This window comes from Pristiophorus japonicus, chromosome 30 (assembly GCF_044704955.1).
Source record: "Pristiophorus japonicus isolate sPriJap1 chromosome 30, sPriJap1.hap1, whole genome shotgun sequence".
Taxonomy (NCBI): domain Eukaryota; kingdom Metazoa; phylum Chordata; class Chondrichthyes; family Pristiophoridae; genus Pristiophorus; species Pristiophorus japonicus.
This window is the reverse complement of record NC_092006.1, coordinates 4701223-4772588: the sequence shown is the minus strand read 5'-3', so window position 1 is coordinate 4772588 and position 71366 is coordinate 4701223. Positions and strand designations below refer to the sequence as shown.

At 48.0% G+C, this 71366-nt stretch overlaps 2 protein-coding genes across 2 annotated transcripts; both read right to left on the bottom strand.

Moving 5' to 3' along the window:
• Window positions 1-7110: 7110 nt before the first annotated feature.
• Window positions 7111-11987, bottom strand: LOC139240093 (immunoglobulin kappa light chain-like). The gene is made up of 6 exons (XM_070868469.1): window positions 11825-11987; window positions 11395-11733; window positions 10998-11303; window positions 9643-9759; window positions 9482-9540; window positions 7111-7283 (listed from the first exon to the last, which is right to left on the bottom strand). Exons 1-6 carry the CDS (start codon window positions 11985-11987, stop codon window positions 7248-7250), a joined length of 1020 nt encoding a protein of 339 aa, XP_070724570.1. The 3' UTR covers window positions 7111-7247.
• Window positions 11988-48746: 36759 nt separating this feature from the next.
• Window positions 48747-59449, bottom strand: LOC139240243 (uncharacterized). The gene is made up of 7 exons (XM_070868726.1): window positions 59353-59449; window positions 56069-56383; window positions 55651-55971; window positions 50911-51012; window positions 50780-50810; window positions 49466-49515; window positions 48747-49222 (listed from the first exon to the last, which is right to left on the bottom strand). Exons 1-6 carry the CDS (start codon window positions 59408-59410, stop codon window positions 49512-49514), a joined length of 831 nt encoding a protein of 276 aa, XP_070724827.1. The 5' UTR covers window positions 59411-59449; the 3' UTR covers window positions 48747-49222; window positions 49466-49511.
• Window positions 59450-71366: the final 11917 nt, after the last annotated feature.

Sequence of the window (71366 nt, the reverse complement as noted above, 5' to 3'; positions counted from 1 at the left end):
ATTCGCTGCCCCAGAGAGCTGTGGGAGCACCGCGCTGTCGGAGGGGCAGTATTGAGGGAGCGCCGCACTGTCGGAGGGGTAGTACTGAGGGAGCGCCGCACTGTCGGAGGGGCAATACTGAGGGAGCACCGCGCTGTTGGAGGGGCGGTACTGAGGGAGCCCCGCGCTGTCGGAGGAGCAGTACTGAGGGAGCATCGCGCTGTCGGAGGGGCGGTACTGAGGGAGCACCGCGCTGTCGGAGGGGCAGTACTGAGGGAGCACCGCACTGTCGGAGGAGCAGTACGAAGGGAGCCCCGCGCTGTCGGAGGGGCGGTACTGAGGGAGCACCGCGCTGTCGGAGGGGCAGTACTGAGGGAGCGCCGCACTGTAAGAGGGGCAGTACTGAGGGAGTGCCGCACTGTCGGAGGGGCAGTACTGAGGGAGCGTCGCACTGTCGGAGGGGCAGTACTGAGGGAGTGCCACACTGCCAGAGGGGCAGTACTGAGGGAGCAATGCGCTGTCGGAGGGGCGGTACTGAGGGAGCACCGCACTGTCGGAGGGGCAGTACTGACGGAGCACCGCACTGTCGGAGGGGCGGTACTGAGGGAGCACCGCACTGTCGGAGGGGCAGTACTGAGGGAGCACCGCACTGTCAGAGGGGCAGTACTGAGGGAGCGCCGCACTGTCGGAGGGGCAGTACTGAGGGAGCGTCGCACTGTCGGAGGGGCAGTACTGAGGGAGCATCGCAGTGTCGGAGGGGCAGTAGAGGCAGCACCGCACTGTCAGAGGGGCAGTAATAAGGAAGCATCGCACTGTCGGAGGGGCAGTACTGAGGGAGCACCGCCCTGTTGGAGGGGCAGTACTGAGGGAGCACCGCACTGTCGGAGGGGCAGTACTGAGGGAGCCTCGCGCTGTCGGAGGGGCGGTACTGAGGGAGCACCGCGCTGTCGGAGGGGCAGTACCGAGGGAGCGCCGCACTGTCATAGGGGCAGTACTGAGGGAACGCCGCACTGTCGGAGGGGCAGTACTGAGGGAGCGCCGCACTGTCGGAGGGTCGGTACTGAGGGAGCGCCGTACTGTCGGAGGGTCGGTACTGAGGGAGCGCCACACTGTCGGAGGGTCGGTACTGAGGGAGCGCCACACTGTCGGAGGGGCGGTACTGAGGGAGCGCCGCACTGTCGGAGGGGTAGGACTGAGGGAGCGCAGCACTATCAGAGGTGCTGTCTTTTAGATGAGACATTAAACCGAGGCCACGTCTGCCCTCTCAAGCGGACGTAAAAGATTCCACAGAACTATTTCGAAGAAGAGCAGGGGGAGTTCTCCCCGGTGTCCTGGGGCCAATATTTATCCCTCGGCCAACATCAGTAAAACAGATGTTCTGAGTCATTATCACATTGCTGTGTGTGGGAGCTTGCTGTGCGTAAATTGGCTGCTGTGTTTCCCACAATACAACAGTGACCACACTCCGAAAAGTACTTCATTGGCTGTAAAGCGCTTTAGGATGTCCGGTGGTCGTGAAAGGCACTATATAAATGCAAGTCTTACTTGCTTTAAAATTAAAGTTACATCTCCTTGTTCTGGACTCCCCCAACAGAGGAAATAATTTTTCTCTTTCGACCCTATCAACCCTTCAAGCAAATTAAACGCTTCAATTGGTTGACCTCTTAATCTTCTATAATCGAGGAAATCAAGCCACATCTGTGCAAACTGCCCACACAATTTAACCCTTTGAGCCCCTGTATAAGTATGTGTTTAATTCCCATACGAGGTGAAGGTGGTAGTATTGTACACTGGAATCATAAGAACATAAGAAATAGGAGCAGGAGTAGGCCATTCGGCCCCTCGAGCCTGCTCCGCCATTCAATACGATCGTGGCTGATCCGATCATGGACTCAGCTCCACTTCCCTGCCCGCCCCCTTATCCCCGTATCGGTTAAGAAACCGTCTATCTCTGTGTTAAATTTATTCAATGTCCCAGCTTCCACAGCTCTCTGAGGCAGCAAATTCCACAGATTTACAACCCTCTGAGAGAAGAAATTCCTCCTCATCTCAGTTTTAAATGGGTGGCCCCTTATTCTAAGATCATGCCCCCGCGTTCTAGTCTCCCCCATCAGTGGAAACATCCTCTCTGCATCCACCTTGTCAAGCCCCCTCATAATCTTATACGTTTCCATAAGATCACCTCTCATTCTTCTGAATTCCAATGAGTAGAGGCCCAACCTACTCAACCTTTCCTCATAAGTCAACTCCCTCATCTCCGGAATCAACCGAGTGAACCTTCTCTGAACTGCCTCCAAAGCAAGTATATCCTTTCGTAAATATGGAAACCAAAACTGCACGCAGTATTCCAGGTGTGGCCTCACCAATACCCTGTATAACTGTAGCAAGACCTCCCTGCTTTTATACTCCATCCCCTTTGCAATAAAGGCCAAGATACCATTGGCCTTCCTGATCACTTGCTGTACCTGCATACTAACCTTTTGTGTTTCATGCACAAGTACCCCCGGGTCCTGCTGTCGAGCCCCCTCATAATCTTATACGTTTCGATAAGATCACCTCTGAATTCTTCTGAATCCCAATGAGTAGAGGCCCAACCTGCTCAACCTTTCCTCATAAGTCAACCCCCTCATCTCCGGAATCGACCGAGTGAACCTTCTCTGAACTGCCTCCAAAGCTCCACCCTGGGTTGCAAGTATATTTCCCCTCCGTTAACTAACTGGAACTGTGTGTGTTGAGTACAACTTGACCAAAAGATGTTGTGCAGCGTTTCCATTGTGACCAGTCAGGAAAGACTTTTGGTCTTCTGTCGCGGCACACAAGGAGCTTGGGACGTCCCGCCCTGTTTCCCAGCCAATGAACGCACTTTTTATCTTGAAGTGTGGCCACCAGTGCAATGTAGCGACATGCGGCTGCCACTTTGGCGCACAGGAAGATCCCACAAGCTCCAACGGGAAGGTTGTAAAGCGCGTTCTCTTCCACGGTGTCCACCAGTACGCTCGCGGCCTTCTGCGAGAGGTGGGCGCCCGAGGGACTGGAGCGCATCATCACCCCCCGCACCCGCCCGGCAACCAAATGTTAATTTGAACCACAATATTTAAAGTTTAATTTGTTTAAGTTCGTCAGGGGGGCCACTTGTATAATTTGTGTTTTTGGTGCTCTCAGGAAAAAAAACCCAAAAAACCAAGGGGACACTTTGGAGTGTGACCCTTTAAGCAGGGGTCACTGGTTTATAGATACAACGAAAATAGCTGTAAATTCCGCTGGGGGTGTGCAGCGAAAGTTCACCAGACTGATTCCCGGGATGTACAGGGCCTTGGTGAGGCCACACCTGGAATATTGTGTTCAGTTTTGGTCTCCTAATCATAGAAACATAGAAACATAGAAAATAGGTGCAGGAGTAGGCCATTCGGCCCTTCTAGCCTGCACCGCCATTCAATGAGTTCATGGCTGAACATGCAACTTCAGTACCCCATTCCTGCTTTCTCACCATACCCCTTGATTCCCCTAGTAGTAAGGACTTCATCCAACTCCTTTTTGAATATATTTAGTGAATTGGCCTCAACAACTTTCTGTGGTAGAGAATTCCACAGGTTCACCACTCTCTGGGTGAAGAAATTCCTCCTCATCTCGGTCCTAAATGGCTTCCCCCTTATCCTTAGACTGTGTCCCCTGGTTCTGGACTTCCCCAACATTGGGAACATTCTTCCTGCATCTAACCTGTCTAACCCCGTCAGAATTTTAAACGTTTCTATGAGGTCCCCTCTCATTCTTCTGAACTCCAGTGAATACAAGCCCAGTTGATCCAGTCTTTCTTGATAGGTCAGTCCCGCCATCCCGGGAATCAGTCTGGTGAACCTTCGCTGCACTCCCTCAATAGCAAGAATGTCCTTCCTCAGGTTAGGAGACCAAAACTGTACACAATACTCCAGGTGTGGCCTCACCAAGGCCCTGTACAATTGTAGCAACACCTCCCTGCCCCTGTACTCAAATCCCCTCGCTATGAAGGCCAACATGCCATTTGCTTTCTTAACCGCCTGCTGTACCTGCATGCCAACCTTCAATGACTGATGTACCATGACACCCAGGTCTCTTTGCACCTCCCCTTTTCCTAATCTGTCACCATTCAGATAATAGTCTGTCTCTCTGTTTTTACCACCAAAGTGGATAACCTCACATTTATCCACATTATACTTCATCTGCCATGCATGTGCCCACTCACCTAACCTATCCAAGTCGCTCTGCAGCCTCATAGCATCCTCCTCACAGCTCACACTGCCACCCAACTTAGTGTCATCCGCAAATTTGGAGATACTACATTTAATCCCCTCGTCTAAATCATTAATGTACAGTGTAAACAGCTGGGGCCCCAGCACAGAACCTTGCGGTACCCCACTAGTCACTGCCTGCCATTCTGAAAAGTCCCCATTTACTCCTACTCTTTGCTTCCTGTCTGACAACCAGTTCTCAATTCATGTCAGCACACTACCCCCAATCCCATGTGCTTTAACTTTGCACATTAATCTCTTGTGTGGGACCTTGTCGAAAGCCTTCTGAAAGTCCAAATATACCATATCAACTGGTTCTCCCTTGTCCACTCTACTGGAAACATCCTCAAAAAATTCCAGAAGATTTGTCAAGCATGATTTCCCTTTCACAAATCCATGCTGACTTGGACCTATCATATTACCTCTTTCCAAATGCGCTGCTATGACATTCTTAATAATTGATTCCATCATTTTACCCACTACCGATGTCAGGCAGACCGGTCTATAATTCCCTGTTTTCTCTCTCCCTCCTTTTTTTAAAAGTGGGGTTACATTGGCTACCCTCCACTCCATAGGAACTGATCCAGAGTCAATGGAATGTTGGAAAATGACTGTCAATGCATCCACTATTTTCAAGGCCACCTCCTTAAGTACTCTGGGATGCAGTCCATCAGGCCCTGGGGATTTATCGGCCTTCAATCCCATCAATTTCCCCAACACAGTTTCCCGACTAATAAGGATTTCCCTCAGTTCCTCCTCCTTACTAGACCCCCCGACCCCTTTTATATCCGGAAGGTTGTTTGTGTCCTCCTCAGTGAATACCGAACCAAAGTACTTGTTCAATTGGTCCGCCATTTCTTTGTTCCCCGTTATGACTTCCCCTGATTCTGACTGCAGGGGACCTACGTTTGTCTTTACTAACCTTTTTCTCTTTACATATCTATAGAAACTTTTGCAATCCGTCTTAATGTTCCCTGCAAGCTTCTTCTCGTACTCCATTTTTCCTGCCCTAATCAAACCCTTTGTTCTCCTCTGCTGAGTTCTAAATTTCTCCCAGTCCCTGGGTTCGCTGCTATTTCTGGCCAATTTGTATGCCACTTCCTTGGCTTTAATGCTATCCCTGATTTCCCTTGATAGCCACGGTTGAGCCACCTTCCCTTTTTTATTTTTACGCCAGACAGGAATGTACAATTGTTGTAGTTCATCCTTGCGGTCTCTAAATGTCTGCCATTGCCCATCCACAGTCAACCCCTTCATTATCATTCGCCAATCTATCCTAGCCAATTCACGCCTCATACCTTCAAAGTTAGCCTTCTTTAAGTTCTGGACCATGGTCTCTGAATTAACTGTTTCATTCTCCATCCTAATGCAGAATTCCACCATATTATGGTCACTCTTCCCCAAGGGGCCTCGCACAACGAGATTGCTAATTAATCCTCTCTCATTACACAACACCCAGTCTAAGATGGCCTCCCCCCTAGTTGGTTCCTCGACATATTGGTCTAAAAAACCATCCCTTATGCACTCCAGGAAATCCTCCTCCACCGTATTGCTTCCAGTTTGGTTAACCCAATCTATGTGCATATTAAAGTCACCCATTATAACTGCTGCACCTTTATTGCACGCACCCCTAATTTCATGTTTGATGCCCTCCCCAACATCACTACTACTGTTTGGAGGTCTGTACACAACTCCCACTAACGTTTTTTGCCCTTTGGTATCCTGCAGCTCTACCCATATAGATTCCACATCATCCAAGCTAATGTCCTTCCGAACTATTGCCTTAATTTGCTCCTTAACCAGCAATGCTACCCCACCTCCTTTTCCTTTTATTCTATCTTTCCTGAATGTTGAATACCCCTGGATGTTGAGTTCCCAGCCCTGATCATAGTGGAGCCACGTCTCCGTAATCCCAATCACATCATATTTGTTAACATCTATTTGCACATCTGTCCTCTATCTGAGGAAGGACGTTCTTGCTATTGAGGGAGTGCAGTGAAGGTTCACCAGACTGATTCCCGGGATGTACAGGGCCTTGGTGAGGCCACACCTGGAATATTGTGTTCAGTTTTGGTCTCCTAATCTGAGGAAGGACGTTCTTGCTATTGAGGGGGTGCAGCGAAGGTTCACCAGACTGTTTCTCGGAATGGCTGGACTGACATATGAGGAGAGACTGGATCAACTGGGCCTATATTCACTGGAGTTTAGAAGAATGAGAGGGGATCTCGTAGAAACATATAAAATTCTGACGGGATTAGACAGGTTAGATTCAGGAAGAATGTTCCCGATGTTGGGGAAGTCCAGAACCAGGGGTCACAGTCTAAGGATAAGGGGTAAGCCATTTAGGACCGAGATGAGGAGAAACTTCTTCACCCAGAGAGTTGTGAACCTGTGGAATTCTCTACCACAGAGAGTTGTTGAGGCCAGTTCGTTGGATATATTCAAGAGGGAGTTAGATGTGGCCCTTAGATACGGCTAAAGGGATCAAGGGGTATGGAGAGAAAGCAGGAAAGGGGTACTGAGGTGAATGATCAGCCATGATCATATTGAATGGTGGTGCAGGCTCGAAGGGCCGAATGGCCTGTTCCTGCACCTATTTTCTATGTTTCTATGTGATCTAAAATGCACGTTCGTCCCTCTGACAGTTAAACTGAACACAAATCCTGAGATAATTGGCCCCTTTAGCAACAGTTATCATCGATTTCAACAATAAATTCCGCTTCTCTGTGTCTGATAACGGATGCATTCGAAGTGGGCATGAGGTTGTAAAGAGAATAAAATGTTTTTTATTGCAACGCTAATAAAGACAAGAATCAAAGATTGATCAAAACTACCGGCAGAGGAAAGTCACACTGGGAGTTCGGGGACATTGGAGTGAATGGTCACCGTGCACAGGTTGTGACTGAGGGCGCGGCGAGTGGGCGCTGTATTTCTCAAGGCCCCAACTCTTCCGATCCGGACCGGGAGGATATTGGCAAACCCTTCCCGCTCTCACGATGCGGTCTAATCCACAGCGAATGCCAGGTGCGCGTACATAGTCTGTGAAGGAACAACACGAGAAAACCGTTACCTTCCTGCTCAACTATATTGAAAGGAAATAGACGTGCATTTCTATAGCGCCCTTCACCACCACCGGTCGTCCCAAAGCGCCTTACAGCCAATGAAGTACTTTTTGAAGTGCAGTCACTGTTGTATTGTGGGAAACGCGGCAGCTCAATTTGCGCACAGCAAGCTCCCACACACAGCAATGTGATAATGACCCGGATCATCTGTTTTTAGTGATGTTGGTTGAGGGATAAATATTGGCCCCAGGACACCGGGGAGAACTCCCCCTGCTCTTCTTCCAATAGTGGCCCCGGGATCTTTTACAACCGAGAGGGCAGATGGTGCCTCGGTTTAACGTCTCAGCCGAAAGACGGTCCCTCCGACAGTGCGGTGTTCCCTCAGTACTGCTCCTCCGACAGTGCGGCGCTCCCTCAGTACTGCCTCTCCTCCAGCCCTACACCCCTCCCTATCTCTGCAACCTCCTCCAGCCTCTACATCCCTCCCTAACTCTGTAACCTCCTCCAGCCCCTACATCCCTCCCTATCTCTGTGACCTCCTTTAGCCCCTACACCCCTCCCTATCTCTGTAACCCCCTCCAACCCCTACACCCCTCCCTATCTCTGTAACCCCCTCCAACCCCTACACCCCTCCCTATCTCTGTAACCTGCTCCAGCCCCTACACCCCTCTCTATCTCTGTAATCTCCTCCAGCCCATACACCCCTCCTTATCTCTGTACTCTCCTCCAGCACCTACATCCCTCCCTATCTCCTACTGCTCCTCCAATTCTGCCCTCTTGACCATCCCTGATTATAATCGCTCCACCATCGGTGGCCGTGCCTTCAGCTGCCTGGGCCCCAAGCTCTGGAACTCCCTCCCTAAACCTCTCCGCCCCTCTCTCCTCCTTAAAACCTCCCTCCTCGGCCAAGCCTTTGCTCACCTGTCGTAATCTCTCCCCGTGGGGTTCGACCTTTAATTTTTGTCTGACTAATGCTCCTGTGAAGCGCCTTAGGACATCAAAGGCGCTATTTAAATGCAAGACATCACTGTTGCAAAGAGATTTAGATAGGTTAAGCGAATGGGCTAAGGTTTGGCAGATGGAATACAATGTCGGAAAGTGTGAGGTCATCCACCTTGGGAAAAAAAACAGTAAAAGGGAATATTATTTGAATGGGGAGAAATTACAACATGCTGCGGTGCAGAGGGACCTGGGGGTCCTTGTGCATGAATCCCAAAAAGTTAGTTTGCAGGTGCAGTAGGTAATCAGGAAGGCGAATGGAATGTTGGCCTTCATTGCGAGAGGGATGGAGTACAAAAGCAGGGAGGTCCTTCTGCAACTGTATAGGGTATTGGTGAGGCCGCACCTGTAGTACTGCGTGCAGTTTTGGTCACCTTACTTAAGGAAGGATATACTGGCTTTGGAGGGGGTACAGAGACGATTCACTAGGCTGATTCCGGTGATGAGGGGGTTACCTTATGATGATAGATTGAGTAGACTGGGTCTTTACTCGTTGGAGTTCAGAAGGATGAGGGGTGATCTTCTAGAAACATTTAAAATAATGAAAGGGATAGACAAGATAGAGGCAGAGAGTTTGTTTCCACTGGTCGGGGAGACTAGAACTAGGGGGCACAGCCTCAAAATACGGGGGAGCCAATTTAAAACCGAGTTGAGAAGGAATTTCTTCTCCCAGAGGGTTGTGAATCTGTGGAATTCTCTGCCCAAGGAAGCAGTTGAGGCTAGCTCATTGAATGCATTCAAGTCACAGATAGATAGATTTTTAACCAATAAGGGAATTAAGGGTTACGGGAGCGGGCGGGTAAGTGGAGCTGAGTCCACGGCCAGATCAGCCATGGTCTTGTTGAATGGCGGAGCAGGCTTGAGGGGCTAGATGGTCTACTCCTGTTCCTAATTCTTATGTTCTTATGTTCTTATGCAATTCATTGCAGGTGAATAGCTTTGGGTTGTTTCTGAGAGAGGCACAAGTGTATTAATGTGAATGTCTCATTGAAGTTACTGACAACGGACATGTCCATGGACACCAATGAAACACTTGACACCAGTATAGAATCTTACAGCACAGAAGGAGGCTAGTTGGCCCTTCGAGCTTGTGTCGGCTCTTTGAAAGCATGATCCAATTAGTCCCGCTCCCCGCTCTTTAATGAAAATAACATCTCCCATCTTTGTGGCACCTACCTCCTCTTCTGCTTTCTTTATTCTTGAAGCGGTACCTCGGTCAGTCGTGGCTGCACTCTCTAGGTTTAAGAAGATGACTGGTGTTAATGTCCAGGCCGGCACGCCAAAGGGAGAGGTTCAGCTAAAGGCGAAATTGAGGGTTTGGCTCAGACGGGCAGTACCTGGTTGGCGAGTCTTGCCACGCCGTGCCACCGCGACACCGATCAACCCCATCACAAGAGGAGCCATCGCCAGGCTGGCATAAAGCGCGAAGCGGCAGGTCGAGCTGTGAAGGGGCTCTGAACGGCAGAAAGACAACTCTTGTGAAATGAGCGAAACACAAAATAATTCAGTCAAATTCTGAAACCTCGTCCGCTGAGGGTTTGAAGCTGGTTTTTGGCCCGAATCATCAAAGGCATGGTGACGAACTATGAACTGTCTCAACGTAAGTGGCTGTGATCTCTGCGCTCTTCCAATCCTGGCCTCTTGAGCATTCCCCCCGATTTCTATCGCTCCACCATTGGTGGCCGTGCCTTCAGCTGCCTGGGGCCCCAAGCTCTGGAACTCTCTCCCTAAACCTCTCCGCCTCTCCTCCTTCTGTAAAACCTCCCTCTTTGACCAAGCTTTTGGTCAACTGTTCTAATATCTCCTTATATAAATTCAAGTACCCCGTAAGCCAGTTTAACCAGCTCGCCAACCTGCCCTTCCCACATTTACAGGTTTGTGTATATGGTCTCTCTCTGTCTCGCTGTTTTCCAAACTCATGTCATTTATAAAATACTACTTTTCCATACTAGTGCTCCCAATATACAACAACTTATATTTATATAGCGCCTGTAACGTAGTAAATCGCAAGTGAAGAACGTTCTCCCCATCTTAGTCTTAAATGGCCAACCCCTTACCCTGAGACTGTGTGACCCCTGGTTCTAGACTCCCCAGCCCCGGGGGGAAACACCCTCCCTGCATCCACCCTGTCAATCCCCCTCAGAGTCTTGTACGTTTCAATGAGATCACCTCTCCTTCTTCGAAACTCCATAAGAACATAAGAAATAGGAGCAGGAGTCGGCCATTCGGCCCCTCGAGCCTGCTCCGCCATTCAATACGATCATGGCTGATCCGATCATGGACTCAGCTCCACTTCCCTGCCCGCTCCCCATAACCCCTTAATTACTTATCAGTTAAGAAACTGTCTATTTCTATCGTAAATTTACTCAATGTCCCGGCTTCCACAGCTCTCTGAGGCAGCGAATTCCACAGATTTACAACCCTCGGAGAAGAAATTCCTCCTCATCTCAGTTTTAAATGGGCGGCCCCTTATTCTGAGATTATGCCCCCTAGTTCTAGTCTCCCCCATCAGTGGAAACATCCTCTCTGCATCCAGCTTGTCAAGCCCCCTCATAATCTTATACGAAACTCCAGAGAACATAGGCCCATTCTACACAATCTCTCGTGCTAAAAAAACCCTCACATCCCAGCAATACTATAATGAACATTATTATCACTAACTATTTGGCAAACCGCCAGTAGCTCCAGTTACCTCCCGGAGACGCGACGCTTTCACTCAGGAGATCCCCGGTGGCGTTGATCGGAACGGTGCACGTGCAGACGGCGCCGCTGCGCCAGGTTTCGGCCGAGACGCTCAGGACGCTTCTGGCGGTATAGCTCCCGTCCGGCTCCAGCGTCCCGGGCTCGCTCCGTCCCTCGGCGGCCCGTCCCGCAACCAGCCAGCGGATGGGGGAGGAGTCGGGAGCAACGCCCCGCACCAGACACATCAAGGGCACCCTCTCCAGCCGGGGAATCTCAGCCGGCGGCGGCGTTAAGAGGAAGAGGACCGGGGGGCCCGCTAGATGGAAGGGAAATTGGAATTAACCAGGCGCACAAGGCAGGTTTGAATTGGTGTCTCGACGCACAATTGGATGGGCGTGTGGGATTACCTGTGATCACCAGCGTGGTGCCAGTCCCGAATATCAGGGTCCGATTCCCGGCGTTTGGAGCAGCGCAGTAATACCGCCCAGAATCGTTCCTCTGGACGTTGTCAATGACCAGCGAATAATTCCCCGATTGCTTGCATACCTCGCCGGAAAATCTTCCCCCGGGCGTCACGAACCGTCCGGTTTTGTAAACGAGCCGCATGTCCTCTCGGTGCCAGTGTGTGTACCAGTAAACGATGCTTGGGGCCAGCCTCCCGGTCTGGCATTGCAGTTTGACCAGGCTCCCGACATCGGCCGTTAGCAGCGCCGGAAATTGGCTCAAGACCGCCTGAGACACGACAGCTGAGACAAGGTTGCGGGGGGGGGGGGACACAAAAATTAAAAAAACACAATATTAACAACAGGTTATAGGCCCCCGAGTCACCCTGGATACCAACACATCTCAAATTCCCCTCCACTGGCGCGTCGGGAGCGCGTGTGGGAAATTCCGCCGCGCTGCGCACCGTTAAATTGCGCCTCTCCGCCCGCAATTCCCACAGGCGCACAGTCCGAGTCCGTTCGCTGTGAAATCCGCTCCAATCATTGGCGAGCACCATGGCGACTGGCTGCAGTTAAGATTGCAAAAGCCTTCTCCCAAACCGATTATGCTTCCCCCTGGTCTAACCCGGCTCTCCAATCCATCTCTCCAGGGGTTGGGGACCGGGGGGCGCTTGATTATGTTAAAATGGGGCGATAGCTTTCTCACTAATTCCACTAGACAGGCCCCCCTCTCCCAACGGCAGACCCTCGCCTTCAAATACCGGAGTTCACTGACATCTTTATCTCAGTTAGGGGGCAGTTCAGTGTCACATTCGCTTCCACTCACCCATCACAATGTTCGGCTCCAAAGTCGCGCTATCGGTATTGAGCGAAGCCCGCACACCTTTATACTTTGCCCAATATCTAAGCTGCTTCTTAAAAAAATTATAGTTAAACGCAAACTTGTGTATCATCGAACGATGCAACACAGGAGGCCATTCGGCCCATCAAACCTGTGTTGTGCCGGCTCTGTGACAGAGCGACTCAATCATTCCCACTCCGCCCCTGCTCTTTCCCCACAGCCCGGCATATTGCCTCCTTTCCAAATATTTATCCAATTCCCCCGTTTGAAAGTCACTTTTTCATCTGCTCCCAGTGCCCCTTTCAGGCAGCGCGTTCCCGAGCACAAGCTCCCAGGGCTTGAAATCACGTCCTGAACTCCCCCTCTGGTTCTGTTACCGATTATCTCAAACATGTGTCCTCTGCTTACCCACCCTCCTCCCACTGGAAACAATCTCTCCTTCTTTACTCGATCGGAAACCTTCTCCTTATTAATTCTATCCAAAACCCTTCTCCTTATTAATTCTCTCCAAAACCCGTCTCCTTATTAATTCTCTCCAAAACGCTTCTCCTTATTAATTCTCTCCAAAACCCTTCTCCTTATTAATTCTCTCCAAAACGCTTCTCCTTATTAATTCTCTCCAAAACCCTTCTCATTATTAATTCTCTCCAAAACCCATCTCCTTATTAATTCCCTCCAAAACCCATCTCCTTATTAATTCTCTCCAAAACCCTTCTTCTTATTAATTCCCTCCAAAATCCTTCTCCTTATTAATTCTCTCCAAAACCTTTCTCCTTATTAATTCTCTCCAAAAACCGTCTCATTATTAATTCTCTCCAAAACCCTTCTCATTATTAATTCTCTGCAAAACCCTTCTCCTTATTAATTCTCTCCAAAATCCTTCTCATTATTAATTCTCTCCAAAACCATTCTCATTATTAATTCTCTCCAAACCCCTTCTCCTTATTAATTCTCTCCAAAACCCTTCTCCTTATTAATTCTATCCAAAGCCCTTCTCCTTATTAATTCTATCCAAAACCCTTCTCATTATTAATTCTATCCAAAACCCTTCTCCTTATTAAATCTATCCAAAACCCTTCTCCTTATTAAATCTATCCAAAACCCTTCTCCTTATTAATTCTTTCCAAAACCCTTCTCCTTATTAATTCTATCCAAAACCCTTCTCATTATTAATTCTATCCAAAACCCTTCTCCTTATTAATTCTCTCCAAAACCCTTCTCCTTATTAATTCTTTCCAAAACCCTTCTCCTTATTAATTCTATCCAAAACCGTTCTCATTATTAATTCTATCCAAAACACCTTCTCCTTATTAATTCTCTCCAAAACCCTTCTCATTATTAATTCTATCCAAAACCCTTCTCATTATTAAATCTATCCAAAACCCTTCTCCTTATTAATTCTCTCCAAAACCCTTCTCCTTATTAATTCTATCCAAAACCGTTCTCATTATTAATTCTATCCAAAACACCTTCTCATTATTAATTCTATCCAAAACCCTTCTCCTTATTAATTCTCTCCAAATCCCTTCTCCTTATTAATGCTTTCCAAAACCCTCCTCCTTATTAACTCTCTCCAAAACCTTCCCCTCATTAATTCTCTCCAAAACCCTTCTCCTTATTAATTCTCTCCAAAACCTTCTCCTGATTAATTCTATCCAAAACCCTTCTCCTTATTAATTCTCTCCAAAACCCTTCTCCTTATTAATTCTATCCAAAACCCTTCTCCTTATTAATTCTATCCAAAACCCTTCTCATTATTAAATCTATTCAAAACCCTTCTCCTTATTAATTCTCTCCAAAACCCTTCTCCTTATTAATTCTCTCCAAAACCCTTCTCCTTATTAATTCTATCCAAAACCCTTCTCATTATTAAATCTATCCAAAACCCTTCTCCTTATTAATTGTATCCAAAACCCTTCTCCTTATTAATTGTATCCAAAACCCTTCTCCTTATTAATTCTCTCCAAAACCCTTCTCTTTATTAATTCTATCCAAAACCTTTCTCATTATTAAATCTATCCAAACTCTTCTCATTATTAATTCTATCCAAAACCCTTCTCATTATTAATTCTATCCAAAACCCTTCTCATTATTAAATCTATTCAAAACCCTTCTCCTTATTAATTCTCTCCAAAACCCTTCTCGTTATTAATTCTATCCAAAACCCTTCTCCTTATTAATTCTCTCCAAAACCCTTCTCCTTATTAATTCTATCCAAAACCTTTCTCATTATTAAATCTATCCAAACTCTTCTCCTTATTAATTCTCTCCAAAACCCTTCTCCTTATTAATTCTATCCAAAACCCTTCTCATTATTAAATCTATCCAAAACACTTCTCCTGATTAATTGTATCCAACACCCTTCTCCTTATTAATTCTCTCCAAAACCCTTCTCCTCATTAATTCTCTCCAAAACCCTTCTCCTTATTAATTCCCTCCAAAACCCTTCTCCTTTTTAATTCTCTCCAAAACCCTTCTCCTCATTAATTCTATCCAAAACCCTTCTCCTTATTAATTCCCTCCAAAACCCTTCTCCTTATTAATTCTCTCCAAAACCCTTTTCCTTATTAATTTGCTCCAAAACCCTTCCCTTGGTTTACTCTCTCCTAACCCCTTCCCCACTCTGGCAAAACATCGAAGGCTATCTCACCTTGGAAGAGATGGAACAGCACACAGAGACCACAGAAGCTCATTATCACTGCCCCAGGAGGGTTGAACTCTGATGCTGAGACTGGCAGCTCAGGGAGGAATGATTGTCAGCAGGTCGGTGTGAGGCTGGTGTGAAATGCCGAGCCAATTGTGGTAAGCACGCACTGTGTTTATTAATAAATGTACGATTTGGGCTGCAAAATAGTGCCAAGGCAGAAAGCTCTGTGTGGGTTTCCTGTTTTTACAGGTAAAGAGATAAAACACACACACACCATCTGTGTTACAGAAGGCACCTCGTCTCTACGCATGTTAGTTTGACCACACTTGGAGCACTGCGCACGGTTCTGGTCTCCATTTTTCAAAAGAATATAGAGACACTGGAGCGGGTGTAAACAAGATTCAGAAAGATGACACCAGAATTGAGAGAGGTTATACTGATCAGGAAAGGCTCAACAGACTGGGGCACTTTTCTCTCGAAAATTAGAGAGAATGTACATCACAGAAACAGATCATTCAGCCCCACCGCTCCGTGCCGGGGTTTATGCTCCACACCAGCCCCTCCCACCACTCTCCATCTCACCCCATCCCCATATCCTTCTATTACTTTCTCCCTCATGTGTTGATCCAGCCTCCCCTTAAATGCATCGATACTATTCGCCTCAGATTCTGCCGGGATTGGACCGGGTAGATGCAGGAAGAATGTTCCCGATGTTGGGGAAGTCCAGAACCAGGGGTCACACTCTCAGGATAAGGGGTAAGCCATCTAGGACCGAGATGAGGAGAAACATCTTCAATCAGAGAATTTTGAACCTGTGGAAGTCTCTCCTGCAGAGAGTTGTTGAGGCCAGTTCGTTGGATATATTCAAAAGGGAGTTAGATGTGGTCCTTACGGCTGAAGGGATCAAGGGGGTATGGAGAGAAAGCAGGAATGGGGTACTGAAGTTGCATGATCAGCCATGATCATATTGAATGGTGGTGCAGGTTCAAAGGGCCGAATGGCCTGTTCCTGCACCTATTTTCAACCCCTCCCTTTGGCAGCGAGTTCCACATTCTCCCCATTTTCTGGGTGATGAAGTTTCTCCTGAATTCCCCATTGGATTTATGGGTGACTGTCGTATAGTGATGGCCCCCTAGATCTAGCCTCTCCCACAAGTGGAAACATCTCTATTGTGAGACGGTAGTGGATAGGATCCATACAGCCTTCTCTATAACGGGGTGGGGGGTGAGCACATATTTGAGGTATGGAGAAGTCAGATGTAATGTAGACGTGCTAAGAATGTAAAAACACACAAGATAAGGCCCGAGGACTGTGCAAGAAACAGACCCGAGAACTAGAATTGGCTCCTCTTAGAAAAGGAGGATCGGAAACAATATTGAGAATAAATAACTAACTTTACTGTGTGCATTTCTGTTCGAACTAGGTGTAATCGGTAAACAGGGACCAACAAGTTCTAGAGACTGGGGCCTGTCTATAACCCACACTTCTTAATTTAGGGAATTTATATAGTGCCTTTCACGACATCAGGACGTCCCAACGCGCTTTACAGCCAGTTTAGTGATTTTCTTTTGGTAAGCGTGAGTTTGTGGGAGCTTGCTATGCGGAAATTGGCCGCGTGTCCCGACATTGCACCAGTGACCACACTTGAAAATGTTGCTCCGTTGGCTGTAAAGCAGATCCGGAAATCCCGAGGTGGTGTGTGACTTGTGGGAGCAATGGAATGCTATCAAATATCTTTGGTAAATTTTATCCAACTCACGCGTAGTTCCGGTTAGTTCAAATAGAGAAATCTACCGGGGTTGGAGTAATCCCAGTATACAATACCTCATTTGAGACTTAAACAGATACATTATGCAGGGACTAGAAAGAAGAAAGCCATTGCATTTATATAGCGCCTTTCATGACCACTGGACGTCTCAAACCGCGCTTTACAGCCAATGAAGTACTTTTGGAGTATAGTTACTGTTGTAATGTGAGAAACGCAGCAGCTGAATTTGCGCACAGCAAGCTCCCACACACAGCAATGTGATAATGACCCAGATCATCTGCTTTGTAGATTGAGGGATAAATATTGGCCAAGAACCAGAGATAACTCCCCTAATCTTCTTCGAAATAGTGCCTTGGGATCTTTTACATCCACTTGAGAGGGCAGACAGGGCCTCGGTTTAAATGTCTCATCTGAAAGACAGCACCTCCAACAGTGCGGCGCTCCCTCAGTATCGTCCCTATGACAATGCGGCACTCCCTCAGTACGGCCCCTCCAACAGTGCGGCGCGCCCTCAGCACTGCCCCTCCGACAGTGCGGCACTCCCTCAGTACCGCCTCTCCGACAGTGCGGCGCTCCCTCAGCACTGCCCCTCCGACAGTGCAGCGCTCCCTCAGCACCGCCCCTCCGACAGTGCGGCGCTCCCTCAGCACCGCCCCTCCGACAGTGCGGCGCTCCCTCAGCACTGCACTGGGAGTGCCATCCTGGATTTATATGCTCAAGTTCCTGGAGTGGGACTTGAACCGATGACCTTCTGACTCTGAGACGAGTGTGCTACCCACAACCACAGCTGACACTATGGGAAAGAGTTCAATTGTGAGGACCGTTTGCATAGACGAGGCTTGAATTCTCTTGAATATAGAAGATCAAGGACTGATCTATTTGAAGTATTTAAGATGATTGAAGGAGTTGAAGGGGTAGATCGAGAGAAACTATGGCCTCTTGGTGGGGGGAGTCCAGAACAAGGGGATGTCACCTTAAAATTAGAGCCAGGCCATTGAGGGTTGATGTCAGGAAGCCCTTCTTCACACAAAGGGTAGTAGCAATGTGGAACTCTCTCCCTCAGAAAGCTGTCGAGGCTGGCGGGGGGGCAATTGTAAAATGTCAAAACTAAGATGGATAGCTATTTGTTGGGTAAGGGTATTCAGGGTTACGGGACCAAGGCAGGTGGATGGGGTTAAGATACAGATCAGCCCATTAGCTAACTGAATGGAACCGCAGGCTCAAGGGGCTGAATGGCCTCCTCCTGGTGCTAAAAGATGGGTTATTTGCGGGACCCCTGCAATGAACTGCATTTCTCTGTTGTGTGGGGGATATCAGATTTCAACTGAGCACTGACCCGCCAGTCCTCTTGAATTAGTGGGTCCGCGCGGTACTGGCCAAAGAAATGTCCGGATCGTCAAATACCCAAGGAACCTCTCACCCTGGGGTACTGAGTGCGATAACTGGCCTTTGGTGGGGGGGTTGCACAACATCAATTTCATCGCTAGCCGGCGCCATACCGCAGTGCTGTCAGTAGAACTTCCCGTTTCAGGTCCATTTATTCTCAACTTCCAGTGCAAAATAAAAGCCCTTGATATCACTGGCAAACAAATCTTTCAATGATTCGGATGTGAATCAACCGTTGTGCACGACGCGCATACACATCGACGTAGAAGACAGAGCTGTCCTACAACATAATCATCATCGTCGGCAGACCCTCGGAATCGAGGAAGACTCGCTTCCACTCTTAGCATGAGTCCTTCGGTGGCCGAACAGTCCAATACGAGAGCCACAGTCCCCTGTCACGGGTGGGACAGACAGTGGTTGAGGGTAAGGGGAGGGTGGGACAGGTTTGCCGCACGCTCCTTCCGCTGCCTGCGCTTGGTTTCTGCATGCTCTCGGCGACCAGACTCGAGGTGCTCAGCGCCCTCCCGGATGCACTTCCTCCACTTGGGGCGAACCGGTCTTTGGCCACAGGGACTCCCAGGTGTCGGTGGGGATGCCGCGATGATAGAAGTGGCGATTCCCAGGAGTGACCAAACCGCCCATTTGCTGATTTGAGGCCTGGGACAGAATAAATTGGAGCACAGATCTCCATACTGGGACAGCACATTGTCTGCAACACGCTGGCTTTTCTGGTTCCAAGCCCCCTCAACGTTTTATACAGAGTTTGCGGATTATAGCTGGTAACACACCCTTACTGCTGCTTTCTGGCATAACTTGTTCTTTTTAAACCCATATATTCTGACATAAAGTTCCATCAATCCTCAAAGGCGATGACGGATTTTGCAATGAGTTGTGCTGCGAGTTAATCTTATTTACCTAGATTCACTCGTGTGAATAATTGGTTATCTGGATAATTCTGGAAATTAAGACACGTGTATTACAGACAGCACCCAGTTGAACCCGGTTTGCCCCAGTCTCCAGAAATCGTCGAGCCCTGTTTATTCGATTACACCTGACCTCGTTTATAGTTCGAACAGAAATGCATGCAGTAAAGTTAGTTATTAACTCTCACTATTGTTTGGGATCCGCCTTTTCGAAGCCAATTCTAGATGCAGGAAGAATATTCCCGATGTTGGGGAAGTCCAGAACCAGGGGTCACAGTCTAAGGATAAGGGATAAGCCATTTAGGACCGAGATGAGGAGAAACTTCTTCACTCAGAGAATTGTGAACCTGTGGAATTCTCTACCACAGAAAGTTGTTGAGGCCAGTTCGTTGGATATATTCAAAAAGGAGTTAGATGTGGCCCTTACGGCTAAAGGGATCAAGGGGGTATGGAGAGAAAGCAGGAATGGGGTACTGAAGTTGCATGATCAGCCATGATCATATTGAATGGTGGTGCAGGCTCGAAGGGTCGAATGGCCTGCTCCTGCACCTATTTTCTGTGTTTCTATGTCTATGTTTCCCAGGTCTGTTTCTTGCACAGTCCTCGGGCCTTATCTTGTGTTTTTTTACATTCTTAACCCATTTTCATTGCATCTGGGTTCTCCATACCTCAAATATGTGCTCACCACCATTATAGGGAAGTCTGAATGGATCATATCCACTTCTGCCTCACAATAGAGATGCTTCCAACTTGAGGGAGAAGACCAGAACGAGGGGGCCATCGATATAAGACAGTCACTCATAAATGGATTCTGCAGAGGTCCCAGCAGATTGGAAAACTTCAAATGTAACGCCCCTATTTAAAAAAGGAGGCAGACAAAAAGCAGGAAACTATAGACCAGTTAGCCTAACATCTGTGGTCGGGAAAATGTTGGAGTGCATTATTAAAGAAGCAGTAGCAGGACATTTGGAAAAGCAAAATTGGGTCAGGCAGAGTCAGCATGGATTTATGAAGGGGAAGTCATGTTTGACAAATTTGCTGGAATTCTTTTAGGATGTAATGAACAAGATGGATAAAGGGGAACCAGTGGATGTGGTGTATTTGGACTTCCAGAAGGCATTTGACAAGGTGCCACATGAAAGGTTACTGCACAAGATAAAAGTTTACGGGGTTGGGGGCAATATATTAGCATGGATAGAGGATTGGCTAACAAACAGAAAACAGAGAGTCGGGATAAATGGTTCATTCTCAGATTGGCAATCTGTATCTAGGGGGGGTGCCGCAGGGATCAGTGTTGTATTGGCGACTTGGAATCTAGATTGATGACTTGGAAGAAGGGACTGAGTGTAACGTAGCCAAGTTTGCTGATGATACAAAGATGGGAGGAAAAGCAATGTGTGAGGAGGACACAAAAAATCTGCAAAAGGACAGAGACAGGCTAAGTGAGTGGGCAAAAATTTGGCAGATGGAGTATAATGTTGGAAAGTGTGAAGTCATGCACTTTGGCAGAAAAAAATCAAAGAGCAAGTTATTATTTAAATGGAGAAAGATTGCAAAGTGCTGCAGTACAGCGGGACCTGGGGGTACTTGTGCATGAAACACAAAAGGATAGTATGCAGGTACAGCAAGTGATCAGGAAGACCAATGGAATCTTGGCCTTTATTGCAAAGGGGATGGAGTATAAAAGCAGGGAAGTCTTGCTACAGTTATACAGGGTATTGGTGAGGCCACACCTGGAGTACTGCGTGCAGTTTTGGTTTCCATATTTACGAAAGGATATACTTGCTTTGGAGGCAGTTCAGAGAAGGTTCACTCAGTTGATTCCGGGGATGAGGGGGTTGACTTATGAGGAAAGGTTGAGTAGGTTGGGCCTCTACTCATTGGAATTCAGAAGAATGAAAGGTGATCTTATCGAAACATATAAGATTATGAGGGGGCTTGACAAGGTGGATGCAGAGAGGATGTTTTCACTGATGGGAGAGACTAGAACTAGGGGGCATGGTCTTAGAATAAGGGGCCGCCCATTTAAAACTGAGATGAGGAGAAATTTCTTCTCTCAGAGGGTTGTAAATCTGTGGAATTTGCTGCCTCAGAGAGCTGTGGAAGCTGGGACATTGAATAAATTTAAGACAGTTTCTTAAACGATAAGGGAATAAGGGGGCGGGCAGGGAAGTGGAGCTGAGTCCATGATCAGATCAGCCATGATCGTACTAAATGACAGAGCAGGCTCGAGGGGCCGAATGGCCTACTCCTGCTCCTGTTTCTTATGTTCTTATAAACCCAATGGGGCATTCAGGAGAAACTTCTTGACCCAGAGAGCGCTGAGATGTGGAACTCACTGCCACAGGGAGGGGTTGAGGCGAATAGTATCGATGTATTTAAGGGGAGGCTGGATAAACACATGAGGGAGAAAGGAATAGAAGGATATGGGGATGGGGTGAGATGGAGAGGGGTGGGAGGGGCTGGTGTGGAGCATAAACCCCGGCACGGAGCGGTGGGGCTGAATGGTCTGTTTCTGTGATGTACATACTATGTAATTTTCTGGAGAAAAGTGCCCCAGTCTGTTGAGCCTTTCCTGATCAGTCTCACCGCTCTCAGTTCTGGTGTCATCTTTCTGAATCTTGTTTACACCCGCTCCAGTGTCTCTATATTCTTTTGAAAGATGGAGACCAGAACCGTGCGCAGTGCTCCAAGTGTGGTCAAACTAACATGCGTAGAGACGAGGTGCCTTCTGTAACACAGATGGTGTGTGTGTGTTTTATCTCTTTACCTGTAAAAACAGGAAACCCACACAGAGCTTTCTGCTTCGGCACTATTTTGCAGCCCAAATCGTACATTTATTAATAAACACAGTGCGTGCTTACCACAATTGGCTCGGCATTTCACACCAGCCTCGCACAGACCTGCTGACAAGCATTCCTCCCTGAGCTGACAGTCCCAGCATCAGAGTTCAATCCTCCTGGGGCAGGGATAATGAGCTTCTGTGGTCTCTGTGTGCTGTTCCATCTCTTCCAAGGTGAGATAGCCTTCGATGTTTTGCCAGAGTGAGGAAGGGGTTAGGAGAGAGTAAACCAAGGGAAGGGTTTTGGAGCAAATTAATAAGGAAAAGGGTTTTGGAGAGAATTAATAAGGAGAAGGGTTTTGGAGAGAATTAATAAGGAGAAGGGTTTTGGAGAGAATTAATAAGGAGAAGGATTTTGGAGAGAATTAATAAGGAGAAGGGTTTTGGAGAGAATTAATAAGGAGAAGGGTTTTGGATACAATTAATAAGGAGAAGGGTTTTGGATAGAATTAATAAGGAGAAGGGTTTTGGAGAGAATTAATAAGGAGAAGGGTTTTGGATACAATTAATAAGGAGAAGGGTTTTGGATAGAATTAATAAGGAGAAGGGTTTTGGAGAGAATTAAGAAGGAGAAGGGTTTTGGAGAGAATTAAGAAGGAGAAGGGTTTTGGAGAGAATTAATAAGGAGAAGGGTTTTGGATAGAATTAATAAGGAGAAGGGTTTTGGAGAGAATTAACAAGGAGAAGGGTTTTGGATAGAATTAATAAGGAGAAGGGTTTTGGAGAGAATTAATAAGGAGAAGGGTTTTGGATAGAATTAATACGGAGAAGGGTTTTGGATAGAATTAATAAGGAGAAGGGTTTTGGATAGAATTAATAAGGAGAAGGGTTTTGGAGAGAATTAATAATGAGAAGGGTTTTGGAGAGAATTAATAATTCGAAGGGTTTTGGAGAGAATTAATAAGGAGAAGGGTTTTGGAGAGAATTAATAAGGAGAACGGTTTTGGATAGAATTAATAAGGAGAAGGGTTTTGGAGAGAATTAATAAGGAGAATGGTTTTGGAGAGAGTTAATAATGAGAAGGGTTTTGGATAGAATTAATAACGAGAAGGGTTTTGTAGAGAATTAATAAGGAGAAGGGTTTTGGAGAGAATTAATAAGGGGAATGGTTTTGGAGAGTATTAATAAGGAGAAGGGTTTTGTAGAGAATTAATAAGGAGAAGGGTTTTGGAGAGAATTAATAAGGAGAAGGGTTTTGGAGAGAATTAATAACGAGAAGGGTTTTGGAGAGAATTAATAAGGAGAAGGGTTTTGGAGAGAATTAATAAGGAGAAGGATTTTGGAGAGAATTAATAACGAGAAGGTTTTTGGAGAGAATTAATACGGAGAAGGGTTTTGGAGAGAATTAATAAGGAGGAGGGTTTTGGAGAGAATTAATAAGGAGAAGGGTTTTGGAGAGAATTAATAAGGAGAAGGATTTTGGAGGGAATTAATAAGGAGAAGGGTTTTGGAGAGAATTAATAAGGAGAAGGGTTTTGGTTAGAATTAAGAAGGAGAAGGGTTTTGGAGAGAATTAATAAGGAGAAGGTTTCCGATCGAGTAAAGAAGGAGAGATTGTTTCCAGTGGGAGGAGGGTGTGGGTAAGCAGAGGACACATGTTTAAGATAATCGGTAACAGAACCAGAGGGGGAGATCAGGACATGATTTCAAGCCCTGAGAGCTTGTGCTCGGGAACGCGCTGCCTGAAAGGGGTACTGGGAGCAGATGAAAAAGTGACTTTCAAACGGGGGAATTGGACACAGGTTTGATGGGCCGAATGGCCTCCTGTGTTGCATCGTTCGCTGATACACAAGTTTGCGTTTAACTATAATTTTTTTAAGAAGCAGATTAGATATTGGGCAAAGTATAAAGGTGTGCGGGCTTCGCTCAATACCGATAGCGCGACTTTGGAGCCGAACATTGTGACGGGTGAGTGGAACCGAATGTGACACTGAACTGCCCCCTAACTGAGATAAAGATGTCAGTGAACTCCGGGATTTGAAGGTGAGGGTCTGCCGTTGGGAGAGGGGGGCCTGTCTAGTGGAATTAGTGAGAAAGCTATCGCCCCATTTTAACACAATCAAGCGCCCCCCGGTCCCCAACCCCTGGAGAGATGGATTGGAGAGCCGGGTTAGACCAGGGGGAAGCATAATCGGTTTGGGAGAAGGCTTTTGCAATCTTAACTGCAGCCAGTCGCCATGGTGCCCGCCAATGATTGGAGCGGATTTCACAGCGAACGGACTCGGACTGTGCGCCTGTGGGAATTGCGGGCGGAGAGGCGCAATTTAACGGTGCGCAGCGCGGCGGAATTTCCCACACGCGCTCCCGACGCGCCAGTGGAGGGGAATTTGAGATGTGTCGGTATCCAGGGTGACTCGGGGGCCTATAACCTGTTGTTAATATTGTGTTTTAATTTTTGCGTCCCCCCCCCCCCACCCTGCAACCTTGACTCAGCTGTCGTGTCTCAGGCAGTCTTGAGCCAATTTCCGGCGCTGCTAACGGCCGATGTCGGGAGCCTGGTCAAACTTCAATGCCAGACCGGGAGGCTGGCCCCGGGCATCGTTTACTGGTACACACACTGGCACCGAGAGGGCATGCGGCTCGTTTACAAAACCGGACGGTTCGTGAGGCCCGGGGGAAGATTTTCCGGCGAGGTATGCGAGCAATCGGGGAATTATTCGCTGGTCATTGACAACGTCCAGAGGAACGATTCTGGGCGGTATTACTGCGCTGCTCCAAACGCCAGGAATCGGTCCCTGATATTCGGGACTGGCACCACGCTGGTGATCACAGGTAATCCCACTCGTCCATCCAATTGTGCGTCGAGACACCAATTCAAACCTACCTTGTGCGCCTGGTTAATTCCAATTTCCCTTCCATCTAGCGGGCCCCCCGGTCCTCTTCCTCTTAACGCCGCCGCCGGCTGAGATTCCCCGGCTGGAGAGAGTGCCCTTGATGTGTCTGGTGCGGGGCGCTGCTCCCGACTCCTTCCCCATCCGCTGGCTGGTTGCGGGACGGGCCGCCGAGGGACGGAGCGAGCCCAGGACGCTGGAGCCGGACGGGAGCTATACCGCCAGAAGCCACCTGAGCGTCTCGGCCGAAACCTAGCGCAGCGGCGCCGTCTGCATTTGCACCGTTCCGATCAACGCCACCGGGGATCTCCTGAGTGAAAGCGTCGCATCTCCGGGAGGTAACTGTGGCCGGTGTCCCCTTCACTAATATCTTCAATGGTGATGTGAGTCTCACTTCTTCGCAACTTTTTGTATATTGAAGGACTGGAGTTCAGAAGAATGACAGGGAATTCAGAATACATAGCGCTGTATTTAGCCACTGTCCTTACATAGAAACATAGAAAATATGTGCAGGAGTAGGCCATTCGGCCCTTCGAGCCTGCACCACCATTCAATATGATCATGGCTGATCATTCACCTCAGTACCCCATTCCTGCTTTCTCTCCATACCCCTTGATCCCTTTAGCTGTAAGGGCCATATCTAGCTTCCTCTTTAATATATCTAACAGACTGGCCTCAACAACCCTCTACGATATGTCGGTTACTGTTCAGTCTAACCTCTATTTTAGAATATACGAATTAGGAGCAGGAGGAGGCCATTCGGCCCCTCGAGCCTGCTCTGCCATTCAATAAGATCACGGCCAATCTTAGACCTCAACTGGAATGGAATCTTGGCCTTTATTGCAAGGGGGATAGAGTATAAAAGCAGAGAAGTCCTGCTACAACTGGAGAGGGTATTGGTGAGGCCACACCTGGAGTACTGCGTGCAGTTTTGGTCTCCGTATTTAAGGAAGGATATACTTGCACTGGAGGCAGTTCAGAGAAGGTTCACTTGGTTGATTTCGGAGATGAGGGGGTTGACTTCTTAGGTAAGGTTGAGCAGGTTGGGTCTCTACTCATTGGAGTTCAGAAGAATGAGAGGTGATCTTATCGAAACGTATAAGATAATGAGGGGGCACGACAAGGTGGATGCAGAGAGGATGTTTCCACTGATGGGGGAGACTAGAACTAGGGGGCATAGTCTCAGAATAAGGGGTCGCCCATTTAAAACTGAGATGAGGAGGAATTTCTTCTCTCAGAGGGTTGTAAATCTGTGGAATTCTCGGCTCCAGAGAGCTGTGGAGGCTGGGACATTGAATATATATAAGGTGGAGATAGACAGATTTTTGAGCGATAAGGAAGTGAAGGGTTATGGGGAGTGGGCGGGGAAGTGGAGCTGAGTCCATGATCGGATCAACCAGGATCGTATTGAATGGCGGAGCAGGCTCGAGGGGCCGAATGGCCGACTCCTGCTCCTATTTCTTATGTTCTTATATTCTTACGTCCTTTTCTGCGTCTCCGTGTATAATTATACCATGATCTCCCTATCACATATCTCTCAATGTTTCAGTGTCTACCTTGCTGAATTTTGAAGTCTATCTGTCTAGCTAGGGAATAAATGTTCGGAGTAAGGTACCTCCCTGCTTAAAAGTCGAAAATGTGATTACATTTCCACTGTGCTGTGTTCTATCGCGATGTCTATCCTAGAATCATAGAAATTTACAGCATGGAAGGAGGTCATTCGGCCCATCATGTCTGCGCCGGCCGACAAAGAGCCACCCAGCCTAATCCCACTTTCCAGCTCTCAGTCCGTAGCCCTGTAGGTTACGGAACTTCAAGCTGTGCACATCCAGGTACTTTTTAAATGTGGTGAGGGTTTCTGCCTCTACCACCCTTTCAGGCAGTGAGTTCCACCCCAGACCCCCGCCACCCTCTGGGTGAAGACATTTCCCCTCAAATCCCCTCTAAACCTCCTCCCAATTACTTTCAATCTGTGACCCCTGGTTGTTGACCCCTCTGCCAAGGGAAACAGGTCTGTCCTATCCACTCTATCCAGGCCCCTCATAATTTTATACACCTCAATAAGGTCGCCCCTCAGTCTCCTCTGTTCCAAAGAAAACAACCCAGCCTATCCAATCGATCTATCTCTCTAACTCTCTATCTCTAACTCTCTATCTCTAACTCTCTATCTCTAACTCTATCTATCTATCTCTCTAACTCTCTATCTCTAACTCTCTATCTCTAACTCTCTATCTCTAACTCTCTATCTCTATCTCTAACTCTCTATCTCTAACTCTCTATCTCTAACTCTCTATCTCTAACTCTAACTCTCTATCTCTAACTCTCTATCTATCTATCTCTCTCTCTCTCTAACTCTCTATCTATCTATCTCCCTCTCTCTCTCTCTCTCTATCTCCCTCTCTCTCTCTAACTCTCTAACTCTCTCTCTATCTCTATCTCTATGTCTGTCTGTCTATCTATCAGACAGGGAAGTAGAGCTGAGCCCGAGACCAGACCAGCTGTGGAGCCAAATGGCTGACTCCTGCTCCTATTTCTTGTGTTCTCATCTGTCTATCTCTCAGGTGTCTGCCCGTGTCTGCCTGTCTATCGCAACATCGCAGTCCTTGTTAATTGCAAAGTTATCGGTAAGCAGCGGGCTCTCAGATATCTGCTCGCTGGGGAACTATGCAAAATGTTTTGTGTGAAATTCCACAAGCAGATTTGCTCGGTGACTGCACTTGTTTAACTCTTAGCAGAAACGTCCTTTTTCTTAAAAAAACTCTTTTCTTACAGTGTCTCCGTCACAGAGCGCCTGCGGATTGCGGTTGGTCCTGAATTTGTTGGCGACGCTTCTCCTGTTCCTGATGGTGTCTGTGGCGGCTGTCCGGAGCGGCAGTCAGGTAGGGATGGTCGCAAGGTGCTTCAAACTCCTCCGCACTCCCAATTTATCCGCTTGCAGGGTGGTTCGCTGTTCCAGGCGGTAGATAGGAAAAGAGCTGTCTTCGCTTAACACTATAGAACGGTAGCATAGTGGTTATGTCAGCGGGTTAGTAATCCAGGCGCCTGGACTATTAATCCCGGGGACCCGAATTTCAATCCCACCATGGTAGGTGAGAAGTTTAAATTCAATTAATCAAATAAATGTGGAATTAAAAAGTAACGGTGACCATGAAACTACCAGATTGTAAAACCCCATCTGGTGTCACTAATGTCTTTGAGTATAGGACAGTATAGGGGATTTGAGTATAGGAACAGGGAGGTCTTACTGCAGTTGTATCATCATTATAGGCAGTCCCTCGAAGTGAGTATGGCTTGATTCCACGCCAAAAAGGGATGAGTTCACAGTGTTTCAATAAAGGACCTAAAATTCTAGATCCCGAACTACATCCTGAAGGGTGGAAGATGCCTGTGGGTGGATTTTTTTAACGTGGGGTGACCGTTGCACACCAGCCACCACACGGGGCTTGACAGAGCGAGGTCTTGGTTCCAGGGGCAAGGGTTAACCAGGACGACTGGAGACCAACTCTGCTGCATGGGCCTAGTGCACACATATCGCACATTGTGGGCTGGGCCCGTGCTGCCCCTGGGCCCTCGCCTCTTCTGTGCCCCAGATTCATGCATCTCTTGGTCCTCGGTCACTTCCCTCTATGGACTCTTGCCGCTCCGTCGCCCCTCCTGCTGTGCCTGCCCGCACTGCAACCAGCGACCTGGCTTCGTAGCCGTCGCCCTCCTACAGGGCCTCGGTGAGGCCACACCTGGAAAATTGTGTTCAGTTTTGGTCTCCTAACCTGAGGAAGGACATTCTTGCTATTGAGGGAGTGCAGCAAAGGTTCACCAGACTGGTTCCCAGGATGGCAGGATTGACATATGAAGAAAGACTGGATCGACTAGGCTTATATTCAGTGGAATTTAGAAGAATGAGAGGGGAATCTCATAGAAACATATAAAATTCTGACGGGATTGGACAGGCGAGATGCAGGAAGAATGTTCCCAATGTTGGGGAAGTCCAGAACCAGGGGTCACAGTCTAAGGATAAGGGGTAAGCCATTTAGGACCGAGATGAGGAGAAACTTCTTCACTCAGAGAATTGTGAACCTGTGTAATTCTCTACCACAGAAAGTTGTTGAGGCCAGTTCGTTGGATATATTCAAAAGGGAGTTAGATGTGGCCCTTTTGGCTAAAGGGATCAATGGGTATGGAGAGAAAGCAGGAATGGGGTACTGAAGTTGCATGATCAGCCATGATCATGTTGAATGGTGGTGCAGGCTCGAAGGGCCGAATGGCCTACTCCTGCACCTATTTTCTATGTTTCTATGTTTCAGGGAAGGAAATCACGGAAATCTACTGCCCCTTACCCGGTCTGGCTGATACGTGACTCCAAACCCACAGCAATTTGAATGGTGCCTAACCACCCTCTGTGGTTCAAGAAGGCGGCTCACCACCACCTTCTCAAGGGGCAATTAGGGATGGGCAATAAATGCTGGCCTTGCCAGCCATGCCCACATCCCAGGAATGAATAAACAAATTCACCTTTTATTTAAAAGTAAATTCAAATATCTATATTTGGATATTTTAAGTCAGTAATTATAAATACCCACAGATTGCCGATTCACTACAATTATACCTGCGCTATCAACAACCAATAAAATGTCCCAACATGCTAAAAGGGTTATATTATGGGACAGGTTGCATATACCTGTTGAGTCGACTGGGCCCATACTCTCTGAAGTTTACAAGAATGAGAGGTGATCTCATTGAATCATATCAGGGCTGGGGAGTCTAGAACCAGGGGTCACACAGTCTCAGGATAAGGGGTCGGCCATTTAGGACTGAGATGAGGAGGAATTTCTTCACTCAGAGGGTGGTGAATCTTTGGAATTCTCTGCCCCAGAGGGCTGTGGAGGCTCAGTCGTTGAGTATATTCAAGGCTGAGATCGAGAGATTTTCGGAGTCTGGGGGAACAAGGGATATGGAGATGGGGCAGGAAAGTGGAGTTGAGGTCGAAGGTCAGCCGTGATCTCATTGAATGGCGGAGCAGGCTCGAGGGGCCCGAATGGCTGACTCCTGCTCCTAAATCTTATGTTCTTATGTTCTTAGACTGGCCTTGTTTTCCCTCGAGTGTAGATTATAGGGTGATGTAATCGAGATATTTAAGATGATTAGAGAATTTGAGAGAGTCTGGGGAGTCCAGAACAAGGGGGCTTGACCTTAAAATTCGAGCCCGGCCGTTCAGGGGTGATGTCAGGAAACACATCTTCAGACAAAGGGCCGCGGGAACCTGGAACTCTCTCCCTCATAAAGTTGTTGAGGCTGAGGGTCAATTGAAATGTTCAAAACTGCGATGAAAGATTGGTGTTGGGCGAGGGTATTTAAGGCGGGCGGATGGAGTTCAGATACACATTAGCCATGATCAAACTGAATGGGGGAACAGGCTCGAGGGGCTGAATGGCCCTCTCCTGTCCCACTGTTCCGACGCTGAAGATGTGGGCCGTGGTAATTGTTTCTGTTTTCTCTCATAGACTCTTTATGCCCAGCTGGCATTTAACATGGAGCCAACACTCTGATGGGAAAGGAAAGACGATATGGTGTGCAAAGCTTCCTCTGTTTTGCCGGACAGTCGGTGCAATTTCAAACATAGTTTGGGCGCGATTTCCCAATTGGGTCCAATCGAAAACTCTACAATTGAAATGGACTCTTACATAGCGTTGTGTTGGGCTACTGTTCTTACGATGATATGTCGGTTACTGTTCAGTTTAATCTCTATTTTAGAATATACGAATTAGGAGCAGGAGAAGGCCATTTGGCTCCTCGAGCCTGCTCCGCCATTCAATAAGATCATGGCCGATCTTCGATCTCAACTGGAATGGAATGTTGGTCTTATTGCAAGGGGGATGGAGTATAAAAGCAGAGAAGTCCTGCTACAACTGTACAGGGTATTGGTGAGGCCACACCTGGAGTACAGTGTGCAGTTTTGGTCTCCGTATTTAAGGAAGGATATACTTGCATTGGAGGGTGTTCAGAGAAGGTTCACTCGGTTGATTCCGGAGGGGGTTGACTTATGAGGAAAGGTTGAGTAGGTTGGGCCTCTACCCATTGGAGTTCAAAAGAATGAGAGGTGATCTAATGGAAACATATAAGATAATGAGGGGGCTCGACAAGGTGGATGCAGAGAGGATGTTTCCACTCATAAGCGAAGCTAAAACTAGGGGGCATAGTCTCAGAATAAGGGGCCACCCACTTAAAACTGAGATGAGGAGGAATTCCTTCTCTCAGAGGGTTGTAAATCTGTGGAATTCGTTGCCTCAGAGAGCTGTGGAAGCTGGGTCATTGAATATATTTAAGACAGAGATAGACAGATTTTTGAGCGATAAGGGAGTAAAGGGTTATGGGGAACAGGCGGGGAAGGGGAGCTGAGTCCATGATCAGAGCGGCCATGATGGTATCAAATGGCGGAGCAGGCTCGAGGGGCCGAATGGCCAACTCCTGCTCCTCTATCGCTCTCCGTCTTGAATATACTCAACTAATTTCAAGTATTGTAATGCCAAATTCTTGTATTTGTGGTTTCCGTGCTGTGTACATCTTTATACAGCACGTGATATAATTCATATGTAATGTTTACAGATAAATTAAACTGGTTTTGAAACCCCAGCGTTGTGGATGTGAATCCTGCTCTTTGATCGCTCGGTCCAGATGCGCTCAGAATATCTCTGCGGCCGATTTACAGCACAGATTGAAAGAACAAATGTGTGCGGTGTGTCAGTGAAACCAAGGACCCACAGGGTAGCTCAGGCACTGACTCCGGGGCATTGTTGGCAAAGCTGGCGTGTAAGTGGATCCAGGGCGTTCTCTGGTTGTATCCTGGGAATGAACCCTGTCACATTTACTATTAAAAGTGGATTATTTTAAATTCAAATTGCGCTTTTCAATAATGCAGTGCAGTGATATCTTCAGCAAAATTCTGGCGGAATTTACCTGCTATTAGAATCACCTTACAGCACAGACGAGGTCTTTAAAATTATGAAAGGTTTTGATCGAGTAGACACAAACAGAGTGTATCCACCTATGCCAGAAGCGCATAACTAGAGGCCATCAATATCAGATGGTCACCAAGAAATCCAAGGGGGAATTCAGGAGAAACTTCAGGACTGAGATGAGGAGGAATTTCTTCACTCAGAGGGTGGCGAATCTTTGGAGTTCTCTGCCCCAGAGGGCTGTGGAGGCTCAGTCGTTGAGTATATTCAAGACAGATATTGGAATATTAAGGGAATCAAGGAGACAGTGCAGGAAAGTGGGGCTGAGGTCGAAGATCAGCCGTGATCGTATTGAATGGCGGAGCAGGCTCAAGGGGCCAAATGGCCGACTCCTGCTCCTGTGTCTTATGTTCTGATGTCATGATCTTATATCTGGGACGTCACAGGAAGGATACGATCCTCACTCTGCTTCGTGACCTCAGCTCTGAAGCGGGCAAAGCAGCCGCTAAGGTGGGGGGGGGGAGGGGAAACAGAGAAACGCTAACAGACACAGGCCCTTACCACATGTTGCCTCCAGGGGGCGCTAGGCGACCCCATTCAGATCGAAGTTCAGCTCCATTAAATTGTGTCAGTGCTCTGTTGCAAGACCAATTGACTGGGAAATCGTTACTGAGTCATTGCAATGTCAGGGTGAGAGATTACATATTGTTTTCACTTCATTATGTACTTTGAATGCGGGGGTTTGTGGATTATAGCCGGGTATACACTCTTATTGCTGTTTACTGGCATAACTTGCTATTTTTAAAATGTTATTCAGATATAAGGTTTTATCAGTTTACCAAAACATGCACGTTGGATTTTGCATTGAGCTGTGCTGCATGTTATTCTTACTTACGTAGAAAGGAACGTTCATGTGAGTAATTGGTTAGCTGGATAATCCAGGAAATGGAAAAATGTGGATTATAGACAGCACCAAGCTGGACTCCAGGTCGAGAAGTATTCCATCCCTGGGTTGTATGCTCAATCTCTGAAGTGGTACTTCAACCCACAACCTTCTGACTCTGAGACGAGAGTGCTACCCACTTGCTCCTGCTTTGGCCAGCGTCAGAATTTCATGGGCATACGCCGTGCAGAATGTGGGCTATTTTTGTTGGCACAAGTACGAATCGTAGAATCATAGACATTTACGGCAAGGAAGGAGGCCGTTTCAGCCCATCGTGTCCACGCCGGCCGACCAAGAGCTACCCGGCCTAATCCCACTTTCCCGCTCTCGGTCCATAGCCCTGTAGGTTACGGCACTTCAAGCGCACATCCAGGTACTTGTTAAATGTGGTGAGGGTTTCTGCCTCTACCACCCTTTCAGGCAGTGAGTTCCGCCCCAGACCCCCACCGCCCTCTGGGTGAAGAAATTTCCCCTCAAATCTCCTCTAAACCTCCCCCCAATTACTTTAAATCTGTGCCTCCTGGTTGTTGACCCCTCTGCCAAGGGAAACAGGTCTGTCCTATCCACTCTATCCAGGCCCCTCGTAATTTTAGACACCTCAATAAGCTCTCCCCTCAGCCTCCTTTGTTCCAAAGAAAACAACCCCAGCCTATCCAATCTTTCCTCATCGCTAAAGTTCTCCAGTCCCGGCAACATCCTGGTAAATCTCCTCTGCCCCCTCTCCAGTGCAATCACATCTTTCCTGACCAGAACTGCACGCAGTACTCCAGCTGTGGCCTAACCAGTGTTTTGTACAGTTCAAGCATAACCTCCCTGCTCTTGTATTCCATGCCTCGGCTAATAAAGGCAGGTATTCCGTATGCCTTCTTAACCACCTTATCCACCTGGCCTGCTACCTTCAGGGATCTGTGGACCTGCACTCCAAGGTCCCTCTGTTCCTCTACACTTCTCAGTGTCTGACCATTCAATGTATTCCCTTGCCTTGTTAGCCCTCCCCAAATGCATTACCTCACACTTCTCTGGATTGAATTCCATTTGCCGCTGTTCTGCCCACCTGACCAGTTCATTGAGCGTATCATCATCATCACAGGCAGTCCCTCGGAATCGGGGAAGACTTGCCTCCACTCCCAAAGTGAGTTCTCTGGTGGCTGAACGGTCCGATACGAGAGTCACAGACCCTGTCACAGGTGGGACAGACATTCGGCGGGGGAAGGGGGGGGTGGGACTGGTTTGCCGCGTGCTCCTTCCGCTGCCTGCGCCTGACCTCTTCACGCTCTTTGCATCGAGTCTCGAAGGGCTCAACGCCCTCCCGGATGGACGTTCTCTACCTCGGGCGGTCTGCGGCCAGGGTCTCCCAGGTGTCGGTGGTGATGTCGCACTTTACCAGGGAGGCTTTGAGGGTGGTCCTTGTAACGTTTCCTCTGCCCACCTTTGGCTCGATTACCATGACGGAGCTCCGCATAGAGCATTTGCTTTGGGAGTCTCGTGTCTGGCATGCGAACTATGTGGCCTGCCCAGTGGAGCTGATCGAGTGTGGTCAGTTCTATTGTCCTGCAGCCTACAGCTAATAGGTGATAATATTTTATTTTCCTGTTGCTTTAAACTCTTACGCTGGTAAAAAAAGAGGCCTTGTGCCTGCTTTTTTACCAGTGTAAGAATTTGAAGGGCATTCTCTGGGCAGAATGTGATCCATTTTTTGTTGGTACGAGTAAGGGTGTATCAATGAATGCATTCTGGACCAATCGATCGCAACACTCGGAAACGGGATAATTCCCCCGCGGCCACTCGAATTGCACAAGCGGTACACGGTGTGTGGAATTCTGCACCGCCTGGCGTTAGTTCACGGTTTAATGGGTCTCGACTGCACAGCACCCTTCAGACCAGCTGTAACACATTGCCCTTTGCAGGCACATCTGTGCGTGGGCGCCTCGTGTGTCAACAGGAAACCCGCAGCCAGCTTTTGCACCGGGCTGGATTTTCCAGACCGCTATTTTTAAACGCACGTTCTGCAAGCTGTGTGCATTTCACGTCGCTTGCGGGCGCAAAGACCTCCCGGCAAAGCGTCAGTGTGGAGCTGGACAGCAAAAGCCTCAGGTCGCAGATAATGCATCGCTTAGCTCCCTGCGTGCTCGCCCTTCTCTTTCCAGGTCAGTCGAATTTGCTGGTAATCCATGGCGGAACTGCGGCGTAAGATCAGCGAGCTCGTCAGCCGAGTCAGAGATTACGCGCTGCGTTCGCTGATATTAGCATCGTGCAATATCTCAGGCTGGTGGGAAATAGACCCAATGTCAATATTCTCCGTCTATTGCCTGAGACGTTAAACCGAGGCCCCGTCTGCTCTCTCGAGCGGACATAAAAGATCCCACGGCCACTATTTCGAAGAAGAGCAGGTGGAGTTCTCCCCGGTGTCCTGGGGCCAATATTTATCCCTCAATCAGCATCTCGAAAACAGATGATCTGGGTCATTATCACATTGCTATTTGTGGGACCTTGCTGTGCGCCGTGTTTCCCACATTACAACAGTGACCACACTTCAAAAAGTACTTCATTGGCTGTAAAGCACTTTGAGTCCAATGTTTGCGAAAGGCGCTATATAAATCCAACTCTTTCTTTCCCTCTCTCTATCTCTTTATCTTTCTTTCTCTCTCTCTTTCTTTCTTTTTCTCTATCTGTTTCTCTCTATTTCTTTCTCTCCCTTTCTTTTTCTCTCTCTCTTTCTCTATCTTTCTTTTTCTCTCTCTTTCTCTCTCTCTGTTTCCCTCTCTTTCTCTCTCTATCGCTTTCTCGCTCTCTTTCTTTATCTCTCTCTTTCGCTCTCTCTCTCTTTTTCTTTCTTTTTCTCTATCTGTTTCTCTCTCTTTCTCTCTATTTCTTTCTCTCTCTTTTTCTCTTTCTCTTTCTCTATCTCTCTCTCTCTCTCTTTCTTTCTTTTCTCTCTATCTCTTTCTCTCTCTCTCTTTCTTTCCTTCTCTCTATTTCTTTCTCTTTCTCTTTCTTTTTTTCTCTTCCTTCCTTCTGTCCTCCTGTTATTGGCTCAATGTTAACCCTCAGCATTGAACTCAATTAGAAATGAGGCTCCTTGAACACGAGCGCCTCTCTCACCGTTCACTGCTCTGTGGGTTTCTTGATCTGAAGCAGTGTTTATTCCTGTTGTAACAGACCCCGTGGTGACCATGTTCTTCTCTCAGTTATTGCCTCCCAGGACTATTTCGCCCAGAGTCCGTCGGTCCAGACTCTCTCGGTTGGCAGTACCTTCAAGACAGATTGTCACGCTGGTCAGTTGCTGACTCGAGCTGTGCAGTGGTATAAGCAGCAGAACCGAGGACCTCTCCAGAAAGTTTACACCGTGAGGAACTACAATATTCCTGAAGGAAGATTTTCCGGCCAAATTGAAGACAAATTCAATATTTACTCTCTGATTGTGAACGAGGTCCAGGGGAACGATTCAGGGGTGTATTACTGCGCAGCTAAGAAATCTAGTCTATTGCACCTTATATTCGGAAACGGCTCGAAATTGCTCATTACAGGTAAGAATTCGTTTACGAATTTCGTCATAAATAACGGCCGATTTCCGTCGAATATTAATCCTCCCCAAATTCGGCAGGGTCTCCGGAAATACAGCTCTTAACTCCGCCGCAGGACGAAATTCCCTCGCTGGCGAGGGTCCCGCTGCTGTGTCTGGTCAGAAGCCTGACTCCCGATTCCCTTCCCGTCCGCTGGAATGTTTCGGGACGGCTCGCCGAGGGACGGAGCGACTCCGGGACCACCGAGCCGGACGGGACGCTCACGGTCGGGAGTCACCTCAGCGTCTCGGCGGAAACTTGGCGGAGTGGCGCTGTCTGCACTTGCGCCGTTCCGGTCAATTCCACCGGCAATTTCATCAGTGAAAGCATCTCATCGCTGAGCGGTAACTATTCTCCTTCACTAATATCTTCAATGGTGATGTAAGAGATCATTGTTAGCCCTGTCACGTTATACATTCAAATTCTCTTCCTTTCTGCAAATTCGTGTGTAAGTATCTCAATGATTTACCTCTCCCAGATCTCTCAATGTTTACCTTTCTCAATTATAAGGTCCTTCTGTCCTGCTAGGTCATATCTACCTGCTGGGAGAGCAGGTATATTCCTGGGCGATCCATGGGTCAAATTGGAGAATAATATACTGCCATTTCCGGTGGATCACGTCCTCGCTCGATGCCATTCACAGTACATTGTCTGTCCCTGTTACTCCTCCCAAACTGAAACACTTAACACTTCCCCGCTTTGAACCCCACCGGCCGTGCTGACGGCCATTTCACCAACCCGTCTGTGCTCTCCTGCAGCCTATAATTATCCTCATCCTGATCCACTGCTTTACCAAGTGTTGTATTATCTGTAAACTATCTGTCTGTTTACCATCTATCCGTCCGTCCAAATATAGAAACATAGAAAGTAGGTGCAGGAGCAGGCCATTCGGCCCTTCGAGCCTGCACCACCATTCAATATGATCATGGCTGATCATGCAACTTCAGTACCCCATTCCTGCTTTCTCTCCATACCCCTTGATCCCTTTAGCCGTAAGGTCCACATCTAACTCCCTCTTGAATATATCCAACGAACTGGCCTCAACAACTTTCTGTGGTAGAGAATTCCACAGGTTCACAATTCTCTGAGTGAAGAAGTTTCTCCTCATCTCGGTCCGAAGTGACTTACCCCTTATCCTTAGACTGTGACCCCTGGTTCTGGACTTCCCCAACATTGGGAACATTCTTCCTGCATCTAACCTGTCCAGTCCCGTCACAATTTTATATGTTTCTATGAGATCCCCTCTCATTCTTCTAAATTCCAGTGAATATAAGCCTAGTCGATCCAGTCTTTCTTCATATGTCAGTCCTGCCATCCCAGGAATCAGTCTGGTGAACCTTTGCTGCATTCCCTCAATAGCAAGAATGTCCTTCCTCAGATGAGGAGACCAAAACTCTACACAATATTCCAGGTGAGGCCTCACCAAGGCCCTGTACAACTGCAGTAAGACCTCCCTGCTCCTATACTCAAATCCCCTCGCTATGAAGGCCAACATGCCATTTGCCTTCTTCACCGCCTGCTGTAGCTGCATGCCAACTTTCAATGACTGATGTACCATGACACCCAGGTCTCGTTGCACCTCCTCTATCTATCTATCTATCTATCTATGTATCTATGTATCTATCTGTCGATCGATCTATCTATCGATCTATCTGTCTATCCATAAATATGTCTGTCTATCTGTCTATCTGTCTATCTATTGATTTATCTATCCATCTAACTGTCTGTCTATCCATAAATCTGTCTGTCTATCTATCTATCTATCTATACATCTGTCTATACACCTATCTATCTATACATCTGTCTATCTATCTATCTATCTATACACCTGTCTATACATCTATCTATCTATCTATTTTTCTATACATCTGTTTATCTATCTATCTATCTATACATCTGTCTGTACATCTATCTATCTATTTATCTATACATCTGTCTGTCTATCTATCTATCTATCTATCTATCTATCTATCTATCTATCTATCTATCTATACATCTGTCTATATATCTATCTATCTATCTGTCTGTCTGTCTGTCTGTCCTTTCTGTCTATCTGTCTATACATCTGTCTGTCTGTCTGTCTATCTGTCTATCTATCTGTCTATACATCTATCTATCTATCTATCTATCTATCTCTCTATCTATCTATCTATCTATCTATCTGTCTATACATCTATCTGTCTGTCTGTCTGTCTGTCTATCTGTCTATACATCTGTCTGTCTGTCTGTCTGTCTATACACCTGTCTGTCTGTCTGTCTGTCTGTCTATCTATCTGTCTATACATCTGTCTGTCTGTCTATCTATCTGTCTATATATCTGTCTGTCTATCTGTCTATCTATCTGTCTATACATCTGCCTGTCTATCTATCTGTCTATACATCTGTCTGTCTGTCTGTCTGTCTATCTATCTGTCGATACGTCTGTCTGTCTATCTCTATCTATTGATGTTGGGAAGACTCGGTATTGAGTATCTAACCCTCGTGGACCCTGGAAGATGGTACTGGGTCTCCCTGAACCTCCTGCGAGAAGCAGAGGGCTTGGGTTACGGGATTTTTTTTTAACTAAGTGGCTGTTTTTCCCCCTTGTGTACAGGGCTCCCGCTGCACAGCGACTGTAGTTTATGGGTTTTGGTGACTTGCTCGGTGGTGCTTCTCCTCCTCCTGATGGTGACGGTGATGGCGAGCTGGAGCTGCAGGACCCGGCAGTCAGGTAGCGGCGGTCGGGAGGCGCGGCCAATCTATCCAGTTACTGTGTTATTTTTTTAATTTCAAAATATACTTTATTCGTATAAAAATTTGTACAGTACATTCAAAAGCAGTTCAGTACATTTAGCTGCGGTCAGCAATCCCATACACTACATTTGGGTGCTGACGGCAGTTCCGTTCGATACATTTCTTTGCTTTTCAGTTCAAGTACAATTCGGTACAATACGGGATACCTTGTAGTACATTCAACAAATTACATTACACGTGTCACTATACAGTACACGGAATGGGTGACGGTACATTTACATGTTTCTTTTCAACGTGCATTACGAAACAGACCTTACATTGTACATGGCACTACATAGGTGTTTACAGATCATGGTGCTCCATGTACACAAAAAAGAAGTTACAAGTACAGCCCGAGGGGAGTTTTGTACTGATTCCTGCCCCCGGGTTTACCGTGTCAGAAGGGCTTTAAACTGTGGCCCTTCCCCACCGTGCCTTTGCGGCGACTGCACCGATTTTAAGTGCGTCCCTCAGCACGTAATCCTGGATCGTGCATTGCGCCAGTCTGCAACACGCAGACGTGGACATCTCCTTGCTCTGGAAGAGCAGCAAGTCTCGGCAAGACCAAAGAGCGTCTTTGACCGAGTTGATGGCCCTCCAGCAGCAGGTGATGTCTGTCTCGGTGTGTGTCCCTGGGAACAGCCCGTAGAGCACAGAGTCCTGTGTTACGGAGCTGCCCGGGATGAACCTCGACAGCAACCACTGCATCTCCTTCCAAACCTGCCTTGCGAAGGGGCAATCCTGAAGGAGATGGGTGACAGTCTTGTCCGCCCTGCAGCCGACTCGGGGGCACCGTGCCGTGCTGCTGAGACGCCGGCTGTGCATGAAGGCTCTGACGGGTAAGGCCCTCCTCACCGCCAACCAAGCTACGTCTTGGTGCTTGTGTGAAAGCCCTTGCGATGAGACGTTCTGCCAAACGAGTTCGACAGTCCGCTGTGGTGAAGGTGCTCCTAACAGTGCTGTTAGGGAGGGAATTCCGGGATTGTGACCCAATGACCGATGCCCAAGTCAGGATGGCCAAATCGTGAGGGGTCCAGACAGAGAGGAACTGTTCTCGTTGGGAGAAGGGTGGAGAAGCAGAGGACACAGATTTAAGGCAGAAGAAGCAAAGGCGAAATGAGGAAAAACTATTTTTAAGCAGCGAGTGGTTAGGGTCTGGAACATACTGCCTGAGAGGGTGGTAGAGGCAGACTCAAACGTGGCTTTCAAAAGGGAGTTGGATAATTACCTGAAGGAAACAACATTTGGCTCGGTGCATATCAGCGTGAAATGTGTGTGCATTTAGACTTAGATTGCATTCCCTTTATTTCAGGTAACACGGCCAGCGATGAGAAATTCACGGATTCCAGACCAGGTGCAAGAGATAAGGAGGTGAGAGTAAAAATAATTGTCTTTGCTTGACACCTTGCAGTTACCTGCACTCATCCTTAATCCAACGGTTAAGATTCATAGTTAACGATTCTATAAAACTTTGCATAATGAACTCTGCAGGAAAGCAGTTTATTTTGATAGAACTGCAAAAACAGATTACAAAATATCGGTCATATTTTAAGTTGCCGATTATATATAATTACAAGTTGACAGAATAATCATAGAATCACAGAAGTTTACAGCGCGGAAGGAGGCCATTCGGCCCATCGTGTCTGCGCCGGCCGACCAAGAGCCACCCAGCCTAATCCAACTTTCCCGCTCTCGGTCCGTAGCCCTGTAGGTTACGGCACTTCAAGTGTACATCCAGGTACTTGTTAAATGTGGTGAGGGTTTCTGCCTCTACCACTCTTTCAGGCAGTGAGTTCCGCCCCAGACCCCCACCACCCTCTGGGTGAAGACATTTCCCCTCAAATCCCCTCTAAACCTCCCCCCAATTACTTTCAATCTCTGCCCACTGGTTGTTGACCCCCTCTGCCAAGGGAAACAGGTCCTTCCTATCCACTCTATCCAGGCGCCTCATCATTTTATACACCTCAATCAGGTCCCACCTCAGCCTCCTCTGTTGCAGAGAAAACAACCCCCAGCCTATCCAATCTTTCCTCGTCGCTAAAATTCTCCAGTCCATGCAACATGCTAGTAAATCTCCTCTGTACCTTCTCCAGTGCAACATCCTGGTAAATCTTCTCTGTACCCTCTCCAGTGCAACGTCCTGCTAAATCTCCTCTGCACCCTCTCTAGTGTAACATCCAAGTAAATCTCCTCTGTACCCTCTCCAGTGCAACATCCTGGTAAATCTCCTCTGTACCCTCTCTAGTGCAACATCCTGGTAAATCTCCTCTGTACCCTCTCCAGTGCAACATCCTGGTAAATCTCCTCTGCACCCTCTCTAGTGCAACATCCTGGTAAATTTCCTCTGCACCCTCTCCAGTGCAACATCCTGGTAAATCTCCTCTGCACCCTCTCTAGTGCAACATCCTGGTAAATCTCCTCTGCACCCTCTCCAGTGCAACATCCTGGTAAATCTCCTCTGCACCCTCTCCAGTGCAACATCCTGGTAAATCTCCTCTGCACCCTCTCCAGTGCAAAACCGTGGTAAATCTCCTCTGTACCCTCTCTAGTGCAACATCCTGGTAAATCTCCTCTGCACCCTCTCTAGTGCAACATCCTGGTAAATCTCCTCTGCACCCTCTCTAGTGCAACATCCTGGTAAATCTCCTCTGTACCCTCTCTAGTGCAACATCCTAGTAAATCTCCTCTGCACCCTCTCTAGTGCAACATCCTGGTAAATCTCCTCTGCACCCTCTCCAGTGCAACATCCTGGTAAATCTCTTCTGTACCCTCTCCAGTGCAACATCCTGGTAAATCTCCTCTGCACGCTCTCTAGTGCAACATCCTGGTAAATCTCCTCTGTACCCTCTCTAGTGCAACATCCTGGTAAATCTCCTCTGTACCCTCTCTAGTGCAACATCCTGGTAAATCTCCTCTGTACCCTCTCCAGTGCAATCACATCTTTCCTGTAATGTGGTGACCAGAGCTGCACGCAGTACTCCAGCTGTGGCCTAACTAATAATACAGGGGCTAAAAGCGTTAAATTATTAAGACAGGTTGCACAGACTAAGCTTTTATTCCCTGGAGTATAGAAGATTAAAGGGCGATCTAATCGAGTTGTTTATGATGATTAAAGTGTTCGATAGGGTGGATAGAGAGAGAAACGAGTTCCTTTGGCGGGGTGAGTCCAGACCAAGGGGACGTCACCTTAAAATTCGAGCCAGACCGTTCAGGGGTGATGACAGGAAACACTTCTTCACACAAAGGGGAGCGGAAATCTGGAACTCTCTCCCCCAAAAAGCTGTCGAGGTCGGGGGTCAGTTGGAAATGTCAAGACAGAGGTGGATCGACTCTTGTTGGGTAAGGGGATTAAGGGTTAGGGAACCAAGGTGGGTAGAGTGAGTTAAGATACAGGATCAGCTGTGGATGCAGAGAGGATGTTTCCACTGATGGGGGAGACTAGAACTAGGGGGCACGATCTTAGAATAAGGGGCCGCCCATTTAAAACTGAGATGAGGAGAAATTTCTTCTCTCAGAGGATTGTGAATCTGTGGAATTTGCTGCCTCAGAGAGCTGTGGAAGCCGGGACATTGAATAAATTTAAGACAGAGATAGACAGTTTCTTGAACGATAAGGCGATAAGAGGTTATGGGGAGCGGGCAGGGGAGTGGAGCTGAGTCCATGATCAGATCGGCCATGATCTCATTAAATGGCGGAGCAGGCTCGAGGGGCCGAATGGCCGACTCCTGCTCCTATTTCTTATGTTCTTATCTTATTGAGTGGGGGAACATGCTCGAGGGGCTGAATGGCCTCCTCCTGTCACTCCGTTCCGATGGTGATGATGTGAGCCGCGATAATGGTTTCTGTTTTCTCTCATAGACTCTTTACGCCCAACTGGCATTTAAGGCGGATCCAACAGTCCGACGGGAAAGGAAAGTGAACAGCTCATGGATATGAAGCATGGTGGAAAGTTTCCTCTGAAACCATAGAAACGCTAGAAACTTACAGCGCGGAAGGAGGCCATTACGGCCCATCGTGTCCGGGCCGGCCGACCAAGAGCCACCCAGCTTAATCCCACTTTCCCGCTCTTGGTCCGTAGCCCTGTAGGTTACGGCACTTCAGGTGCACATCCAAATGTGGTGAGGGTTTCTGCCTCTACCGCCCTTTCAGGCAGCGAGCTCCGCCCCAGACCCCCACCACCCTCTGGGTGAACAAAGTTCTCCTGAACTCCCCTCTAAACCTCCCCCCAATTACGTTCAGTCTATCCCCCCTGGTTGTTGACCCCTCTGCCAAGGGAAACAGGTCCGTCCTATCCACTCTATCCTGGCCCCTCAGCATTTTACACACCTCAATTAGCTCTCCCCTCAGCCTCCTCTGTTCCAAAGACAACAACGCCAGCCTATCCAACCTTTCCTCTGAATATAAGAACTCTGTCGATCTGATGCGCATTGATCAATAATTAATCGCAAGAGGAAACTGACCAACGCAGAACCATTGTAACGCCGATTGGAGAACCTTAACGCCGAAACACCACCGGTGCAATTTCAAGCCGCTTTGCAAACGGGGAATTCTGCGGGAGCTTCGAAACATGTCGAAATCCTCTCTTGACCCATCATCCGCTACTCCGAAGACGACACGTCGCCTGCCATTTCCGTTCAGTCCCGGCTTGTCTCTCCTCGCTTGTATTGTTCTTAAATGCATTGTGCTGTCTGTGAGCACGATATTATTCAAGTCGTAGTTAACACGGCTCACTGTCCGATGTTACAAATACAAATAAACAGGTTGTCAAACCCTAGCATTGCGTTTGCGATTCCTGCTCTTTGAACGTTAAAGCCCAGATGCGCTCAGTGTATCTCTAATGCTGATTTACAGCGCACATTTATAGAGCAAATGTGATTTATGTGGGGCTTAGGACCTCTGGGGCAACTCAGACACTGATTCCAGGTTTAAGCTGCATTGATATTAAAGCTGGCGTTTACATGGATCCCAAACATTCTCTGGCTGTGTCCTGGAGGTGAACCTTGTCACATTTACTATTGAAACTGGATTATTTTAAACCCAGCAGCTCCTTTTAAGTGTCAGCTGTGGCTCAGTGGGCAGCACACTTGCCTTTGAGACAAGAGGTTGTGGGTTCAAGTCCCACTCCAGAGACTTGAGCACAAAAATCTAGACTGACACTGCAATGCAGGGCTGAGGGAGCACCGCACTGTCGGAGAGGCAGTACTGAGGGAGCGCCGCACTGTGGGAAGGGCAGTACTGAGGGAGTGCCGCACTGTGGGAGGGGCAGTACTGAGGGAGGGCAGTGCGGAGGGAGCACCACACTGTCGGAGGGGCAGTACTGATGGAGTGTTGGAGGGGCAATACTGAGGGAGTGCCGCACTGTTGGAGGGGCGGTACTGAGGGAGCACCGCACTGTCGGAGGGGCAGTACTGAGGGAGTGCTGCACTGTCGGAGGGGCAGGACTGAGGGAGCGCCGCACTGTTGGAGGGGCGGTACTGAGGGAGCACTGCACTGTCGGAGAGGCAGTACTGCGGGAGCGCCGCACTGTTGGAGGGGCAGTACTGCGGGAGCGCCGCACTGTCGGAGGGGCAGTACTGCGGGAGCGCCGCACTGTCGGAGGGGCAGTACTGCGGGAGCGCTGTAGTGTCGGAGGTGCCGTGTTTCGGATGTGACATTAAACCAAGCTGCTTTCTCATCTGGATATAAAATATCGCACTGTTTCGAAGAAGAGCAGGGGAATTATCTCCGGTAGCCTGGCCAATATTTATCGCTCAATTAACAAAATAAAACAGAATATCTGGGTCATTTTCATATTGCTGTTTGTGGGAGCTTGCTGTGCACAAATTGGCTGCTGCGTTTCCCACATTACAATAGTGCACTCCAAAAGTACTTCATTGGCTTTAAAGCACTTCGAGATGTCCGGTGGTCGTGAAAAGCACTATATAAATGTATGTTCTGTATGTTCATAATAATGCAGTGAAGTGATTTTGTCAGCAATTCGTTATCTATTATAAATATCTGTTCCTTCTTAGAAAATAAGTTTCCATAATGAAGTAGAAGAACAGAGGGATCTGGGGTACAGATACACTAATTACTAAATGTAACGACATAGCTTAACAAGCCCATTAAAACAAGCAAAGAACCAGGATTCATTTGTAGAGGGATAGAATTGAAAAGTCGGGAAATTATGTTAAACTTGTATCGGAACTTGGTTAGACCACACTTGGGGCACTGTGCACAGTTCTGCTCTCCGTATCATAAAAACGATATAGAGGCACTGGATAAGGTGCAAAAAAGATTGACTAAAACGATACCAGAACTAAGAGGTTTTGCCATCAGGAAAGGCTGAACCTGCTGGGGCCCTCGAAAAGAGACGGAGGGTCAACAAGATACAGGTCTTTAAGCTTCTGAAAGGGTTCGATAGGGTAGACGTGGAGTGTTTCCACTTGTGGGAGAGACCAGAACCAGGGGCCATCAATATAAGACAGTCACTAATAAATCCAATGGGGAATTCAGGAGAAACTTCTTTACCCAGAGGAGATATTGAGCCAGAAACAGGGCTGTACCACAGGTAGTTACATTGCGTTATCCACCAGAGTCAGTTTAATCACTCCCCTTCCGATCACTTTGGAATCAGCAGGTACAACCGGATGAGATTCGGGAACAGCAACAATCCTGGCAAAGACCCATTCAAATCCATCGCCCAGAAACTTCCCAAAACATCTTATGAGAGTTTGAATAAATTCCCAGCGACCCAGTGTTCTTGTTAATGTTAATTTATATTGTAGGTTTTTACAAAGAGCCTTTAAGTTCACCAGTACCATGTTGGGCAAAAAGGGTTAACTTATAAGGACAGTGTGCACAGACCCCCCTTGCGTATAAAAGATTAGGGGGTTATCTAATTGAGGTGATTAAGGCGATTTAACTATTTCATAGACTAGATAGAGAGAAACGATTTTGTTTGGTGGAGGCCCATCTACTCTCTCAGTGGACATAAACAATCCCAAGGCATTATTTCGAGTTCTCCCCGGTGTCCTGGGGCCAATATTTATCCCTCAACCAACATAACAAACAGATGATCTGGGTCATTATCACATGGCTGTTTGTGGGAGCTTGCTGTGCGCAAATTGGCTGCCGCGTTTCCCACAATACAACAGTGACTACACTCCAAAGGTACTCTCCATTGGCTGTAAAGCACTTTGAGATGCCTGGTGGTCGTGAAAGGCGCTATATAAATGCAAGTCTTTCTTTTTAAGGAAGTGCAAAGGGGATAGTGAAAGGGGGAGGGGAGGAAAGAGGCAGGGGCGGAGATGAGGGGGTTACCTTAATGTGATAGATTGAGTAGACTGGGTCTTTACTCGTTGGAGTTCAGAAGGATGAGGGGTGATTTTATAGAAACATTTAAAATAATGAAAGGGATAGACAAGATAGAGGCAGAGAGGTTGTTTCCACTGGTCGGGGAGACTAGAACTAGGGGACACAGCCTCAAAATACGGGGGAGCCAATTTAAAACCGAGTTGAGAAGGAATTTCTTCTCCCAGAGGGTTGTGAATCTGTGGAATTCTCTGCCCAAGGAAGCAGTTGAGGCTAGCTCATTGAATGTATTCAAGTCACAGATAGATAGATTTTTAACCAATAAGGGAATTAAGGGTTACGGGGAGCGGGCGGGTAAGTGGAGCTGAGTCCACAGCCAGATCAGCCATGATCTTGTTGACTGGCGGAGCAGGCTTGAGGGGCTAGATGGCCTACTCCTGTTCCTAATTCTTATGTTCTTATATTATGTTCTTATGTTCTTATGAAAGAACAAACGGGAAGGTCTGTGATCGGGGGGAAGGCAGGAGAGATTAGAGAGGCAAAAGGGGACAATGGGCCGAATTGAGATGGTAACGGTATAAGATAGGAAAGTAAAGCTGAGTCTAGATGGGGTGTGAATGTTGAAATCATCACTAGTTGCCATGGGAAAGAGAAAGATAAATATTATCTTGCTCGCCTTCTACCATCCTGGTGCTCGCGTGATCCAATGATAATGGTAAACCATCGCAACCCATTAGTCTACAACAGACCCAGACCTGACTTGAGCAAAGCCCCCAGTTATGGAGAGCTTTGGGGACCACAGGTCCAAAGTCATCCAGTCCTCCCAAGCCATGCTACACTCACTCATCTGTCTCGGACAGTCGTTCTAGCAAGGTTGAGAAAGCAGTTACAAAGGCTGACGGGTATCTGGGGTCCATAAGTTGAGGTGTAGAGTGGAAAAGTGGGGAAGTTATCTGTTTGGCCCCCAACTGGAGCATTGTGTCCAATTCTGGGCACCGCACTGTGGGAAGGATGTGAAGGCCTTGGAGAGGGTGCAGGAAGGATTTACGAGAATGCTTCCAGGAATGAGGGACTTCAGTGACGGGGCGAGACTGGAGAAGCCGGGGTTGTTGTCCGTGGGGCAGAAACGATTGAGAGGAGATTTGATCGAGATGTTCAAAATCATGGGTGGTCTGGACCGAGTAGATCGAGAGAAACTGTTCCCATTGGTGGAAGGGTGGAGAACCAGAGGACACAGATTGAAGGCGATTGGTAGACGAACCAAAGGCGACGTGAGTAAAAACGTTTTTACGCAGCGAGTGGTTGGGATCTGGAAAGCGCTGCCTGAGAGGGTGGTGGAGGCAGACTCAATCGGGGCTTTCAAAAGGGAGTTGGGTAAGTATCTGAAGGAAAGAATTTTGCAGGGCTACGGGGAAAGGACGAGGGGGTGAGTTGGACTTGTTCAGAGTCGGCACAGACTCGATGGACCAAATGGCCTTCCTCTGTGCTGTAACCATTCTATAATTACTACACATACCAAAACACACAAGCCAAAGGTAAAATGGATAAATTCCTTGCATCTCTGCCCTCGTTTCTCTCCTGTTGTTAGTCTGTAAGCAATTAAGCCTATCGCGGCCTCAGACAGTGAATAGCGAGGGGATTTGAGTACAGGGGCAGGGAGGTGTTGCTACATTTGTACAGGGCCTTGGTGAGGCCACACCTGGAGTATTGTGTTCAGTTTTGGTCTCCTAACTTGAGGAAGGACATTCTTGCTATTGAGGGAGTGCAGCGAAGGTTCACCAGACTGATTCCTGGGATGGCGGGACTGACCTATCAAGAAAGACTGGATCAACTGGGCTTGTATTCACTGGGGTTCAGAAGAATGAGAGGGGACCTCATAGAAACGTTTAAAATTCTGATGGGTTCAGACAAGTTAGATGCAGGAAAAATGTTCCCAATGTTGGGGAAGTCCAGAACCAGGGGACACAGTCTAAGGATAAGGGGTAAGCCATTTAGGACCGAGATGAGGAGAAACTTCTTCACCCAGAGAGTGGTGAACCTTTGGAATTCTCTACCACAGAAAGTTGTTGAGGCCAATTCACTAAATATATTCAAAAAGGAGTTAGATGTAGTCCTTACTACTAGGGGGATCAAGGGGTATGGCGAGAAAGCAGGAATAGGGTACTGAAGTTGCATGTTCAGCCATGAACTCATTGAATGGCGGTGCAGGCTACAAGGGCCGAATGGCCTACTCCTGCACCTATTTTCTATGTTTCTATGAATATCGCCACTAACACTCTTTCAATTCAGGACTGATATTGGCAGCTCAGAGCCAGCGAAGTTTTATCCAGATGACATTTAATTGTAAGTGAAGCATTGAACAATAGGAACCTCCTGTGCATCATTACAGTCAAAGGATCATTTATTTTATTTATATTCAAGCATTTGCGACAAAAAAAACCCCAATCTTGTTACTGACCGGAATTACAGGGTCAGCAGAAAAAGATTCAGAGAATCAGGAAACTGAGAAGACCCTGGTCTAAATGGTGGTCTCACTAATACAGTGGGACATCTTTACAATACTCAAAGCACGGGTCTTTTACATTCAACAGAAAGAGTGTTTGCAAACCCTTCCAAACACAGGGAGGTAGGCTAGACTATCGCCCAAAAAATGAACGATGTTCCAGCGATGGTCGATGTGTCAGCCTTACTGATCGCTGGAACATCGCCCATTTTTTGTATCGCGATTTTCCACTCGCCGATAGGTCAGCGAAGTGAAATGGGCGATAGCAGGGCATTTTGGGTGATATATGGGCACTAGGCCAGCGATGTGAAGTGCAAAGCCCAGCCCCCGGATGTTTGATTGGAGTCTCTGTGGCTTCAGTCTTATCTCCGCCGGGCTGGGCATTCTTCTTTGCGAGTTCCGTCTCCTCCCTCGTCCACCGGCTAGAAACCCCTCCGGGGTTCTCATCAGCGACCCGCCTTCTTTCTTGATGACTTTTCCGCGGCTTTGAATTGCAGAGAGGCGTAGAAAGTCTGGTCTTGCGGGGCGCCCTGAGACAGGAACACACGTTAAATATCGACAAGTTCCAAGTTATTCGAAAGGCAGCTCAAACTATCCCGTCCCGCAATCGCGTTTCAAGGAATCGTAGCATGATACAGCACAGGCATAGGCCATTCGGCCCATCGTGCCCGTGCCAGCTCTTTGAAAGAGACAAGCCAATTATTTGCATGCGATACCCAGAAAATCGGCAAGTTCCTGTATATTATTGCAACAGGGTCAATGAATTTACTTACATGTCTTGTACCCTGATGTGTCTGCCTTGCCTCCATTTGATGGGTGTCAACTGTGTATAAATAGTTAAGAATTTGAATTTAATTATTGTCAAGTCCGGCTCATTTATAATAAATTATAGAGGCACTGAGCGCCAATAGTCCATCATTAAGCCTATGACCCCCAATAAACCAATGGTCCATTAATACACCAATGTTCCCCCAATACACCAATGGTGCAATACACCAATGGTCCAATAAACCAATGGTGCAATAAACCAATGGTTCAATACACCAATGGTCCAATACACCAATAGATGGGCACGGACGATCTGCCCCCGGTGTCTGCTGTCCACCCGATACATTATTTAACAATCTGATACATTATTAATTGGCATGACTAAGCAGTAATTAGCCTTTCTGGATGTCCGGCAGACAGGAGAATATTTTGAAGGCGGGCAATGACCCAATTGAATTTTGAAATATCCTGCATTTGACGTTCTATTTGCGCCAACATTTCAATCCAACTCATCCAAGTGTGGTTCACCTCCTCCTGCTCTGTTCACTGTCCCTCTGGAGCTGAAACCGTGTGGGAACAGAAACAGGAGACAAACATTACTTCTTGTGATGCTCAGCGGGTCAGGCAGCATTTGTGGAGAGAAACTGAGTTAACCTTTCAGGTCTGTTACCCTTCGAGAGAACGTTAGAGATAAAACAGAAATGAAACAAAGACAGACTGGCGTTTCTGTAGCGACCACTGGGCTCCCAAAGCACTTTACAGCCAATGGCATACTTTTTTGAAGTGTAGTCATTGTTTTAATGTAGGAAAAATGTTTCCAGCAAGTACAGAGAAAGTGGAGCTTAAACCCGGTTACATCTCTAACTTGTTCCGTCGCTGTCTCTGTCTCTCTCTCTCGCTCTCAATCTCTGCCTCTCTCTCTCTCTCTGTCGCTGTCTCTCTCTCTCTCTGTGTCGCTGTCTCTGCCTGTCCCTGTCTCTCTCTGTCTGTCTCTCTATCTCTCTGCCTCTCTCTCTGTGTCGCTGTCTCTGTCTGTCTGACTCTGTCTGTCTCTCTCTCTCTGTCTGTAACTCTGTATCTGTCACATTGCTCGCATCCGCAGTATTTTACTTTTCTACCTCCTGTGAATCCGTGGCCACGTGCCGTAAATACCGAGAACAGAGTTGTGGAATGGTCTTGGAACCATACTCAAAAAGAACGTGGAAAACACAAATAATATCTGGCACTGGAATCAGAGTTGGGGTTAAACTGGTTCTGACGCGGTGTTAAACCCAGCGAGACTCTCATTGATCAACTTTGCAAATAGTTCAATTACTCACCTTTCCTGGCGGGGCCTCTTGTCTCGTCCTTCTGAAACAGTTCACTGTAAATTAGTATCGAAAGATACGAGAAGGGACTCACGTTGAACAAGCATTTATAAAAGATATATTTGACGGATATAAACACTCACCTCGTCTGCCGCAGTTATGATGACACAGAATAATAAGGATCAGTACTAGAACCAAGATCGCCGAGACACGAATTGCAAACGGAAGGATCGGTGTACACCAGTCTGCAAAGACAGGACACTTAGAAAATGTTGCTGGGTCAAGCCACTCTTTCTGCGACTCACTTGTGAGAAACGCGACCCAGTTACAATTTAGGCGCATCCAACGCGGGCTGTGAAACCACAAACCAGCCAACGCGACCAATATTGGACGAGTGAATGCTCGCCAATGGAATAAGTTGCACTATTACACAGGATTATATAGAAACATAGAAAATAGGTGCAGGAGCAGGTCATTCAGCCCTTCGAGCCTGCACCACCATTCAATAAGATCATGGCTGATCATTCCCTCAGTACCCCTTTCCTGCTTTCTCTCCATACTCCTTGATCCCTTTAGCCATGAGGGCCACATCTAACTCCCTTTTGAACATATCTAACGAACTGGCCTCAACAACTCTTTGTGGTAGAGAATTCCACAGGTTCACTATTCTCTGAGTGAAGAAGTTTCTCCTCATCTCGGTCCTAAATGGCTTACCCCTTATCCTTAGACTGTAACCCCTGGTTCTGGACTTCCCTCAACATCGGGAACATTCTTCCTGCATCTAACCTGTCCAGTCCCGTCAGAATTTGATATGTTTCTATGAGATCCCCTCTCATTCTTCTAAATTCCAGGGAATATAAGCCCAGTCGATCCAGTCTCTCCTCATATGTCAGTCCTGCCGTCCCGGGAATCATACTGATGAACCTTCGCTGCACTCCCTCAATAGCAAGCACGGAATAAGTTGCACTATTACACAGGATTACATCGGATCTAAGAACATAAGAACATAAGAACATAAGAATTAGGAACAGGAGTAGGCCATCTAGCCCCTCGAGCCTGTTCCGCCATTCAACAAGATCATGGCTGATCTGGCCGTGGACTCAGCTCCACTTACCCGCCCGCTCCCCGTAACCCTTAATTCCCTTATTGGTTAAAAATCTATCTATCTGTGACTTGAAACCACAAACCAACCAACGCGACCAATATTGGACGAGTGAATGCTCGCCAATGGAATAAGTTGCACTATTACACAGGATTATATAGAAACATAGAAAATAGGTGCAGGAGCAGACCATTCTCACTCAACTGTTGTCTTCATATACGTCTGGCATAACTTCCTTCCTTCTGTAGTCTATTAATAAACCCAAGGATTCTGTATGTATACATTCAATGAACTAGCCTCAACTGCTTCCTTGGGCAGAGAATTCCACAGATTCACAACCCTCTGGGAGAAGAAATTCCTTCTCAACTCGGTTTTAAATTGGCTCCCCCGTATTTTGAGGCTGTGCCCCCTAGTTCTAGTCTCCCCGACCAGTGGAAACAACCTCTCTGCCTCTATCTTGTCTTTCCCTTTCATTATTTTAAATGTTTCTATAAGATCACCCCTCATCCTTCTGAACTCCAACGAGTAAAGACCCAGTCTACTCAATATGGAACAGAAACAGGCCATTGGGCCCAACCAGTCCGTGCCGATGTTTATGCCCCACTCGAGCCTCCTGCCGTCTTTCCTCATCTAAATCTATCAGCATATCCCTCTATTCCCTTCTCCCTCATGTGTTTATCCAGCCTCCCCTTAAATACATCGATACTATTAGCCTCAACCCCTCCCTGTGGCAGCGAGTTCCACATTCTCACCGCTCTCTGGGTAAAGAAGTTTCTCCTGAGGAGAACAATTCCAGTTTCTCAAGTCTCTCCACCTCACTGAAGTCCCTCAACTATTTTGCGTAAAACTTTCAAATCAAGTGCCCTCTTTTTTAAGGACGCAATCAACAGGTCTGCAACTATTTTAGTTGAAACCGTCAATCGAAAATCAAATGCCCCCTTATTAGAGGGGGCACTAAAATCGACAAGAAAACAAATTCGGTTTTGGCCATCAACTGAATTCAAATGAAAATTTGTCTGCCGGGGGCGGGGGGGTGATGATGCACTCCAGTCCCTCCGGTGCCCACCTCTCGCGGAAGGCCGTGAGCGTACCAGTGCAGGACCATTCCCGTAAATCTCCTCCACGCCCTCTCCACGGCCTTGACATCGTTCCTAGAGCGCAGTGCCCAGAATTGGACACAGTACTCCAGCGGTGACCCAACTGTTGTCTTTATATACGTCTGGCATAACTTCCTTGCTTCTGTAGTCTATTAATAAACCCAAGGATTCTGTATGTATTATTAACAACCATTTCAATTTGTTCTGTCACCTTCAAAGATTTATGTACATCCACCCTTATTTTTTATGAGCTGTAAACATAGAAACATAGAAAATAGGTGCAGGAGTAGGCCATTCAGCCCTTCGAGCCTGCACCACCATTCAATATGATCATGGCTGATCACGCAACTTCAGTACCCCATTCCTGCTTTCTCTGCATAACCCTTGATCCCTTTAGCCGTAAGGGCCACATCTAACGCCCTTTTGAATATATCCAACGAACTGGCCTCAACAACTTCCTGTGGTAGAGAATTCCACAGGTTCACCACTCTCTGGGTGAAGAAGTTTCTCCTCATCTTGGTCCTAAATGGCTTACCCCTTATCCTTAAACTGGAGCGATAACCCGATTTCGCTGAAGCGTCACAACCCGAGGGTAATATGTCTGATTTGCAGATATCCACAAGTCAAAATTAAAATTAAAATAGATTTTAATCTTAAAATTATTCCAAGACGCGCTGCCGGGCAGTAGAAGCAGATTCATTAATAACTTTCAAAAGGGAATTTGATAAATACTTGGAGAGTGACACTTTGCAGGACTGTGGGGAATAGGTTGGGGGAATGGGGCTAATTGGACAATGGTTGGGGTGGAGTGTAGAATGTTTCGGTGTAAGGGGTGTCGCAGTTGTGTGGGGCGGACTGGTTGGGCTGGGTGCTCTTTGCCTTTCCGTCATTGTTCATCGTTCGTAGGTTTATATGTAACCTTCAGGGCTGCTGACCGAGGGCCGTGTGGCTCTTTGTCGGCCGGTGTGGATACGATGGGCTGAAATGGCCTCCTTCTGCGCTGTAAATTTCTATGTTTCTATGTTGTAAACTCCTAGCTTGGAAGAATGAGAGGTGATCTCATTGAAACATACAACATTCTGACAGGGCTTGACAGGGTAGATGCAGGGAGGGGAGTCTAGAACCAGGGGTCACACAGTCTCAGGATAAGGGGTCGGCCATTTAGGACTGAGATGAGGAGGAATTCCTTCACTCAGAGGGTGGTGAATCTTTGGAATTCTCTGCCCCAGAGGGCTATGGAGGCTCAGTCGTTGAGACAGGGAGCAATAGATTTTTGGACTCGAGGGGAACCAAGTGGGGACAGTGCAGGATTGTGGAGTTGAGGTCGAAGATCAGCCGTGATCTTATTGAATGATGGAGCAGGCTCGAGGGGCCGAATGGCCGACTCCTGTGCTGTATTCGATAATTCTAAGATGACACGCCGAAATCGAAGGGCAGTCAAGAGCAGAGAAAATATTTAAAAGGCCTGGTTTGGAGGGTGACCATAGCTTATTTCAACATATTTTTTAACAGACAGACTGCATTGTTTCTCCCGATATAGAATATACATGAGAACATAAGAAATAGGAGCAGGAGTCGGCCATTCGGCCCCTCGAGCCTGCTCCACCATTTAATACGATCATGGCTGATCCGATCATGGACTCAGCTCCACTTCCCTGCCCGCCCCCTTAGTCCCTTATCGGCTAAGAAACTGTCTCTCTCTGTCTTAAATTTATTCAATGATCCCCACTGATGGGGGAGACTAGAACTAGGGGGCATAATCTTAGAATGAGGGGCCATCCATTTAAAACTGAGATGAGGAGAAATTTCTTCTCTCAGAGGGTTGTAAATCTGTGGAATTCGCTGCCTCAGAGAGCCGGGACATTGAATATATTTAAGACGGAGATAGACAGTTTCTTAATCGATAAGGGATTAAGGGGGCGGGCAGGGAAGTGGACCTGAGTCCATGATCGGATCAGCCATGATCGTATTAAATGGCGGAGCAGGCTCGAGGGACCGAATGGCCGACTCCTGCTCCTATTTCTTATGTTATTATGTTCTTCCACAGCTCTCCGAGGCAGTGAATTCCACAGATTTATAACCTTCTGAGAGCAGAAATTCCTCCTCATCTCTGTCTTAAATGGGTGACCCCTGATTCTGTGCTGTGTAAGTCTATAATTCGAAGGTGACAGGCAGAAATTGAAGGGCAGTCGAGAGCAGAGAAATTATTTACAAGACCTGTGACGGGTGGGCTTATTTCAAGGTATTTCCCAATAGGCTGGCTGCACTGTTTCTCCTGATAGATATCTCTCTGTGTTTGACCCGCGGAGTTGCTTTAATAGGGGCGAGAGAACCAGTCCAACTGATGTTACACGTTCGCAACCGAGCTCCCCGTCACAGTCTAAGGATAAGGGGTAAGCCATTTAGGACCGAGATGAGGAGAAACTTCTTCACTCAGAGAATTGTGAACCTGTGGAATTCTCTACCACAGAAAGTTGTTGAGGCCAGTTCGTTGGATATATTCAAAAGGGAGTTAGATGTGGCCCTTACGGATAAAGGGATCAAGGGGTATGGAGAGAAAGCAGGAAAGGGGTACTGAAGTTGCATGATCAGCCATGATCATATTGAATGGTGGTGCAGGCTCGAAGGGCTGAATGGCCGGCTCCTGCCCCTATTTTCTATGTTTCGATGTTGCTATGACTCACCTGTTGCCGCTTCGGGACGGGACACGCTCTTGCTCCAAGACTTGCCCGGCGACCCCAGCTCGACGATACAAGTGCAGATCCCTCTGTTGCTCCAGATCTCCGCCCCGACCATCACGTGGCTTCTGATGCTGTAGGTCCCGTCGGGGTCCAGGGTGCCGACCTCGCTCCGTCCCGCGACGAACTGTCCCGACACGTTCCAGTAAATGGCAATTTGCCTGGAGGACACGCCGGTCACCAGACACACCAAGGGGATGGTTTCCCTCAGAGGTGGCTCGCCTGGAGTCACAAACACCAGCACATCGGTCTTAGGCGTGGAACTGTCTGGGTGGGGATGGAGATGGAAGAAACAGTTAAATTCTGGCTAATGCAATTTTAATCGCATGTGCATGGGATGAATTCAATCGGGCTTTGTTCTTACCTCCAACCAGCAGCAAGGAACCGTTCCTAAGGGGAGCATAGCCATGGCTATCAGCACAGTAGTAGGACGCGGCGTCAGAAGTGTTCACTTTCAGGATTTGCAGGACCAGGATATATTTGTTGCGCCCTCTCTTCGAAGTAAACTTGCAGATGGTTCCACGGCAGGCTGGTATATGCACCAACTTGGGCGCTTCCCCCACGAGTTGCTTGAACCAGAAGTAGCTGTCCACGATTTCCACTTCGTAATCCAGGTGGCATTCCAGTTCCACCGTCTCCCCGGCTGCCGCCGTCACAGTGAAGGGTTCAGATCCTGCGACTGGACAGAGGGGGGGGGCGGTCCCATTAGAGACGGTTTGTCCGCTCCAACCCCCGCGCCTTCAACGCCAGTTCATCCCACACTTCTGCAGCCCCGACCTGTGTCCCAACTCGCAGCCAGTCCCGCTCACCCATCGCCCCCTGTGCTCGCTGACCCACACTGGCTCCTGGTTAAACAACGCCCCGATTTCAAAATTCACATCCTGTGTTTAAATCCCCCCCATGGCCGCGCCCCCTCCCGAGCTCTGTCACCTCCTCCAGTTCTACACCCCTCCCTATCTCTGTCACCTCGTCCAGCCCCTACACCCCTCCCTATCTCTGTAACCTCCTCCAGCCCCTACACCCCTTCCTATCTCTGTAACCTCCAGCCCCTACACCCCTCCCTATCTCTGTAATCTCTTCCAGCTCCTACACCCCTCCCTATCTCTGTAACCCCCTCCAGCCCCTAAACCCCTCCCTATTTCTGTAATCCCCTCCAGCCCCTACACACCTTCCTATCTCTGTAACCTCCTCCAGCCCCTACACACCTTCCCTATCTCTGTAACCTCCTGCCCCTACACCCCTCCCTATCTCTGTAATCTCCTCCAGCCCCTACACCCCTCCCTATCTCTGTAACCTCCTCCAGCCCCTAATCCACTCCCTATTTCTGTAATCCCCTCCAGCCCCTACACCCCTTCCTATCTCTGTAACCCCCTCCAGCCCCTACACCCCTCCCTATCTCTGTAACCTCCTCCAGCCCCTACACCCCTCCCAATCTCTGTAACCTCCTCCAGCCCCTACACCCCTCCCAATCTCTTAACCTCCTCTAACCCATACACCCCTCCCTATCTCTGTAACCCCCTCCAGCCCCTAAACCGCTCCCTATCTCTGTAATCCCTTCCAGCCCCTCCACCCCTTCCTATCTCTGTAAATCACTCCAGCCCCTACACCCCTCCCAATCTCTGTAACCTCCTCCAGCCCCTACACCCCTCCCAATCTCTGTAACCTCCTTCAGCCCCTACACCCCTCCCTATCTCTGTAACCTCCTCCAGCTCCTACACCCCTCCCTATCTCTGTAACCTCCACCAGCCCCTAAACCGTTCCCTATCTCTGTAACCCCCTCCAGCCACTATTTCCCTCCCAATCTCTGTAACCTCCTCCAGCCCCTACACCCCTCCCTATCTCTGTAACCTCCTCCAGCTCCTACACCCCTCCCTATCTCTGTAACCTCCACCAGCCCCTAAACCGTTCCCTATCTCTGTAACCCCCTCCAGCCACTATTTCCCTCCCTATCTCTGTAACCCCCCTCCAGCCCCTACACTCCTCCCGATCTCTGTAACCCTCTCCAGCCCCTACACTCCTCCCTATCTCTTAACCTCCTCTAACCCATACACCCCTCCCTAACTCTGTAACCTTCTTCAGCCCCCACGACCCTCCGAGATCTCTGCACTCCTCCAATTCTGCCCTCTTGCCCATCCCCTGATTTCCATCGCTCCACCATCGGTGGCCGTGCCTTCAGCTGCCTGGGCCCCAAGTTCTGGAACTCCCTCCCTAAACCTCTCCGCCTCGCTCTCCTTCTTTAAGACGCTCCTTCAAACCGATCTCTTTGACCCAGCTTTTGGTCACCTGTCCCTAATATCTCCTCATGTGGCTCGGGGTCAAATTTTTAAAAATAATTCTCCTGTGAAGCGTTTTACTAAAAAGAAAGAAAGACTTGGATTTATATAGCGCCTTTCACGACCACCGGCCGTCTCAAAACGCTTTACGGCCAATGAAGCCCTTTTTTTGGAGTGTGCTCACTGTTGTAATGTGGGAAACGCGGCAGCCAATTTGCGCACAGCAAGCTCCCACACACAGCAATTTGATAATGACCCAAATCATCTGTTTTAGCGATGTTGGTTGAGGGATAAATATTGGCCCCAGGACACTACATTAAAGGCGCTATATAAATACAATTTCTTCATGTTGATTTTTGAGAGATGGAGAGAGGCCACTTTCAAACCCATCGCCTGTAACTTAAGACCAGCGGCATTATTGCCTTTAGTTATGGCAGATTGGACCCATTCTCTACTTTGCCTTTGCTTAGCCTTGTAGAAGGACCTGAAAGTAAACCAACATTATCAACAACAAAATATCTTTTATAAAGCGCCTTCAACGTAATTGAATGTCCCAAGACGCTTCACGGAAATTTGACATCGAGTCACAAAATGAGATATTAGGTAATGATCAAAAGCTGGGACAAAGAAGTCGGTTTTAAGGAGCGTCTTAAAGGAGGAGAGAGAGGCGGAGAGGTTTAGGGAGGGAGTTTCAGAGCTTGGGGCCCAGGCAGCTGAAGGCACGGCCACCGATGGTTGAGTCATTACAATTGGGGTTGTTCAAGAGAATTGGGGAGCGCAGAGATCTTGGGGGGTTTGGAGGGCTGGAGGAGGTTACAGAGATAGGGAGGGTTGCAGGGGCTGGAGGGGGTTACAGAGATAGGGAGGGTTGCAGGGGTTGGAGGGGGTTACAGAGATAGGGAGGGGTGTAGGTGCTAGAGGAGGTGACAGAGATAGGGAGGGTTGTAGGGGCTGGAGGGGGCTACAAAGATAGGGACGGGTGTAGGGGCTGGAGGGGGTTACAGAGATAGGGAGAGGTGTAGGGGCTGGAGGGCGTTACAAAGATAGGGAGGGTTGTAGGGGCTGGAGGGCGTTACAGAGATAGGGAGGGTTGTAGGGGCTGGAGGGGGTTACAGAGATAGGGAGGGGTGTAGGGACTGGAGGGGGTTACAGAGATAGGGAGGGTTGGAGGGGCTGGAGGGGGTTACAGTGATAGGGAGGGTTGCAGGGCTGAAGGAGGTTACAGAGATAGGGAGGGTTGCAGGACTGAAGGAGGTTACAGAGATAGGGAGAGGGGGCGAAAATATCGGGGCAAAAGCTGGGTCACATTTTCAACTCCGCAAACACAGTCCCCTTGTTTCCCGTTTTTGGCTAGTCCCAAGCACGGGTCACTCACCGTAATTCCAACACACGTGGTGGAGTGTGAGGATCAGGGGAAACGCTTCCAGCAACATCCTGGGGCCGGGGGCACACTCAGCTATTCCCGTGCTCGCTCAGAACATTCTACAGTCGGAGAGGGCGACAAATGTTCCGTGCACACACACACACACACACACACACACACACACACAGTCGGTTGCAGCCCCTTCAGATGCAGTGGAAACTATTACGACCTAAGCCTTTTGGGTGCCGTGCCCTGAGCAATCCCATCCTTCATGCACTTGAGATGTGGCCAGCGTCTGTGCGTCACAGTGGCCAGGCTAGTGCGAGTTGCAGAGTGGACGCGAAGAGCTTTGCTGCATTGTCGTTCGGAGAGCATGGCGGAAAGATTACGGTATGGGTGTGCACATTTTACACTGTTCTGACTATTAATTTTGGCAGTTAAAAGTTTAGAATTGTGTTTGATTCGTTCACAGGATCTGGGCGTCGCTGGCCAGGCCGGCATTTATTGCCTATCCCCAATCGCCCCTTGAGAAGGTGGTGGTGAGCCGCCTTCTTGAACCGCTGCAGTCCGTGTTTTTGTTTTCCAAAAATATACTTTATTCATATAAAATGTTCACAATACATTGGAAAATAGTTCAGCAACTTGTGACCAGCAATTCCATGCAATTCGTTTGGATGCTGACAGCAGTTCCGTACAATGCACTCGAGTGCATTTCATTTCAAGGTACGGTTTAGTACAATCCGTAAATCATGTTACATGTAGCGCTGTGCAGTTGAAAGCAGTGCACGGAACGGGGTGAGAATACATTTACATTTCTTTACAAGTTACTAAACAGTGCAGAGACTTGCATTGTACATGGCACAAACACAGGTGTTTGTCAGTACATGGTGCTCTATGTATACAAGCAGATTAACAAGTACAGCCCGAGACTGTCACCCAACTCCTTCAGGATTGCCCCTTCGCAAGGCAGGTTTGGAAAGAGATGCAGTGGTTGCTGTCGAGGTTCATCCCGAGCAGCTCCGTAACACAGGACTCTGTGCTCTACGGGCTGTTCCCAGGGACACACACCGAGACTGACATCACCTGCTGCTGGAGGGTCATCAACTCAGTCAAAGACGCTCTTTGGTCTTGCCGAGACTTGCTGGTCTTCCAGAGCAAGGAGATGTCCACGTCTGCGTGTTGCAGACTGGCGCAATCCACGATCCAGGATTACGTGCTGAGGGACGCACTTAAAATTGGTGCAGTCGCCGCAAAGGCACGGTGGGGAAGGGCCGCAGTTTAAAGCCCATCTGACACGGTAAACCCGGGGGCAGGAATCAGTACAAAACTCCCCTCGGGCCGTACTTATAACTTCTTTTTTGTGTACATGGAGCACCATGATCTGTAAACACCTATGTAGTACCATGTACAATGTAAGGTCTGTTTCGTAATGCACGTTGAAAAGAAAAAATGTAAATGTACCGTCACCCATTCCGTGTAATGTATAGTGACACGTGTAATGTAATTTGTCGAATGTACTACAAGGTATCCCATATTGTACTGAATTGTACTTGAACTGAAAAGCAAGGAAATGTATCGAACGGAACTTCCGTCAGCACCCAAATGTAGTGTATGGGATTGCTGACCGCAGCTAAATGTACTGAACTGCTTTTGAATGTACTGTACAGATTTTTATATGAATAAAGTATACTTCGAAATTTTAAAAAAGTACGACCCGAGGGGAGTTTTGTACTGATTCCTGCCCCTGGGTTTACCGTGACAGAAGGGTTTTAAACTGTGGCCCTTCCCCACCGTGCCTTCGCGGCGACTGCACCAATTTTAAGTGCGTCCCTCAGCACGTAATCCTGGATCGTGGATTGCGCCAGTCTGCAACACGCAGACGTGGACATCTCCTTGCTCTGGAAGACCAGCAAGTCTCGGCAAGACCGAAGAGCGTCTTTGACTGAGTTGATGGCCCTCCAGCAGCAGGTGATGTCTGGGTGTGTGTCCCTGGGAACAGCCCCTAGAGCACAGGGTCCTGTGTTACGGAGCTGCTCGGGATGAACCTCGACAGCAACCACTGCATCTCTTTCCAAACCTGCCTTGCGAAGGCGCAATCCCGAAGGGGGCACCGTGCCGAGTTGCTGGGACGTCGGCTGTGCATGAAGGCTCTGACGGGTAAGGCCCTCCTCACCGCCAACCAAGCTACGTCTTGGTGCTTGTGTGACAGCTCTGGCGATGAGACGTTCTGCCAAACGAGTTCGACAGTCCGCTGTGGTGAAGGTGCTCCTAACAGTGCTGTTAGGGATGGAGTGCCGGGATTGTGACCCAATGACCTATGCCCAAGTCAGGATGGCCAAATCGTGAGGGGTCCAGACAGAGAGGAACTGTTCCCGTTGGGAGAAGGGTGGAGAAGCAGAGGACACGGATTTAAGGCAGAAGAAGCAAAGGCGAAATGAGGAAAAACTATTTTTCAGCAGCGAGTGGTTAGGGTCTGGAACATACTGCCTGAGAGGGTGATAGAGGCAGACTCAAACGTGGCTTTCAAAAGGGAGTTGGATAATTACCTGAAGGAAACAACATTTGCAAGGGTACGGGGGAAAGGGCGGGGGAGTGGGACTGGCTGAGGTGCTCTTGCAGAGAGCCGGCACGGGCTCAACGGGACAAATGGCCGGACTCTGTGCTGTAACCCTTCCCTGATTCTATGTGTGGGACTTGGAGGTGGTGGTGTTCCCATGCGCCTGCGGCCCTTGTTCTTCTAGGTGGTGGAAGCCGTGGGTTTGGGAGGTGAAAGCTCGCTGTGTTATCCGAAAGTGGTCATTATAGTTTATTCTGCAAAGAGGTTGTGACACATTCTTGCTACAGCTTACTTGCAGGGGACCAGACCGCGCTGCATGTAATGTGTTAGTTACTGGTCTGTTGCTCCCTAGGACACAAGATGCACGCGGAAATCTAATCGGTGAGACACCTTCGTTCATTGCACTCAGACAGAAGCTGAATGAATCCAAATCCTTTCTTAAATCAGTCCTACTATTTAAAAATATATCATGCACTGCCCTCCTTTCTGTTAAGGCCCATTGCGTAGGTTTCCACTGACTGAACCTATTGCATAAATAACGGCAGAGACAACCGTGTTTATTCTTCTGAATTCACTCGATCCACAGGAATACTTCACTATTTACCAATGTGGCTCAATGGGCAGCACCCGCGCCTCCGAGGCAGAAGGTTGTGGGTTCGAGTCCCACTCCAGGGACTTGAGCACGTAAATCCAGGCTGACACTCCAGTGCAGTGCAGAGGGAGTGCCACACTGTCGGAGGGGCAGTACTGAGGGAGCGCCGCACTGTCGGCGGGGCAGTACTGAGGGAGCGCCGCACTGTCGGAGGGTCAGTACTGAGGGAGCGCCGCACTGTCGGAGGGGCGGTACTGAGGGAGCGCCGCACTGTCGGAGGAGCGGTACTGAGGGAGCGCCGCACTGTCGGAGGGGTGGTACTGAGGGAGCGCCGCACTGTCGGAGGGGCAGTGCAGAGGGAGTGCCGCACTGTCAGAGGGGCAGTTCTGAGGGAGCGCCGCACTGTCGGAGGGGCAGTACCGAGGGAGCGCCGCACTGTCGGAGGGGCGGTACTGAGGGAGCGCCGCACTGTCGGAGGGGCAGTACTGAGGGAGCGCCACACTGTCGGAGGGGCAGTTCTGAGGGAGCGCCGCACTGTTGGAGGGGCAGTACTGAGGGAGCGCCGCACTGTCGGAGGTGCCCTCTTTCAGATGAGACATTAAACCGAGGCCCCGTATGTAAAAGATCCCACGGCCACTATTGGAAGAAGAGCAGGGGGAGTTCTCCCCGGTGTCCTGGGGCCAATATTTATCCCTCAACCAACATCACTAAAATAGATGATCTGGGTCATTATCACATTGCTGTGTGTGGGAGCTTGCTGTGCGCAAATTGGCTGCTGCGTTTCCCACATTACAACAGTGACTGCACCCCAAAAGTACTTCATTAGCTGTGAAGCGCTTTGAGATGTCCTTTGATCGTGAAAGGCGCTATGTAAATGCAAGTCTTTCTTTCTTTCTCGTAGTTTGATTGAACACCTCGGCAAACGATAACAATGATTGCAGTGTTCCACGATGTATTGTAATTTGTGTCCACAGGAAAATTCATAGCACAGTTATGCTCTGTTTGCATTAGTCGTTAAGACTCTTTGATATTACGGCACAGAAGCGGCCCATCGCTCCGTGCCGGGGTTTATGCTCCACATCAGCCCCCTCCCACCCCTCTCCATCTCACCCCATCCCCATATCCCTCTATTCCTTTCTCCCTCATGTGTTTATCCAGCTTCCCCTTAAATGCATCGATACTATTCGCCTCAACCCCTGTGGCAGTGAGTTCCACATTCTCACCGCTCTCTGGGTAAAGAAGTTTCTCCTGAATTCCCCATTGGGTTTATTAGTGACTGTCTTATATTAACGGCCCCTGGTTCTGGTCTCCCATCACAAGTGGAACCATTCCCTTTCTCTGTCTGCCCTACCCTTTCATCATTTTAAAGACCCCCTATTAGGTCACTCCACAGGACTTTCCTGATAGGTGTAACCCTGTTTCCCTTGGCAGAGGGGTCAACAACCAGGGGGCAGAGATTGAACGTAATTAGGAGGGGGGGGAAGGTTTAGAGGTGATTTGAGGTGAAATGTCTTCACCCAGAGGGTGGTGGGGGTCTGGAACTCACTGCCTGAAAGGGTGGTAGAGGCAGAAACCCTCACCACATTTGGATGTGCACCTGAAGTGCTGTAACCTACAGGGCTACGGACCGAGAGCTGGAAAGTGGGAATAGGCTGGGTGGCTCTTTGTCGGCCGGCGTGGACACGATGGGCTGAACGGCCTCTTTCCCTGCTGTAAACGTCTCGGATTCTATGATTCCAACCCCTCAGTCCTTGGTCTCGTCCTTGTTTATCTTTTTCGTACCTTCTCTATTTTTCGAATGTGGAGACCAGAATTATGCACAGTGCTCCAAGTGTGGTCCAACCTTGGTTCCATGTAAGCATAGAGCATCTCGCCTTTGCAATTCCACTGCTCTAGAAACGAACCCAGAGCTGTGTGTGCAGTCCACCCCGGTAAATGAATCGCATCAAAGAGGGTTTTGTTTCAGAATTCATTACACTGAGCGATAGAACCAGCCCTGTGATCAGTTCCAATTGTCTCCAGCGGGGTTGCAATTGGCAGAGGTCACACTCCACATTAGGGGTCACAGTCTAAGGGTAAGGGGTAAGCCATATAGGACCGAGATGAGGAGAAACTTCTTCACCCAGAGAATGGTGAACCTGTGCAATTCTCTACCACAGAAAGTTGTTGAGGCCAGTTCGTTGGATATATTCAAAAGGGAGTGTTGGCGCGGATGTTTTCTGGAAGAATCGATCGTCACTCGGGTCGGTTCCAAACGTCAAAAACGGTTTGTTTACGCCGGCGGGGAGACAGCCTCTGGGTAACTCCAGGCACTCCTCTCCGCCGAACAAAGCAATTTGTCACTACTTATATGTTTTACAGTCAGTTCACTACAATTACTCAGCCCATCTCGGCTGGACACAATCCAATCATAACGAGTATCGGTTACATATCGGTTCCTTTGGGCCAATGGATTTGGCCCCTCAGTAGCAGGGGCTGTGTGATCACTTCATGTCCAGGAAAGGAGTTACTTCTGGTCTCCTGATGTTTTTCCAGACCCCCTTACCTCAACTGTCCTTGGGTTTTGTTGGCGCCTAACCTCCTTATCTTGATACAGTTATGAGAATCCCATTACTCAGTTGCACAGTTACAGGGATCCCATTGTCTAGTAATCTACCAGGACATCTTGTCTGGGGGGGTTGCTGATTCGAGACATTCTGCTGAGCGCGCCCTTTTCAGTTGCTAGGAACGTAGTCAAGCTGGCTAGCTAAATTCCCCTAATGCTTTGCGGAATCTCTGGCAGCCATTTTATATATCTGGCCGCCCTTTACATATACATGCACACGTACACCCTGCAGGTGCCTTTGCCTTTGGAAGTGCCCGACAACAGGGAGTTAGAGTTGGCCCTTACGGCTAAAGGGATCAGGGGGTATGGAGAGAAAGCAGGGAATGGGGTACTGAAGTTGCATGACCAGCCATGATCATATCGAATGGTGGTGCAGGCTCGAAGGGCCGAATGGCCTGCTCCTGCACCTATTTTCTATGTTTCCGTGGCTGTAAATTCCCCCGGACAGCATTGGGCCACACAGCCGAGTGGTGGTGGTCACAGCCGAGCCTTTTAACCGGAGTAGGACTATGTTAAAAAAATGTTCCTACTTGTGTTCGATGCTCCTAAATTGCAAGTGTTTTGCCAGGAGGAGGTTACATTGAACATTTGTCCCCCCCCAATGCTGCACGCAGGCGTTTCCGTACACCGAATAACCGAAGGGAAATTGAACCCCGGCTGCAATCTATTAGCGGTACGGTTAAGGCTGTCTTATGATCGCTATTGTTAGCGGAACCGCGAAGGTATTCCAGCTGGCTTGTGATTTCACTGCGAATAATTCTGAGTGGAAATTCAACAAAATTTGAGAGCAAAATCTCCGAGAATCTGCACTGGGGCGATCTGGGAGGAAGTACACTGAGGGAGTTGGGTGAAAAGTTTGTAAGAATTTGATATATACGCACTTTGCTTTTTATTTTAAGTACTAATTCAACTTTTATGGAAACATGAATTATGCATGAATAAGTCTGGATTTAAAAAAAAATACAAAATCCGATCACTTGTTTGCACGTTTGAATTGGAAAACGAGAAAAATATATCCCCTAGAGAACCTGTTAAAGTAATAAAAAACATGCTTTGGTTACAGTTCTGGCAGATGGCTTGCTCATCTCCGATATATTGATTCTAACTGGTGAAGATACAGAATGCTTTATGCGGGGTAACTTTTGAGTTGTTTCAGGTTAACGTGGTAAGAATATTACACACTTTTCTTTACCTTTTAATAAAAAATGTTTTATTCGTTCCTGGGATGTGGGCGTCGCTGGCCAAGGCCGGCATTTATTGCCCATCCCTAATTACCCCTTGAGAAGGTGGTGGTGAGCTCCTTCTTGAACCGCTGCAGTCCGTGTGGTGAAGGTGCTCCCACAGTGCTGTTAGGGAGGGAGTTCCAGGATTGTGATCCAGCGACGATGAAGGAACAGCCGATATATTCCCAAGTCGGGAAGGTGTGTGACTGGGAGGGGAATGTGGAGGGGGTGGTGTTCCCATACACCTGCTGCCCTTCAGGACCAGATTAAGATCCTGGGGCAAACTAATCCAAATGGGCCGATAATTACATTTGTTCATCTTCATTACATGATGTGTATGATTCTGATTCTGAGTATGAAAACATAGGCCAGTTTATTCAACAATGAAAGCATATATTCTGTATCAAGTAGGTATATATTCTGGTAATATTGTAATACTAGGTTCCTATCTAGAGATGCAAATTTCTCTCAATAACATGTGAAATAAAACAGGTTACTACATTTTCTGTTCTGTATATAGATACATTAGTAAATATAGGTACTTCTGTATATAGGTACATTCGTGTATATAGGTACTTCTGTATATAGGTGTATTCCTGTATATAGGTGCATTAGTGTATATAGGTACATTAGTGTATATAGGTACATTAGTGTATATAGGTACTTCTGTATATCAGTACATCAGTGTATATAGGTACATTAGTGTGTATAGGTACTTCTGTATATAGGTGCTTTCGTGTATATAGGTACTTCTGTATACTGGTACATCAGTGTATATAGGTACTTCTGTAAAAAGGTGCATTAGTGTATATAGGTACATTAGTGTATATAGGTACATTAGTGTATATAGGTACTTCTGTATATCAGTACATCAGTGTATATCGGTGCATTAGAGTATATAGGTACATTAGTGTATATAGGTACTTCTGTATATCAGTACATCAGTGTATATAGGTGCATTAGTGTGTATAGGTACTTCTGTATACTGGTACATCAGTGTATATAGGTACTTCTGTATATTGGTACATCAGTGTATATAGGTGCATTAGTGTGTATAGGTAATTCTGTATACAGGTGCTTTCGTGTATATAGGTACTTCTGTATATTGGTACATCAGTGTATATAGGTGCATTAGTGTGTATAGGTACTTCTGTATATTGGTACATCAGTGTATATAGGTACTTCTGTATATAGGTACATTCGTGTATATAGGTACTTCTGTATATAGGTATATACAAGTGAATCTAGCCTGTATCAGCCAGTATATAGCCCGTAGGTACTTTATAAGATAACATTGCGAGATTTCCGACATGGGAATTTCTCAATGATGTCTCCCATTTCAATAGTAGCCAGCAGCCATGTTCAATACACAGAGTGAAAAGGGTGGATTTGGCCTGTCGTTGATCTATGTACACGTTAGGCCAACAAACGATATTTTCCTCAGTCTTGCTTTTCTCCTCTCTCGTTGTGGATTCTATTCAGCCTATTTGGAAGGCCTTATATTTTGTTCCTACCTTTATTTGGTAGGCCGATGTTCTTTGGTGGGGTTAATCCACCCCTGGTATAGCGGGTAGAGGTGGCGGGTTTGGGAGGTGCTGCCGAAGAAGCCTTGGCGAGTTGCCGCGGTGCATCGTGTAGACGGTGCACACTGCAGCCACGGTGCGCCGGTGGTGGAGGGAGTGAGTGTTGAAGGTGGTGGGTAGCGTGGCCGATCGAGCGGGGCTGCTTTGTCCTGGACGGTGTCGAGCTTCTCGAGCGTTGCTGGAGCTGCAACTCATCCAGGCAAGTGGGGAGTGTTCCATCACACTCCTGACTTGGAGATGGTGGGAGAGGCTTTGGGGGAGTCAGGAGGTGAGACACTTGCCAGATAGATGGTGCACACTGCAGCCGCGGTGGAGGAGGGAGTGCGGGGGGGGGGGTGGTTAATGAATGTAACTGGGACTCAGAATAACACCAATTCCTTCTGTCCAAACACCGAGCACCGCCACCTAGAAAGGCAATGGTGCACATGAGGTTAATGCACACGGGGGCTGCTGTAGGTTGGGTTGAATGTACTCTGGGCGGCAAACTGCGAGCGGTTTGACGTGATGTCTCAGAGTTTGACCTTTCTGCAGCAACAGGAAAACCACAGAGAGCTTCGAGCTCGGCCACTCTCTTTCGGGCTAAGGCAGAATCTGTGGCAGTGCAGCTATTTCCACCAGTTCGTGGCTGAGCCTTTCGCGTCTGTTCGCAAGCGGCCCCTCCCCGCAAGCAGCGTGAACAGCGGGCGAGGCGCCTACCGCGTCACGCGCGGCCCACAAGCCGGGCGCCTCTGCTCTGGCTGTGGCCGGGTTGTATCCTCCTGACCTCTCTGCTTCAGGGTCGCCCTCGCTTCTCTGCCCTTTGAGGTCAAGGACTGCTGCACCTCGGCTCAGAAATTCAGCGCAGTGCAAAAATTGGTCCGCTCGACTCGCGGCCAAACTCTACCGGTAATTGATTCGAAACTTACCTCGCTTGCTCTCATCGCTCCGTTCCCCACACCACTTCATTCTTCTGCAGAGGGTGACCCTTCAGGTAGAATTGCACACAGCGTGCAGCACAGACACAGGCTACTCATAGAAACATAGAAAGTAGGTGCAGGAGTAGGCCATTCGGCCCTTTGAGCCTGCACCGCCATTCAATATGATCATGGCTGATCATTCCTTCAGTACCCCATTCCTGCTTTCTCTCCATACCCCTTGATCCCTTTAGCCGTAAGGGCCACATCTAACTCCCTTCTGAATATATCCAACGAACTGGCCTCAACAACTTTCTGTGGTAGAGAATTCCACAGGTTCACAATTCTCTGGGTGAAGAAGTTTCTCCTCAACTCGGTCCTAAATGGCTTACCCCTTATCCTTAGACTGTGACCTCTGGTTCTGGACTTCCTCAACATCGGGAACATTCTTCCTGCATCTAACCTGTCCAGTCCCGTCAGAATTTTATATGTTTCTATGAGATCCCCTCTCATTCTTCTAAACTCCAGTGAATATAAGCCTAGTCGATCCAGTCTTTCTTCATATGTCAGTCCTGCCATCCCGGGAATCAGTCTGGTGAACCTTCGCTGCACTCCCTCAATAGCAAGAATGTCCTTCCTCAGATTAGGAGACCAAAACTGTACACAATATTCCAGATGAGGCCTCACCAAGGCCCTGTACAACTGCAGTAAGACCTCCCTGCTCCTATACTCAAATCCCCTCGCTATGAAGGCCAACATACCACTTGCCTTCTTCACCGCCTGTGCCATTTGGCCCCACCGCTCCGTGCCGGGGTTTATGCTCCACACCAGCCCCCTCCCTCCCCTCTCCATCTCACCCCATGCCCATATCCCTCTATTCCCTTCTCCCCCATGTGTTTATCCAGCTTCCCCTTAAATACATTGATACTATTTGCCTCAACCCCTCCCTGTGGCAGCGAGTTCCACATTCTCACCGCTCTCTGGGTAAAGAAGTTTCTCCTGAATTTCCCGTTGGATTTATTGGTGACTGTCTGATATTGACGGCCTCTGGTTCTGGTCTCCCCCACTAGTGGAAATATCTTCTCTACATCTACCCTATCGACCCCTTTCATAATCTTAAATCCCTCTATCTGATCACTCATCGACCTGCTTATAGAATATTCAAAACATTGAAATTTACAGCAGGGAAGGAGGCCATTCGGCCCATCGTGTCTGCACCAGTCGACAAAGAGACACCCAGCCTAATCCCACTTTCCCGCTCTCGGTCCGTAGCCCTGTGGGTTACGGCACTTCAAGTGTACATCCAGGTACTGTTTAAATGTGGTGAGGGTTTCTGCCTCTACCACCCTTTCAGGCAGTGAGTTCCACCCCAGACCCCCACCACCCTCTGGGTGAAGACATTTCCCCACAAATCCCCTCTAAACCTCCCCCCAATTACTTTCAATCTATGCCCCCTGGTTATTGACCCTTTTGTCAAGGGAAACAGTTCATAAGAACATCAGAAATAGGAGCAGGAGTTGGCCATACGGCCCCTCTAGCCTGCTCTGCCATTTAATACGATCATGTCTGATCTGATCATGGACTCAGCTCCACTTCCCCGTCCGCTCTCCATAATCCCTTATCCCCTTATCTTTTAAGAAACTGTCTATTTCTGTCTTAAATATATTCAATGTCCCAGCTTCCACAGCTCTCTGAGGCAGCGAATTCCACAGATTTACAACCCTCAGAGAGAAGAAATTCCTCCTCATCTCAGTTTTAAATGGGCGGCCCTTTATTCTAAGACTATGTGCCCCCTAGTTCTAGCTCCCCCATCAGTGGAAACATCCTCTCTGCATCCACCTTGTCAAGCCCTCCTCATAATCTTATACGTTTCGATAAGATCATCTCTCATTCTTCTGAATTCCAATGAGTAGAGGCCCAACCTACTCAACCTTTCCTCATAAGTCAACCCCCTCATCCTCGGAATCAACCGCATGAACCTTCTCTGAACTGCCTCCAAAGCAAGTATATCCTTTCGTAAATATGGAAACCAAAACTGCACACAGTACTCCAGGTATGGCCTCACCAATACCCTGTACAGTTGTAGCAAGGCTTCCCTGCTTTTATACGCCATCTCCTTTGCAATAAAGGCCAAGATACCATTGGCCTTCCTGATCACTTGCTGTACCTGCATACTATCCTTTTGTGTTTCATGCACAAGTACCCCCAGGTCCCGCTTACTGCAGCACTTTGCAATCTTTCTCCATTTCAATAATAACTTGCTCTTTGATTTTTTTCTGCCAAAGTGCATGACCTCACACTTTCCAACATTATACTCCTTCCTATCCACTCTATCCAGGCCCCTCATCATTTTATACACCTCAATTAAATCTCCCCTCAGCCTCCTCTGTTACAAGGAAAACAATCCCAGCCTATCCAATCTTTCCTCATAGCTCAATTTCAGTACTGCCCCTCCGACGGTGCGGCACTCCCTCAGTACTGCCCCTCCGACAGTGCGGCGATCCCTCAGTACTGCCCCTCCGACAGTGCGGGGCGCCCTCAGTACTGCCCCTCCGACAGTGCAGTACGGCGCT

What these genes read in the sequence shown, in the direction of transcription:
- LOC139240243 (XM_070868726.1), bottom strand. Translation starts at nt 59,410, where the DNA reads ATGTTGCTGGAAGCGTTTCCCCTGATCCTCACACTCCACCACGTGTGT. An exon ending in CCACGTGTGTTGGAATTACG is followed by an intron (nt 56,384 to 59,352) that starts GTGAGTGACCCG and finishes CCCTCTGTCCAG; the next exon opens with TCGCAGGATCTGAACCCTTC. An exon ending in TTCCTTGCTGCTGGTTGGAG is followed by an intron (nt 55,972 to 56,068) that starts GTAAGAACAAAG and finishes ATCCCCACCCAG; the next exon opens with ACAGTTCCACGCCTAAGACC.
- LOC139240093 (XM_070868469.1), bottom strand. Translation starts at nt 11,987, where the DNA reads ATGGTGCTCGCCAATGATTGGAGCGGATTTCACAGCGAACGGACTCGG. An exon ending in GGGGAATTTGAGATGTGTTG is followed by an intron (nt 11,734 to 11,824) that starts GTATCCAGGGTG and finishes ACCTTGTCTCAG; the next exon opens with CTGTCGTGTCTCAGGCGGTC. An exon ending in TAAAGAAAGCAGAAGAGGAG is followed by an intron (nt 7,284 to 9,481) that starts GTAGGTGCCACA and finishes GTTCCTTCACAG; the next exon opens with ACTATGTACGCGCACCTGGC.